The 53,674-nt window shown below is 48.6% G+C and overlaps 1 protein-coding gene and 1 pseudogene across 1 annotated transcript; one reads left to right on the top strand and one right to left on the bottom strand.

Annotated features, from left to right (window-relative positions):
- The first annotated feature begins 17,324 nt into the window (after positions 1-17,324).
- LOC100585604 lies at positions 17,325-20,001 on the top strand (annotated as a pseudogene).
- Positions 20,002-23,172: 3,171 nt separating this feature from the next.
- LOC115833703 (uncharacterized protein C5orf60-like) lies at positions 23,173-29,513 on the bottom strand. The gene is made up of 4 exons (XM_030808442.1): positions 29,421-29,513; positions 24,639-24,723; positions 23,701-23,761; positions 23,173-23,491 (listed from the first exon to the last, which is right to left on the bottom strand). Exons 1-4 carry the CDS (start codon positions 29,511-29,513, stop codon positions 23,173-23,175), a joined length of 558 nt encoding a protein of 185 aa, XP_030664302.1.
- Between the last annotated feature and the right edge of the window lie 24,161 nt (positions 29,514-53,674).

The raw sequence follows: 53,674 nt of genomic DNA, 5'->3' as shown, positions 1-53,674 counted from the left end.
GCATTCTGGGGACCACGGCGAGAATCTCCCCTTGGCGGTGCATTCCTCGGTTCACCATCCCCTCTCCCCAGTGCCAGATTCAGCACCTCCGGCCCTACATGCCTGTGATGCCAAGCAGGCCATGGGAGCTCCTTTTGGTCCTGCCACCTGGCCATCCAAAGGTCATGGCCGCATCAGCGACAGGGATGAAGCTCCTACTTTCTTCACTCCTCGGACTATAGGAAAGTACAACTGTGAAGTACTTTGTGAGAGATCACACTGTTGTCTGTCCAAAGAGAGTGTCTACAAATGCCCTGCAGGAGGACTGACCTCGGCCACTCACATGGGCATCTTCAGGGGGCTGCTCACCCGCATGGTGAAACAGAGGCAGAGGGACGGGCGATCTTGAGGATCAACAGGCAGAGGCCCGTGCCCGTGGGTCCTGGCAGGAGCAGGAGATCTGATGACACAAGTGACCCTGCCCCTCCACCCGGACCCTCTGTACCATCCAGACAGAAGAGCTCCACATTAAATGTGCACAGCTTCCTGAAGCAGGGCATTGTTGCCGCCTGATAAGACTTGGTCATTCCAACATCCCCACCAACCCTGACACCCTGTCTGTGCATTTTAATTTTAAAAATCATGGTGTGCTAAAACAAATGTTCTCACTTTAGCATATTCTAGCACAAAATGCTTACAGAAGATACTCCTTTGTAAGGAGTAAAAAGACTACACACACACACACATACACACGTATATATATATCTTTTTTTTTTTTTTTTTTGAGACGGAGTCTCGCTCTATCGCCCAGGCTGGAGTGCAGTGGTGCAATCTCGGCTCACTGTAAGCTCCACCTCCCGGGTTCACGCCATTCTCCTGCCTCAGCCTCCTGAATAGCTGGGACTACAGACGCCTGCCACCATGCCCAGCTAATTTTTTTTGTATTTTTAGTAGAGACGGGGTTTCACCGTGTTAGCCAGGATGGTCTCGATCTCCTGACCTCATGATCCACCCGCCTCGGCCTCCCAAAGTGCTGGGATTACAGGCATGAGCCACTGCACTCAGCGTATATATATATATATGTATATATATATGTATATATACACACGTATATATATACACGTATATATATAAAATTGCAAAATAAAATTTAAAAGCACAAGTAACTTGAGTCCTGTCCCCTCAATTCCTCCCAAGTGAGCATTGCATTCGTTTGTCTTCAGATTTTTTGTTTGTTTGTTTGATATACATACAAAATTATCTATACCAAAATACAAAAACCTTTACATACAAAAAACCTCCAACTTCATCGTGAGGAATGGTGCCAGGAGGTCAGCCCAGGGTGCCAAGTCTGGGCAAATCCCAGCGGGTCTTGGATCCTGCAATGTTTCCTACTTGATGCCAGGACCTAGTAAGCGCCCACAGGATGCAAAGCTGGGCTGGGTGGGCTGCTTGCTTGCACGACAAGGAGCCCGGGGGTGCCTCTCTCCCCATCACGCATTTCCCAGGAGGCGTGAAAGAGGGGAATTCCTAGTCAACCCCAGTGGCTCTTCAGGGTGAACTGCTGATGCTCCCTGTTGGCTTCAGTGGGCAGGGAGGGCAGGGCTGGGCCATTCGGATTCAGATGTTAATGAACATAAGGGGCACCCAGAACACAATGAAGGGCCCTCTGAACCCTGCACAGGGCAGCCCTGCCAGCATCTACAGCCTCTTCCCCAGTAAAGCAGCCCGGGGAGGGCTCAGCCCAGCAGGCTTAGGGGCTGCTGGGAATGGGTATCTGTTCCCCTGGAGGATGTTCTCAGGGGACCCTTCACTTGCCTGCAGGGATGTTTAGCATATGGTACAGTGAGAAGCCGTATGGGGCCTACCAGCAGCCTGTCTAGAGCTCTTCTCTGACGCGTGGGTTTCCCTGATAGAACAAGAGAGTGAGGGAAGCTGTGGAGAACACGTGTACTCACCTGGCTTCCATGCGTCTTGCTACCCGCTCCACACTCACACTGTCTTCCTCTTCCCCTTCCTCTCCATCCTCTAGGTTCTCCATCTCTTCTCCTGGATGTAGCACAGGAGACTTTCTTGCCCTCTGGAAGGAGGAGAACAATTGTGCATGTCAGGGTGGGGCCCAGCACTTCTGACCCCAGCCCGGCCTCCCCATGGGGACCATTCAGGATTGCAGCACCATTCAGTGCTGCAGCCTGGGGGCCAGAAACCAAGGCAGTGCCAAGAAAGTGTGGGGGAGGGCTGGGGAGGGATTTTATAGACACTGAAGACCCAAAGATCTCAACTGCTGAGAGGAGAACAGGTCCCTCGGGAAGACAATTATAAAAGAGGGAAAGAGGGAGTGGGGCAGAGCTAAAAGAGAAGCTCATGAATCAGAAAGAGAGGATAAAAAGAGGAGAGGCCAGGTGCGGTGAGCTCACGCCTGTAATCCTAGCACTTTGCCAGGCTGAGGCAGGCGGATCGCTTGAGCCCAGGAGTTCGAGACTAGCCTGGGCAACATGATGAAACCCTGTCACTGTTTAAATTTTTTTTATTTAAAACTTTAAAAAAAAATAGGAGGGGGGCCCGGCGCGGTGGCTGATGCCTGTAATCCCAGCACTCAGGGAAGGCGAGGTGGGCGGATCATGAGGTCAGGAGATCGAGACCATCCTGGCCAACATGGTGAAACCCCATCTCTACTAAAAATACAAAAAATTAGCCGGGCATGGTGGCGGGCACCTGTAGTCCCAGCTACTCAGGAGGCTGAGGCAGGAGAATGGCGTGAACCTGGGAGGCGGAGCTTGCAGTGAGCCAAGATCGCACCACTGCACTCCAGCCTGAGCAACAGAGTGAGACTCCATCTCAAAAAAAAAAAAAAAAAAGAAAAAGAAAAAAAGAAAAGAAAAAAAAAAAGGAGGGGAATGAAAGGAGATGAAAGAGGAGATAAATTACATTCAGACAGTGGCCTCTTCTGTCGGCATTAAATTGGACAATGACCTTCAGGGTGTCCGGAGCAGCAGCGGTGATGGGGCGGCCATGGGAAGGAAAGGGGAGAGCTAGAGTCGAGGGGCCATTTGGGCCCCGCTGTCCTGGGGCTGTGACACCAACCCCAGAGGCTCTAGTGTGCTCATGAGTCCTCTCCACAGCCTGGATCACTTCCTCCCTGCAGCGAGGGAGTGGCCTCTGATTTCCCACTCACTTTCCCAGCCCTCAAATTCCATAACCCTCAAATTCCCCAGGGATGGGAGGCGTCTGTGCCAAATTCCCCAGGAGGTGGCCACTGTCTCCATGATGCTCTGTGCCTGGCACGGACTCCCCTCTCTGCTCTAACCGTTAGGGCCTGATTTTGTTCTCCTGATTGATGCCCATTTCCTTTCTCCTTGTCAACCTCCACCAATGCTACTGGTCTCCAATAGAACAACACTGGAAAGAAGGGCACCGCCAGTCCTTCCAGTAAATCCATGGATCCCACCCTAGGTCAGGGACATGGCCACAGGCCTGGGTTGTGTTGGGATCTGTGAGAGATAATAATGACCAAAGCCTGGGATGACCCTGGAAATGTAAAATATTCAAGCCTCACAAGAATCCCACTAGCATCTCAATGGTTGGCAAGGACAGAATGGGATTCCAGGGAAAGCCCCTTGTCCCATTGCCTTAATCCGCAGGTGAGGCCGTGGTTGTTAGCATATGAATGAAGGGGTCCTGCCAGGGTTTGCCTGAGCTGTGGGAGGACTGGGCGGAAGGGCACCTGGCCGGCCTGACACAGGGAACACGCTGGGCCTGATGGCAGCGTGGGGAACAGGACAAGGCTGCTGGGCCAGAGCAAAGGGCGTGACAAAAAAGTGAGCCCTGTGCCGGCTGCCCAGTGGCCCTGTCCTGGGCGTGGTGGATTCCTGGAGCCAGGTCACGGGGAGGGTGAGAGCCAGTGCCTGCAGCAACACAGCAGCCCCTCTACGCATGTCCCCTAGGATTCCTGCCAGCCACGGAGGGCCTCGGTGACAGCTGGACACTGACTTCTCAAACGAAACCCAATTCAGGCTTCATTCCTAACTCAAGGATTTGGGATTGGGTGAGGAGTGGCCAGAAACGTGCTGAAGCGTGGGTTTCCCCTCGCGCCTCCATGGCGGGTGAAGCGTGGGTTTCCCCTCGCGCCTCCATGGCGGGTGAAGCGTGGGTTTCCCTTCGTGTCTCTATGGCGGGGGCATACATATTCATCCCAGAGGAAGGATTCTCTGCATCATCCAACCCTGTGGGCGCCCTTCAGCCTGCAGCCGATGGTGAGGACGGGACAGGAAGGTACTGCTGCAGGTCCCAAGAGTGCAGAGGGAGAGGGTGGACTCCTCCCACCTCCAGGCACACACGTGGGAGACTTTGTCTCCAGGGAGACTTAGGGGCTGTGAGGGGCTGTGTCCCACATCACTCCCCGCATAGCACCAAACGCCACACCCACATACGAATCCCGTGTTCTCCATTCACAAAGGATGCCAACCCATCGAAACTCAAGGATTTAGTGTTTTCTGTGGCACAGGCAGGAAAGATCTGGTTTTCTGCAAAAGGTCATCTTTAAACACCAGAGCAAGAAATGAATATGACAAGCAGAGCACACACAAGATCCATGCAAACACAACCTCTTAGGACTCTGTCTTAATTAAAATACAAAAGGAGGCCGGGCTGGGTGGCTCTTGCCTGTAATCCCAGCACTTTGGGAGGCCGAGGTGAACAGATCTCTTGAGTCCAGGATTTCACGACTAGCCTGGGCAACATGGCGAAACCCTGTCTCTACAAAAAGTACAAAACTTAGCCAAGCGTGGCGGCATGCACCTGTATTCTCAGCTGCTTTCTGGAGGCTGAGGTGGAAGGATTGATTGAGCCCAGGAGACGGAGGTTGAGCCACAGTGGCACCACTGACTGCACTCTAGCCTGGGTGACAGAGTAAGACCCTGTCCCCCAAAAAAAAAAAAAGGAATAAATCAGACTTCTGCACCTGCACCTAGCTCCGTTTCCATTTACTGATTTTATAGCCCCCATCCTACTGCCCCCATCAGAACCGCTGCACAGGCCCCACCTGGAGTCCTTCTCTACCTGAAGAGGCTTCATCCTCACGGCTGCACTCAGGCAAGCAGTCCTTGAGCCCATCTGTAGAGACACAAACATCAGCAGAAAGGTGATTCCAGAGAGTTACTCACCCAGCTCTTCTACTCTATGTGCAACCACGTGGAGGACACAAGGTCCCCTGCTTTGTCCTCTGTGTCCTCAGATTCTCCCTGTGCTCTGTGGACTCAGAGGCTGTCAACAAGGCACGGCTCACAGTTGAGAGCCTTCAGGTGAGAGGGAGGAGCTGAAGACATTCCCTTCCAACTGTACACTTCCAGTGGACCATTACGGCTCTCACCTGCAAACTGATCACCCCGAAATTCCAGCTCTGATGCATGTGCTTTGAGTTAGATGAGATCAGTGAACATGATTGATGCGAGGCTCACAGAAGCTGCACGAGAGAAGGTTCTGGGAGGATGGAAATGTTTTCTGCAGTATAGACATATGGCTACTGTGCACTCAAAGTATGGCTCTGGTGAGGAGGTCCTGAATTTCAAATTTTACTATTTTATTTTTGAGACAGAGTCTCACTCTGTCACCCAGGCTGGAGTGCATTGGCATGATCTCAGCTCACTGCAACCTCCGCCTCCCAGGTTCAAGCGATTCTCCTGCCTCAGCCTCCCAAATAGCTGGAACTACAGTTGTGCACCAACACACCTGGCTAATTTGTATTTTTAGTAGAGACAGGGTTTCACCATGTTGGTCAGGCTGGTCTTGAACTCCTGACCTCAGGTGATCCGCCCACCTCGGCCTCTCAAAGTGCTGGGATTACAGGTGTGAGCCACCGTGCCTGGCCTCCTTCTGAAACTTTTACAAAACATTTTGCTGACCAAGAACAGTACAGAAATTTTGTCTCCAATATTCAAATATGCATGTCAAGGAGGAAAACAAATTCTGAAGGAACTTTTTTAAAAGGCAACTACCTGAAAAATTGTGATAAAATATGTATAACACGAAACTTCCCATATTCATCATTTCAAGTGTTCAGTAATATTAAGAACCTTCGACTGGTATGCTACCATCGCCTCCATCATCTCCGGAGCGCTTTCCTCATCCTCACTGAAACCTTGCCTGTTAAACAGCCACTCCCCTTTCCCTCCTCCTTCCAGCCCCTGGCTTCCTACTATACCTAGTATACGTCAAGCATGCCCCTGTATGCTTCATAGAGGCACATTCTACTTTGTGTCTCTATGAAGTATACTAGTACCTCATGTGAGTGGAAATATATAATGTATGTCCTTTTGTGTCTGCCTTATGTCACTCAGCATAGTCCTCAAGGTTCATTTATGTTGAGGCCTGGGTCCAAACACCCTTTTTTTGTAAGGTTGAGTAATAGTCCATTGTATGTACATACCACAGGTTATTGATCCCTTCATCTGTCAATGGATATGAGTTACTCCCACCTTTGGTCTATCGTGAATAACACAGAATTGACAGGGATGGGCGAGTGTCTCTTTATTTCCTTGCTTTCAATTTTTGGGGGATATATATCCAGAAGTGGAATTGCTGGAGTGTCCCTAGGTATAATTTCCGAGGAACTGCCTTACTGTTTTTTCTAGAGGGGCGGCACTATTTTACATTCCCACCAGCAGTGCACAAGGGTTCCAGTCTCTCCACATCCTCACCAACATTCGTTATTTTCTGGGGTTTCTTTGATACTAGTCAATGTAGTAGGAGTGAAATGGAATCTTGTTGTCATTTCCATCTGCCTAATGATTAGTGATGCTGAGTATGGAGAAATGTCCATTCAAGTCCTTTGCTTGTTTGCTTTTTTAAGACAGAGTCTCACTCTGTCACCCAGGCTGGAGTGCAGTGGCGTGATCTTGGCTCACTGCAACTTCCACCTCCCAGGTTTAAGCAAGTCTCCTGCCTCAGCCTCCCAAATAGCTGAGATTACAGGCATGCACCACCACACCCGGCTAATTTTTGTATTTTTATTAGAGACAGGGTTTCACCATGTTGGCCAGGCTGGTCTCGAACTCCTAACCTCAGGTGATCTGCCCGCCTCGGCCTCCCAAAGTGCTGGGATTACAGGTGTGAGCCACCGTGCCTGTCCTTGCTCATTTCTTAATTTGTTACATTTTTGTTGTTATGTTTTTTTAATTGAAGTGTAACGTTCATACAGAGAAGACACCAATCCCCAGAGGGCAGCTTGGTAAATTATCGTAGAGTGAATACGTCTGGGACACCAGCCCTCAGATCAAGAAATAGAATATTACCAGAGCCACCCTCCCCCAGAGCACTAAGAGAATCGCTATCCTGACTTCTAACCAGATGTTTCTTTTGCCTGTTTCAGAGCTTCGCAGAAACACAGTCGTGCAGTGCGCGTTCATTTGTGTCTGGCTGCTTCTGCTCAGCATGTTGCTGAGATTCACCAACTGTGCATGGCGGCTGTTAATCCATTTTCAGTGCTGTGAGAATTTTACTCCATAAATACACTGAGAGGTACTTATCCATTCTCCTGTTGGAAGTTGGGGCTGTTGTGAAGGGTGCTGATTAAACAATCTGGTGCACATCATTTGGTGAACACATGCACAGTGCACAATTCTTTTGGGTCTATGCACAGGAGTGGCATGTGGGGATCACAGGTGTGGTCTCCTTTAGTAGGTATTGCCCAAGGGTTCTCCAAAGTAGTTGTGCTATTTTACATTCCCAATAGTATATGAAGTTTCGGTTACTCCACATTCTTGCCCAAACTTGGTATCAACAGTGTTTTTAATTTTAGCCATTCTAGTAGGTGTAATATTGGTTTCTCACTGTGGTTTAAATTTGATGGCTTATGAGGCTGAGCATGTTTTATATGCTTTTTGGCCATTTAGATGTTCATTTGTTCTTTCCTCTCCCTCCCTCCCCCCTCCCCCCTCCTCCCTCCCTTTCTTCCTTCCCTTTTTTGTCCCTCTTCATTTCTTTCACCCATTGTCCTATTGGTCTGCCAGCTTTTTTCTTAATTTTTTAAAAAATTTATTTTACTTTAGGCCAGGCGCGGTGGCTCACGCCTGTAATCCCAGCACTTTGGGAGGCCGAGGTAGGTGGATCACGAGGTCAGGAAATCGAGACCATCCTGGCTAACACGGTGAAACCCCGTCTCTACTAAAAATACAAAAAATTAGCCAGGCGTGGCGGCGGGCGCCTGTAGTCCCAGCTACTCGGGAGGCTGAGGCAGGAGAATGGCATGAACCCGGGAGGCAGAGTTTCCAGTGAGCTGAGATCGCGCCACTGCACTCCAGCCTGGGCGACAGAGCGAGACTCCGTCTCAAAAAAAAAAAAATTATTTTACTTTAAGTTCTGGGATACATGTACAGAACATGCAGGTTTGTTACACAGGTAAACATGTGCCATGGTGGTTTGCTGCACTTATCCACCCGTCACCTAGGTATTAAGCCCCGCACGCATTTTTCTTATTAACTTACAGGAATTCTCTTTATACTCTACATGTGATTTATCTTTTCACCCTCCTCCATTCCTCACCTCTTTTTTTTTTAAGAGACAGAGTCTCACCCTGTCACCAGGCTGCAGTGCAGTGGCACAATCATGGCTCACGGCAGCCTCAGCCTCCCAGGCTCAAGTGTTCCTCCTGCTTCAGCCTCCCAAGTATCTGGGGCCACAGGTGTGCACCATCACGCCCAGCCAATTTTTCATTTTTAGTAGAGACAATGTCTTGCTAAGTTGCTCAGGCTGTTCTCTAACTCCTGACCTCAAGTGATCCTTGCACCTTGGCCTCCCAAAGTGCTGGGATTACAGCAAGAGCCACCACACCCGGCCCCATCTTTTTACTCTCTTATTGATGAAAAAATTCTTAATTTTACAATCATCCAATGTATCAATCATTTTCTTTTGGGGATAGTGTTTTGTCTTATTGAAGAAATTTTTACCTGCCTCCTAAGGAGCCTTACAAATCTCCATATGCCCACAAAGCCCCACTGTTCTAATGTCTATTTCGTGCTAGAAAATAAACGAGGCACTGTCCCAGAGGCTACGCCTATCTTGTGGGAAACTGTCTTCATCAGCATTTGCTAAGCCAGGAGACGATCGGGATGAGGACAATTTCCATGGCTCCCGGCATCTGGAGCCCTTCCTGCGTTAGAGAGAGTGGGCCTGATGCCATCGTGGGCCCAGCCCCACCTGCACCCCACAGGGACAGGGCATGAGGAATGGAGAAGGTGTGGTGTCCTTGGGCACAGCCAGCCCAGAGATGTGGTTCTGCAAACGGAATGAGGGTACAGATGAGTCTGCCTGCATCACCATGGGGCTCCGGGGGCTGTAGGAGGTGGGAGAGAAGCAGGTAGAGGAGGGATCCAGCGGGCAGAAGAGCAGAGCATTCTTCCTGGAAAGGGAGAAAGAAGGACGCACCTGGCCGGGCGCGGTGGCTCGGGCCTGTAATCCCAGCACTTTGGGAGACAGAGGCAGGCGGATCACGAGGTCAGGAGATGGAGACCATCCCGGGAGGCGGAGGTCCCAGGAGACTGGTGACACCCCGTCTCTACTACAAATACAAACTTTAGCTGGGCGTGGTGACAGGCACCTGTAATCCCAGCTACTCAGGAGGCTGAGGCATGAGAATCGCTTGAACCTGGGAGGCAGAGGTTGCGGTGAGCAGAGATCGTGCCACTGCACTCCAGCCTGGGCGACAGAGCGAGACAATGTCTCAACAAAAAAAAAAAAAAAAAAAAAAAAAAAAAAGGATGCACCTTTCGTTTAACAGCTCAGTGTTCCAGTGACCGGAGGTGAGGTCGCAGCTGCTGGTCCCACAGTGCCTGTCTCTGGCATTAGTTGTTTAGATGTCAGAATTGGTGAAAAGTTTGAGATTGTACCAGCTGGTCCAGGAAAGGTGATGGGGGAGCTATAAAGCTTGCAGCAGGGCAGTCAGGGCTGTCCGGTGCATGGGGCTCCAGGGCACGTGAGCCACACTGTGCTTAGGGCCAGGCCTCCCAGGAGTGACCCAGACCAGCCTTTTCTTTCTCATTCTCTCACTCTCTGAATTCAAAAGCTTGAACATGCCACGAAATGTCCACCCAATAAAAAGAAAGTATTTGCCTCCTGGGCTCAGAAATGGTATTAAGGAAATTGCAAATCTACTGACTGCGACAGAAAGCAAATCAGTGGCTGCTTGGGATGGGGTGGGGTGGGGTGGGGGGGGGGTGGGGTGGGGGTGGGGGGGATGGGGTGGGATGGGATGGGGTGGGGTGGGGTGGGGGGGGGGGTGGGGTGGGGGGGGGGGGGGATGGGGTGGGGTGGGATGGGGTGGGATGGGGTGGGATGGGATGGGGTGGGGTGGGGGGATGGGGTGGGGTGGGGTGGGGTGGGATGGGGTGGGGTGGGGTGGGGTGGGGTGGGATGGGGTGGGTGGGTGGGGTGGGGTGGGGGGGGGATGGGGTGGGGTGGGTGGGGGGGATGGGGTGGGGGGATGGGGTGGGGTGGGGGGGGGGGGGGGGGGGGGGGGGGGGGATGGGGTGGGGTGGGATGGGATGGGTGGGGTGGGGTGGGGGGGGATGGGGTGGGGTGGGGGGGATGGGGTGGGATGGGGTGGGGTGGGGTGGGGTGGGTGGGGGGGATGGGGTGGGGTGGGGGGGGGGGGGGGGGGGGGTGGGGGGGGGGGGGGTGGGGTGGGGTGGGGTGGGGTGGGGGTGGGGTGGGATGGGGTGGGGGGGGTGGGGGGGGATGGGGTGGGGTGGGTGGGGTGGGGTGGGATGGGGTGGGGTGGGTGGGGTGGGGTGGGGTGGGGTGGGAGGGGCTGTAGGAGGGATTCCAAAGAAGCACCAGGAAGCTTTGGGAGTCGTGAAGCTCCTGGTCTTGACTATGGTCATGGTTTCGCGCGTGCGTACGTGTGTCAACATTGATCAAAAAAACAAATTTTTTTTTTGAAATGGAGTTTCACTCTTGTTGCCCAGGCTGGAGTGCAGTGGCATAATCTCAGCTCATTGCAACCTCCACCTCCCGGGTTCAAGTGATTCTTCTGCCTCAGCCTCCAGAGTAGCTGGGATTACAGGCACCCACCATCACGCCTGGCTAATTTTTTATATTTTTAGTAGAGACAGGGTTTCACCATGTTGGTCAGGCTGGTCTCCATCTCCTGACCTCAGGTGATCCACCTGCCTCGGCCTCCCAAAGTGCTGGGATTACAGGCGTGAGCCACCACGCCTGGCCTTGCTCTCTTGTATGTCAGTTCCCCCTCCGTGAGGCTGCTAAACATCCTCCCAGCACACACACGGACACACACCTGCACACCCTCACGCAGTTTGCAAGGCAGTGGTTCAAGTTACCTGTTAATCCCTCAAGCGTGCTCATCTCGCCCTCCGAACCTGCCCTCTTGCAGGGTCCATGGTTCTTCCAAGTGTCCTGGTCACAAGGCAGCTGGATCGACACTCAGAGGTACAGAGCAGAGCAGAGTGTGGTCCCTGAATCTGTCTCGTCCCCACCATCTTTACACACAGAGACCTTCCCAGGAGCTGTGACTTGAACTTCACAATCTGCAGGGTCCACCCAGGAGCCGCGTCCTCCTCACAGGCAACGGGACCCTCCTCTCTCCACCTGTGTGGGAAGATTGGCAACAAAAAATAGAGAACGTGGGAGGTAAAACACTAAGGGGATGGGCCACACCTGAGCGTCCCCAGGACAGAGGAAAACACTGAGGGGATGGATGGGCCACAGCTGAGTGACCCCAGGACAGAGGGAAACACTGAGGGGATGGATGGGCCACAGCTGAGTGACCCCAGGACAGAGGGAAACACTGAGGGGATGGATGGGCCACAGCTGAGTGACCCCAGGACAGAGGGAAACACTGAGGGAGTGGATGGGCCACAGCTGAGTGACCCCAGGACAGAGGGAAACACTGAGGGGTGGATGGGCCACACTTGAGAGTTCCCGGGGCCGACATAAAAAACTATTGGGATAAACCAAACCTATGAGTCCCCAGAGTGAGGTAAACACTAAAGGGATTAACAGACCACACTTGAGGGTCTCCAGGACAGAGGCAAAACACTCAGGGGATGGATGGGCCACATCTGAGGGCCCCCAGGACAGAGGTGAACATTAAGGGGATGGGCCACACCTCAGGGTCCCCAGGACAGAGGGAAACAGTAAGAGGATGGATGAACCACAACTGAGGTTCCCCAGAATAGAGATAAAACACTTTGGGGATCGACCACATCTGAGGGGCCCAAGGCAGAGGTAAACACTAAAGAAATGGATGGACCACACCTGACGGTTCCCAGGATCGATGTAAACACTAATGGGACGGATAGACCACACCTGAGAGTCTCGAGGACGATGGAAAACCACTAATGTGATGGATGGACCACACCTGAGGGTCCCCAGGACAGAGGTAAACACGAATGGGATGGATTGACCACACCTGAGGGTCCCCGGGACAGAGGTAAAAACCAATTGGATGGATGGATGGGACCTGAGGGTCTCCAGGAAAGAGGTAAAACACTGAGAAGATGGATGGATCACAGCTGAGCATCCCCAGTACAAAGGAAAACACTAATAGGATTGACCACACCTGAGGGTCTCCAAAACAGAGGGAAACACTAAGGGGCTGGATGGCCCACACCTGAGGGTCCTCAGGACAGAGCAGCGAAGGATGGCTGTTGCTGGGATGATAATTCCACATCTTTGGAGAACAAGAATTCCAGGTAGTTTTCTTCCCTCCAAACAGCGTGGTTATGAACTAGCTCTCACTCCAGGAGGCTTTAAGGCTCCATATAATACCTGTAGTAATAAAGAAAAACAGGCCAGGTGCCACGGCTCACTCCTGTAGTCCCAGCACTTCGGGAGGCCAAGGTGGGAGGACCACTGAGGCCAGGAGTCTGAGACCAGCCTGGAGAACGTAGCGAGAGCCCATCTCTGTAAATAATTTCAAAAATGTTAAAAAAAAAAAAAAAAAAGAAAGAAAAACAAATAGTGGTAACTGTCACAACATATTGTTACAAACAAAAATTTACACCGAGGTGAAAAAAATCAACTTTTTTTTTTTTTTTTTTTTTTTTTACCAAAGCGATGCCTCAGTCTAGGAAGAGGTGCTTCCTCTCCGGAAGCAGCTGAAGCCCTGAGCTGCTGTGCATAGGTGGATGGACTCTCCAGGAGCCTCCAGGGGGCTTCGGCTCCTTCACGTCAGCTCCTCTCTTGTCCCTCTGCTGGTCCACGGGGGCCACTGCAGCTGGCCAGGTCTCCTGGGAGTCAGAGGGTGCCATGGGTTCCACCCCAGGGGCCCACCTCATCAGCACAGCGCTCTCACCATCTGAGCACCAGCCCAGAGGAAAAGGAGAAAGAAAGGGTGATGCTGATCCCCCAAGCAAAATGGAAACCCCTCTACCTCCCACCCTCAAAAGCACCCAACAATGGGCCCTGGGCACTGAGGGCCTCACAGGGAGTTGTTTGCATCACAGTGAAATCTACAAAGTTCCCATGGCACGTGAGTGGATGCTTCATCAACACGGGAATGTCCGGCTGCCCCAAGGAAGGCTCCAGTCATGTTGAGATCTTTGAATAGGAGCAAGGGATCAAGGCCGATGGCCTCTCTGAGGGCCTCAGTTTCCATCCATGCGGGCTAGCTCCCCTTTCGGAATCTCGGTTATGGTTCCCGAGATGGGGACAAGAGGCATCTGCTGACGGCTATATTTACAAAAATCCATCAAGTCAACACACTTGTGAAAGTCAAAGCAGCACAGTAACTCACTGGAAAAGTGAAAGTTTCTCATCTTCACACCAGTAGAGATAATGGGAGCAGGGTGGGGGCAATCCGAACGCATGTGTGTGCTCTGTGCACTCACCGCCGCCCCTCTCCGCTGCTCTCTGGCTCCTGATTTGCATAGTGAGAAGCAGACACCAGGCTTGAATCAGGAGGGGCAGTGCCTTGTCCCAGTGAGTTTGGGTCTTGAGACAGTGAGTAGCAAGGGTGTAGAGAGGAAGGGATTTATCGACAAAGTTATCTGACTTTGATTCTTGAGCTCAATAGGGAGAGTCTGAATAACAAGGGACACCGATACTAATACACATGTTAAATAGACAAACTGCTTCTAATATTTGATAGGCAATAAATGTCGCATTTGTTTATACTTCTAAGCGAAGTCAAGTCTCGATCTCAGTTGCTCATTTTCAAAGAATGAGAAAGTCCAAGATCTCATGGGCCCCTCCCCTTCCTTGGGTTATGGACACCAGGGCCCTGGGGAGGTCTCCTGGGAGTCAGAGGGGGACGTGGAGAAGAGCGGAGGAGAGAACGCTGTTCTTGGTTGTGATTAGGTGGCTGTCAGATCCCTGCTCCTACATTCAGTAGGGAGTGACCTTCGGAAAATTATGTAGCCTCCCTAAGTCTCGGTTTTCTCATCTGGAAAATGGAGCTGATGATAATAATCCTCATCCAGGAAAATAGTATGTGTTGATCATCCTCATGGCATTCTTTTTAAGAGCTGCACAGCACTCCATTGTATGGGCATTAAATCATTTATTTATTGTGTGCAATCTCAGCTCACTGCAACTTCTGCCTCCCAGGTTCAAGCAATTCTCCAGCCTCAGCCCCCTGAGTAGCTGGGATTACAGGTGCCCGCCACCATGCCTGGCTAAATTTTGTATTTTTAGTAGAGACGGGGTTTCACCATGTTGGCCAGGCTGGTCTTGAACTCCTGACCTCCGGTGATCCGCCCACCTCAGTCTCCCAAAGTGCTTGGATTACAGGCCTGAGCCACCACTCCCGGCCCATAGACCTAAATATAAAACACGTTTGTTGAACGCCATGAAACCAGCAGCTTTGCTGTCACTACCAGAGGAACTCACATGATTTGGAGAATTTTCAAATAGGGATATTGATGCAAACAAACAGGAAAGACCAGCAGCTCTGCTCGTCTCGTCAGAGACCAGAGCCTGCCCAAACCACCCAGCATCCCTGACTGATGACGGTGCCTGACTCATGTGAGGAGAAGACACAGCGAGGGGAGAGGCCTGTGGAAAGCAGGTGGCCTGAGCTCTGTACGCACACCCTAGTCCACGGGTAGATCCATCAGCCGCAGTGGAAGCCTCACCGACTCAAGGTGTTAGTGTGCAAATTCAGACAACTGTGGGCGGAACACCAAGCATGCAGACACAGGAGCGGTTCCTGGGAAGCCATGCATAAGAAACAAACAAAAAATGAGCAGAGACGGCTGTGGCTACACACTGCTCACAGAATTTACAAATTTAGTACAGGCTGATTACAAACAAACGCACAAACAGTAACAACTCTAAGCAGAAAAGAATCAGAATCCAGAGTTGAAGAGTCTATAACCCAAAGTATCCCGTGTTCAATGATAAGTTACAAGACAAAAGAAACAGGCAAGTGTGGGGGGAAACCAGTTAATAGAAACTGTCTTTGTGTCCCCAGATGTCACACTTAGCAAACGAAGACTTCAAAGCAGTTACTTATGTTAAAACAACTAAAAAAGGGCCAGGCACGGTGGCTCACATCTGTAATCCCAGCACTTTGGGCAGCCAAGGCGGGCGGATCACCTGAGGTTGGGAGTTCGAGACCAGCCTGATCAACATGGAGAAACCCCGTCTCTACTAAAAATACAAAATTAGCTGGGCGTGGTGGCGCATCCCACTATTCGGGAAACTGAGGCAAGACAATCGCTTGAACCTGGGAGGCAGAGGTTGCAGTAAGCCAAGATCGTGCCACTGTACTCCAGCCTGGGCAACAAGAGTGAAACTCTGTCTCAAAAAAAAAGAAAAACAAAAATGACTTATGAAACATCAAGCACAACATATGTAGAATGAGAGTCTCAGAAAGAAAGAAGAGGGGAAAGAATTATTTATAGAAATAATGGCTGAAAACTTACCAAATTTGATATAAAACATTAATCTATAGAATCAATGTTTACTTTTAGTAAAATAAAAATCAAGATATCCACTCCTACACACCTTGTGTCAAGCTATGAAAAGACAAAGAGTAAATATTGAAAACAGTAAGACAAAAACTTCTCTTCATGTACAAGAGCACCACGATAAAATTAGCCACTCATTTCTAATCAGAAACAATGGTGAAACCAGGCAACGTGGCTCACGCTTGTAATCCCAGCACTTTGAGAGGCCAAGGCGGGTGGATTACCTGAGGTCAGGAGTTCGAGACCAGCCTGGCCAACATGATGAAACCCTGTCTCTACTAAAAATACAAAAATTAGCTGGGCATGTTTGTGCGTGCCTGTAATATCAGCTCCTCGGAGGCTAAGGCTGGAGAATCGCTTGAACCTGGGAGGCAGAGGTTGCAGTGGGCTGAGATCATACCACTGCACTCCAGCCTGGGCAACAAACAGAGGGAGACTCCGTCTCAAAAAAAAGAAGAAGAAGAAAGAAACAATGGTGGGAAGGCAATGGGATGGCATAGTCAAAAAAATGAAAGAAAAAAAATTGTCAACTAAAAATGCCATGTCCAGCAAATCTATCCTTTAAAAATAAAGATATTCCCCAATAAACAAAGACAGAAAATTTGCTGCCAGCACTCCTACCTTATAAGAAATACTAAAATAAAACTTCTGAACTAAAAGAAAGGCTTGATTCTTCTATTTGAAAATACTGAATTGATTTGTCACAGGTATGTGTGTATATGTGTGTGTGTGTATGCCGAATATTCCAAAATTTCTCATGCATTTTAACTTTTATTGATTTTAGAAGCAAAAATATTGCAAGTATATAAAAATATTCTTTGAAGGTTTAATTAGTTCAATTTTTGTACTTTTTTAGTCCTATGAATTTTAATAATAAAGAATTGATTTAATTTTTGATGAAGTCTAGCTGAAGATAGTAAAGATTAATTGAAACAAAAGTTATAAAAATTTTATTCAAAACTCACAATGATAAACAAGTATAAAAAAGTAAGCTGTATGTCTGAGTTGATGCAAGGCAAGAACATATTGTGTGGGGAAGTTAGAATTGCAGGCAGAGGAGACCCTGGAGCAACAATCCCTGGAAATAACAGAAATTTCAGGGACAAATCCAGATCCTCAAAAGCTGTGAAATTGAGGGAGCCTGAGCAGAGATCTCCAAGGAACCAGGTACTATCTGTGTGCCAGGGTGAGAGGACAGAAAACGGACCAGGTCTGTCTCTGACAGGTTGAGCAGGTGGAGTGGGAAGGAGGGATCTGGAAGGCCAGGAGGGTGGAGGGAACTGCAGGGGTGGGTGATGGTGGGCGGGGCTGGGCTTTAGCCTTCTCCTCCCACTGCCCACCCCGCCCTTAGGAGCCCTTTGTGAGGGGGAGGCCCCAGCTCTGTGATGTGGGCCTGGGCCCCAATAACTAGTCCCAGAGGGGATGCCCAGGGCTCAGCTGCATGAGGACAGCAGTGCAGTTGACATGGACATTCTCTTTCCTCTGGGCAGTGTTATTAGTACAGAGCTGTGCCCCAGCCCCATTCCCGAGATCATCCATTTCGTCCTCTTCGTTGTGTTTAGCCTGGTAATCCTGATCATCTTACGCCCCTACATTCCCAGGGAGCCGTCCTCAGTGCCTCCCAGAGAGGAGAACAGCGAGAATGTAAGGAGCCCTCAGCCCACACCCGGCAGAGAATGATTCTATTTTTCCTGCTCTCTTTTCCACTTTTCCACATCAACCAGAGGCGCTCCTGTGATGGGAAATCTCATCATCCCTCTAGGGACAGCAGGGCAGGCAGGGGTTGGAGTGGGCATAGGATTTCCATCCCAAGCTCCCAGACCATCTGTGGGGGTGCGCGGGAAGTGTCACAGCAAAAGCAAACCCTGGGACTCAGCAGCGAGGACCCGGTCATGAGAGGGGTGAGGTCTCTTTGGGAGGACAGGCCCTGAGTCCGGGCTCATCAGCCGCCTTCCCACGCAGGTGCCTCAGGGCCCAGCCTCTGTTCGAGGTGCTCTGGCGGCTGTGCTGAGCCCCTGAGAGCCTCCCACCTGAGACTGGAGTCGCCTCTGGCCTCCTCGGAAGCAGAATCCTCCCTGCCAGCCCAGAGGCACCTGCAGACCCAAGTGTGTGTGTTTCCCAAGCAGCGGAACAGGGACTGAGGACGCCCAGGGCGGGCCTCACGTAGAAAACCCCTCTGTGCTTTTCAAAGAAGGAAACCAGAAAAGGTTATTATGCACTTTAGAAACCAGTGAAAGAGAAGCACACAGGGCTCTGTGAGCTGGGCGGAGAAAGTGTGTCATTCACGAGCACTGTGGGTCTGCAGCTGTGGGGACAGGAGACTGAGACCTGGCCTGCGCCCTCTTTCTTGTCTCTCAGGATCAAGCTGAGGAGGGGGAATGGATCAGGATCGGAAACAGATATATCACTTTGAAAGGTAAGGCTCTGAGGGTCCCAGAAGCCCCAGAGATGACAGCTTCACCTGTCCCTAGGAACAAGCACGAAGTCTCCTAGGAAGTCATCTGCAGAGGCCTGATGGGGAAGCTCCCGGTAGGGCAATTGGAACCCGGGATCCGTCTCCGATTCCCTGCTGGGATGAAGCCATGGGGTCCAGGGAGCGGGTGTTGCCCAGGAGGGGACCAGTGACCACCTGGATGTGCAGGAGGGGATGCAGGTCTATGTGGGCAGCTGTTTAACATGGCTGAGTCCTCTGAGACTGCCCCTGTCCTCTCTCCCCAGGAGGTGGTCGTGACCCCCATGATGGGGCGTGTCGGGAAGCACTTTGGAGATGACAAAGTGCTGCCCACCGGGCACCTGGCTATCACTCTTGGGGCCCTGTGGCCTTGGACAGGGATGCTGGGGCTCCAGGGTCTAATCCCCGATCCCGGGGTCTCCCCTAAGGGCACATGCACTCAGCCTCCTGTAAGTCCCAGTTCCCTCCCTCGCCGCCATAACCCATCTCCTGCTTTCCAGATTGCAGAATTCTCTTGAAAGAACTGGAGAACCTTGAGGTCTACGCTTTCCTGCTGAAAACGTGAGGCTCTTTCCCCTTCTCTCCCATGTCCTCCTTCCTACCAGGGCCTAGGATGCCACCCCCAGGGCCTGGGGCTGATCTGGGAGGGGAGATCACAGCTGTGATGGCACTAAAGCCCTGGGCAGGGGTAGGCAGAGCTTTGTGAAGTCAGCAGGGGGGGCCCTGGAGGGATGTGGGCCGCAGGTGCCCAGTGCTCCCCGCTGCAGCCTGTGCCTCCTGTCTCCTGCAGGTGCCTGAGGAAGCTCCCTGGGGGAGAGCAGCTTCCACTGCCTTCTAAGCTGAGACCGCCTGAGCAAGTTGTTCAAACAAGGCCCTTGGAGAGTTCACTGGCCAGGTGGGGGGTGTGGGAAGGCTTCTCCCACCAGGTTGTCAACACGGGCTCCTCGGCTCCTCTGGCCTCCACGCCATCATCAGTCCCAAAGACCTCCATAGGGTCCTCTGGGTCTCTGTCATCCCTGAGCTCCTCCAAGCTACCAGTGTCTTTGTGTCCCCTGAAGCACCCTTTATACGAGCCATATGCAAGCACCCTATCAGCAAACCTGGGCACCTCCATAAAATCCCTGGGGTTTCTGTCATCCCTGAGCTTCTCCCAGTGACCAGAGCCTTTGTGCTCCCTGGAGCATCTTTCACACAAACCACGTGGGCGTTCCCCTCCCTGACGACAGAATCCTGGCCCGGTGTCCTGGTCCGACTCCAGGCAGGCTGATTCTAGAACTGACCCCATAATATGTCCAATGTGCGACACCCCTGAGCTGTGTAGCTGGTGGGTGCCTTCTAGCCCTGGAGTGATCCGAGGCATTGGTTGCCACAGTGATCCCAACCTGGGCCCCTCCTGGAGGCAGGAGGCTGCGAGAGCCTGGTGCCACTGCACCTCCTCACAGTACCCATTCGAGCACCCTAATCTTCCCACCCACCTACCAAAGGCTTCCTTCTAGGGAGACCCCACATGCAGGCAGGCGGAGGCAGGGGCCCCACTTTCCTCAGCCTGAACGTGCCAACGCTGCTGGACGCACAAGACACCAACATCCCAGACACTCCCATGGACACCGCATATCCGACATCCACGAACAACTGGGAATCTCCTGAGGACAACTTGGAGGCACGTCCCCTCCCTGATCCGGGCACCCCACAGATGCTGGAAATGCGTGTTCTAATGGATTGGGAGAGGAACGAGTGGAGACGCTGGCTGTGTCTAGGCCAAGAGCCAGCCTGTTCCGGTGCACACGATAAAGTGTTCAAGGCAGTTTATTAAAGTAAAAGAGAAAATACGACCTCCGTGTTAGTTTCCTGTGGCTGCTGTAACAAGCTACCACAGGCCTGGGGGTTCACAGCAGCAGAAACTTATCCACTCACAGTCCCGGGGGCCAGAAGACAGAAGTCAAGGCCTGGAGAAGGCAGGGCCATGCTGCTCCTGCGGCTCCTGGGGAGGAGCCTTCCCGGCCTCTTTGGGCCTCCAGCGGCTGCTCTGGGGTTCCTGCGCTGCGGCTGCGTCTCCAAGACCTGCGCCGTCTTTCATGGGGCCTTGTTGCCTGTGCAGGTCTGGGTTGAAGCTCCCTTGGCTTCTGTGTGATAAGGCATTTAGGGCCTGCCTGGATGACTCAGGATATGCTCCTCCTCTCAGGGTCCCTCCCCTAATCACGTCTTTCACCATACAAGGTGATGTTCACGGGCTCCATGGCTTAGACATGGGGTATCTGTGGGAGCCATAACCTCTGAGTCATTCAGAAGAGGAAGGGGAATACAGAAAATTGAGTCTCTCTACTAGAAGTTAGGAAAGGAGAGAGGAAATAGAAGTTTAGAAAAGCCAGGACAAAAAAATTTAGTGGTGGAAATAATTCTCACAGATCAGTAAAAACCAGAACCATAAATGGACAGAACAGAGCCTGTCCAACTGGACACAAAACAAAATCTAGCCAGACGTTGCTTACAAAGGTCACGGTGAAGCGTAGAAAGGTAGAAGGCAAGAGGGTGTGGAATATGCCAGTGTGAATGTGGATGGGAAGAAAGCCGGGGTGGCCGGGTCAATACCCAACCTAGACTTAAAGACACAGAGGCCCTGGGAATGGAGACTGCCAGAAGATGCCGCGGCCAGAGCCTATGAGGGTGAGAGTCAGAGAAGGTGACCAGCTTTGTAGAGGAAAAGGACCTCCCTGAAGGCTGTGGGGCCCGTTCCAGCCTGGCTCTGGGAGGACAGCTCCGACCCATCCTCCCGTGGGTGGGGTGGCCCTGGCCCAGACTAGGGATGCTGCAGGGAGGGCCAGAGGGACCTGCTGTGATCACGAAGTTGGGAACTGCCTAAACCGTCTTCACAGAGCCTGTGTGTCCAGACGGGAAATCCAGGCACGTGGAATAGGATTTGCAGGCCATGGTTGCTGAGGACAAGGCTGGGTAAACACTGGGCTGGTTTCCAGGAGATGACAGTGAAGCCGCAGAGAAGCCTAGGGAGGGCAGAAATGCACAAGGAGGGGTGGAGGCCACAGCCTGGCTGGTCCTGGTGTCGGGGACAGGAGGTGGATGTGCTGGTCCCTGAAGCCCGGGCAGCATGAACTGTGTGTGGAGCCAGGTTTATCGAGCCCTCACAGGCCTGGCCTTTCCCTGCCAGGGACGTGCCATTTTCCCCGCCAGCAGCCTCCATCCCTGCGTCCTGAGCCCTCAGGCACCCTGTCGAGGAAGTAGGAATCAAAGACCCACCCTCCAGGACCATGCAGGCTCCTTTGCAGTTGGAGAGCTTCTCGGGGCCAGTCTCCATTTTAAGACTAGAGCCTCTCCAAGCTCACCAGCACCGTCACCACGCACGCGCACGCACGCGCACGCACACACACGCACACACGCACACACAGCACGCACGCACACACGCACACACGCACACACGCACACATTCCAGAATTTTAAACACAGTCCAACAAATCTCAGCACTCACCAGAACTATTTCAGTATTTTTTTTTTTTTTTTTTTTTTGAGACGGAGTCTTTCTCTGTCCCCCAGGCTGGAGTGCAATGGCGCGATCTCGGCTCACTGCAAGCTCGCCTCCTGGGTTCACGCCATTCTCCTGCCTCAGCCTCCCGAGTAGCTGGGACTACAGGCGCCCGCCACACGCCGGCTAATTTTTTGTATTTTTAGTAGAGACGGGGTTTCACCGTGTTAGCCAGGATGGTCTCAATCTCCTGACCTCGTGATCCGCCCGCCTCGGCCTCCCAAAGTGCTGGGATTACAGGCTTGAGCCACCGCGCCCGGCCTATTTCAGTATTTTAAGAGCCTGTATCAACCATATGTGAAGGCCATTCCATCTGGGATCTTACACCAAGTCTGGGGTCTCTGTCAGGGGTTCTCTCATTCGAGTGTGGGGAGCCTTCCTCCTTCAAGGCCATTCAACTCCCTCCAACCTCATGCCCTGGGCATCCCCCCACCGAGGTCAGCCCTGGTTGGGTCCCAGCAAAAGACAAGGTTCTCTCCTGATGGCAGAGGGTCATCCTCCCCACCCTTAGGCCCCCGCTCTGCCTCAGCTTCCTGCTACAAAGCCTGGACTGACCCCAGGACCTGGGCTGGTGGGCTCCTCCACCACCTTCAGAAACAGCCATGAGCCAGCAAGAGTAGGGGAAACCACATCACCCCCATGAGGGGCAGGCAGAGGGGTGGTCTAGGGGTGGGAGTGTGGCCTCTGGAGCCAGACTGCCTGGGCTCAGATCCCAGCCATGCCTTTGACCGGCCATGGAACCCCGAGCAGTCAGCTGACCTCTTCCAGCCCCAGTGCCCTCATCTGGTAGCAGCCCAGGCGGGGTCTTGGTGTCACGTCCATCACTGGGGCAGGTTGTCAAAGCACAGCATATGGTTCATCAGTTATGGGCAGCACAGCAGTACAGTCCCCTTACAGAGGAGGAGGGAGGCTCAGGTGTGAAGGACATGACCAGGGGACATGCTGCTGAGTGGCCCCATCCCCATCCAGGCCACAGCTTCAGCCTCCTGGCCACAGACTGTCCCCAGGGACCCCTGGGCCACATCAGCAGAAGCTGGAGGACGCGGGCCTCTTGGCCCTGGAGTCTCAGAGCCTGTGTTGGTTAATTTGATGGGTCTGCTTGACTGGCCCACAGAGGGCAGACATTTGGCCAAACATTATTCTGGGTGTGTGTGAGGGAGTTCTAGGTGAGATTAACACATGAACCAGTGGACTCTGCAAAGCAGATGGCCTTCCCCAGTGTGGGTGGACCCTACAATCCATCAAAGACCTGAACAGAACACAAAAGCCAGGGAGGGGAGAATTCATTCTGGGTTTGGTGATAGGGTGCTCGCAGGTGGCCGGTGTGAAGGATGCTTCAGGGGACACAAAAGCTCTGGTGGCTTGGAGGAGCTCAGGGATGACAGAGATTCAAAGCACCCTACAGAAGCCTTCGGGACTGATGACAGCGTGGAGGCCAGAGGAGCCGGGGGAGCCCGTGGGGACAAGCTGGTAGGAGAAGCTTTCCCACACCCCCCACATGGCTGGTGGTTCCTAGCAGGTGCTCGTTTGTACACTGGCCCTGGGCGTTCTTCGCGTGGAAGGTGGTGGGAGCTGCCCTCCCCACGGAGCTTCCTCAGGCACCTGCAGGAGACAGGAGGCACAGGCTGCAGCAGGGAGCACTGGGCACCTGCGGCCCACACTCCTCCAGGGCCCCCTTCCTGACTTCACAAAGCTCTGCCTACCCCTGCCCCTGGGCTTTAGTGACATCACGGCTGTGATCTCCTACCAGGGCTGGCATCCCAGGCCCTGGTAGGAAGGAGGACATGGGAGAGAAGGGGAAAGAGCCTTACTTTTCCAACAGGAGAGTGTGGTCCTCAAGGTTCTCCAGTTCTTTCAAGAGACGTCTGCAAGCTGGAAAGCGGGAGATGGGTTATGGTGGTGAGGGAGGGATTAACACTTGAATCAGTGGACTGCAAAGCAAAGGCACTCAGTCTGGCCAGGAGGGGGTGACTACCTCCCACAGGCCCCCGAGTGGTGGATGCATCCCATGCCAACCTCTCCTGGCCGGGCAGTCCAGTGGGTAAAATGAGGTGGGAGCACTGGCCAGCAGATGAGGGCAGAATCCCACCCTCCTGGCCCCACAAAATGACGGAGCCCTGTGCAGCAAAGACTTTAGGAGGTGGCCAGATGTGGTGGCTCACGCCTGTAATCCCAGCACTTTGGGAGGCCAGGGCAGGCAGATCACCTGAGGTCAGGAGTTCAAGGGCAGCCTGGCCAGCATGGTGAAACCCCATCTCTACTAAAAATACAAAAAATTAGCCAGGTGTGGTGGCTGGCACCTGTAATCCCAGCTACTTGGGAGGCTGAAGCAGGAGAGTCACTTGAACCTGGGAGGCGGAGCTTGCAGTGAGCTGAGATTGCGCCACTGCACTCTGGCCTGGGCAACAAGAGTGAAACTTCATCTCAAATAAATAAATGTGTAACTTCATCTCAAATAAATAAATATGTATATCTCACTGTTCATTATCATATGGCATTTTCCTGGACAGTTTGTACACACATACACATGTGTACTTAATAATGGAAGACAACTATTCCAAATATAGTAGAAGAAAAACAAATTTTGTCCAGAGGTTTCCAACACATTTTATTTTGCAGATCACAGATTTAGAGCTTTTGAGGACCTTCATCTCTATCAATTCCTATAAAATGTCCAATCAATTTCAGTTTCATAGCAGGCTCTTCTGTACTGCACGCCATGCTTATAGCTGGAGGTCTGGTCACACACACTTAAAGGTTGCCCGCTGGTTCCTGGAGATGGTCATGTCTAAGAAGCCTCTTCCAGAGAGCTTCATCTTCCCAGGGGAAGGTTCCTTTGGCAAGAAGTGGATAAGTTTACACATGTGGCTTTGGTGCCTGTGAGCAGGAAGTGTCAGAAACTTTCAGGATATGCTGCTTCTCTTAGGAAGTCAGGCACCCAAGAATCTAGTGCCCTTGTGCTTAATGAGAAGGATTTCCTCATTGTTCAGTGGGTTAAAATACAAGGAAGCCAGCCAGGCGCGGTGGCTCACGCCTGTAATCCCAGCACTTTGGGAGGCCGAGGTGGGTGGATCACAAGGTCAGGAGTTTGAGACCAGCCTGGCCAATATGGTGAAACCCCATCTCTACTAAAAAATACAAAAATTAGGGGCGTGGTGGCGCACGCCTATAGCCCCAGCTACTCTAGAGGCTGAGGCAGGAGAATCACTGGAACCTGGGAGGTGGAGGTTGCAGTGAGCCGAGATTGCGCCACTGCACTCCAGCCTGGGCGACAGAGCGAGACTCCATCTCAAAATAAATAAATAAATAAAAATTTTATATATATATATATATATATATATATATATATATAGAAGCCTCTGTTTTTAAGTAACACAGACAACATCTTTTTAGATCACCTATTTATTCTAGAACTACAGTTTTTGTTGTTGTTGTTTTGTTTTGAAACAGTCTCACTCTGGGGGCCGGGCGCAGTGGCTCATGCTTATAATCCCAGCACTTTGGGAGGCCGAGGCAGGTGGATCACAAGGTCAGGAGATCGAGACCACAGTGAAACCCCGTCTCTACTAAAAAAAATACAAAAAAATTAGCCGGGCATGGTGGCGGGCGCCTGTAGTCCCAGCTACTCGGGAGGCTGAGGCAGGAGAATGGCGTGAACCCGGGAGGCGGAGCTTGCAGTGAGCCGAGATTGTGCCACTGCACTGCAGCCTGGGCGACAGAGCCAGACTCTGTCTCAAAAAAAAAAAAAAAAAAAAAAAAAAAAAAAAGAAACAGTCTCACTCTGTCACCCATACTGGAGTGCCCTGGTGAGATCTCGGCTCACTGCAACTTCTGCCTCTCAGGCTCAAGCGATTCTCCTGCCTCAGCCTCCCAAGTAGCTGGAATTACAGGTGCACGCCACTACCGCCTGGCTAATTTTTGTATTTTCAGTAGAGATGGAAGTTTCACCATGTTGGCCAGGCTAGTCTTGAACTCTTGACAGCTATGAGCCACCTGCCTTGACCTCCAAGAGTGCTGAGATTACAGGCGTGAGCCACTGTGCCCGGCCTAGAACTACAAAAATTAATTCAAGAAAATATAGGTCCCAGGAAACATTTAAGAGTTTTATAAAGCTAAAATCTAGTGTTTTCTGGTAAATTGCACTTTAGCTGAAACCCCCCCAATGCTTCTAAAATAATACTAAAAGGGGCATCTGGTATGACAGGAGCAATGTTTTTCTTTTGTGACACCCTACCTTGTTTTAACCTGAGTGACTCTCTCCTAGCAGAGAGAGAGCCAGACAGACTCCATTTTAGTTTCTTCACTTGTAACCCCTTTCACCGCCCCCCAGGCATAGCTAGTGTAAAACTGACTCGAAGCACGTCCAGGAATGCACCTGTTGATAAGATGTTGAGGCGAGCTGCACCAGCAGCTCCTTGGGGCGCGCACGGCGGATGGCACCCAAAACCCCTGCATTTATCTCTTCGTGATAGTTTAAGCCCCTGCACCTGGAACTGTTTATTTTTTTGTAACTGCATTTGTAACCAATCGATTTTTTAACTTTTTGCCAGTTCTGCTTCTGTAAAAATTGCTTCAGCTAAAATCCTCCCCTATTCAGACCATGGTATAAAAACTAACTTAGCCCCTTCCTCGGGGCCGAGAGAATTTTAGGCGTGAGTTGCCTCTCGGTCGCCAGCTAATAAAGGACTCTTTAATTTGTCTCTAAGTGTGGCGTTTTTCTATAACTTGCATGGTTACAACACTTTTTTGAGATGGAGTCTCACTCTGTCCCCCAGGCTGGAGTGCAGTGGTGCAATCTCAGGTCACTGCAACCCCCACCACCTGGGTTCAAGTGATTCTCCTGCCTCAGCCTCCCGAGTAGCTGGGATTACAGGTGCCCACCACCACACCCGGCTAATTTTTGTATTTTTAGTAGAGACGAGGTTTCACCATGTTGGCGAGGCTGGTCTCAAACAACTGACCTCAGGTGATCCACCCACCTCAGCCTCCCAAAGTGCTGGGATTACAGGCATGAGCCATTGCACCCAGCCATACAGGAGCAAGTTTAAAAATTAAATATGTATTTAAATAACAAGCTTACATTTAAGCTGTAACACTGGCAATGCAGATTTTGCATTACGGATCACAGAAAGCGTGCATAAAATACTAGTGGCCCAGAGATCAAAACAATGCTAAGAATTAGGCTAAATAGCTGCTGCTTTTAAGAAAATAAAAGGCCTGAAATCAATATACAAAATTTTACAAAATGTATTGGCCGGGCCCAGTGGCTCATGCCTGTAATTCCAGTACTTTGGGAGGCCAAGATAGGGGGATCACATAAGGTCAGGAGTTTGAGACCAGCCTGCCCAACATGGTGAAACCCTGTCTCTACTAAAAGTTAGAATAACTAGCTGAGCTTGGTGACGTGCGCCTGTAGTCCCAGCTACCTGGGAGGCTGAGGCTGGAGAATGGCTTGAACCTGGGAGGCAGAGGCTGCAGTGAGCCGAGATCATGCTATTGTACTCCAGCCTGGGCAACAGGCGAGACTCCATCACAGGAAAAAAAAAAAAAAAGGGTATTAAACACTACCACATACAGAACAATCTTTGTTATTGACTAAACTTAAAAGTTATTTGAGTAATTAGATATTGCAAATGAGCATAATACATGAACTTCCTTTTGGAAGGCAATTTCTGTTACACCAAGAAACATCTAATTTTGGCCCGGTGTGGTGGCTCATGCCTGTAATCCCAGCACTTTAGGAGGCCGAGGCGGGTGGATCACCTGAGGTCAGGAGTTTGAGACCAGCCTGTCCAACATGGTGAAAACCCATCTCTACCAAAAATGCAAAAAATTAGCCTGGTGTGGTGGCTCATGCCTGTAATCCCAGCACTTTGGGAGGCCAAGATAGGCGGATCAGCTGAGGTCAGGAGTTCGAGACCAGCCTGCCCAACATGTTGAAAACCCATCTCTACTAAAAACGCAAAAAATTAGCCAAGGGTGGTAGCGGGCACCTGAAGTCCGAGCTGCTTAGGAGAATTGCTTAAACCCAGGAGGCGGAGATTGCAGTGAGCTGAGATCGTGCCACTGCACTCTGGCCTGGGCAACAAGAGCAAAACTCAGTCTCAAAAAAAAAAAAAAAAATCTAATTTATATCACATACCGAAAAATATCTCTTTTTTGCTGTCAATAAAGAAAACAGTTGGCCGGGCACGGTGGCTCACGCCTGTAATCCCAGCACTTTGGGAGGCCGAGGCGGGCGGATCAGGAGGTCAGGAGATTGAGACCATCCTGGCTAACACAGTGAAACCCCGTCTCTACTAAAAATACAAAAAAAAAAAAAAAAAAAAAAATTAGCCAGGCGAGGTGGCGGGTGCCTGTAGTCCCAGCTACTTGGGAGGCTGAGGCAGGAGAATGGCGTGAACCCCGGGGGGGCGGAGCCTGTGGTGAGCCGAGATCGCGCCACTGCACTCCAGCCTGGGCGACAGAGAGACTCTGTCTCAAAAAAAAAAAGAAAAGAAAACAGTTAATAGTATTACTGTAAATATCAGGAAGGCTCCAAAAAATATTTATTTTTGTCTTCAAAGTGTTTGTTATGCAGTGAAGCACTTGCTGTGTTGAACAGAATGCAGTACTGGAAAATGCCCTGAGTGTGAGATGCTCTTGAGTGACAAGACTATGCTTTTCACATCAAAGACTCGAAGGAATCGTGCTACCCTCTTACACCTGGGATGCCATCCTGTGCCACTTACCAATGCTGTCTTTCCAGAAAACCATTCAAGACGGTATAAAAAGATCAGGCTTATATGATAAACATACATAAAACGAAGAGACAACAGCTGCTATTTGACACTACTATTGGTAATGTCTGTCATATGTGAAAGCACTTTTATTTTATTTTTAATTAATTAATTTATTTATTTAAAGATGGAGTCTCGCTCTGTCTCCCAGGCTGGAGTGCAGTGGCACGATCTTGGCTCACTGCAACCTCCACCTCCCTGGTTCAAGCGATTCTCCTGCCTCAGCTTCCTGAGTAGCTGGGATTACAGGCACCTGCCAACACGCCTAATTTTTGAATTTTTAGTAGAGACGGAGTTTCACCATGTTGGCCAGGCTGGTCTTGATCTCTTGACCTTGTGATCTGCCCACCTCAGCCTCCCAAAGTGCTGGGATTATAGGCTTGAGCCACCGCACTTGGCCAACTTTATTATTTTTTTGAGTCAGAGTTTTGTTCTTGTTGCCCAGGCTGGAGTGCAATGGCGCGATCTTGGCTCACTGCAACCTCCGTTTCCTGGGTTCAAGTGATTCTCCTACCTCAGCCTCCCGAGTAGCTGGGATTACAGGCATGCGCCACCACGCCTGGCTAATTTTCTGTATTTATAGTAGAGATGGTTTCTCCATTTTGGTCAGGCTGGTCTCAAACTCCCAAACTCTGGTGATCTGTCTGCCTCAGCCTCTCAAAGTGCTAGGATTACAGGCGTGAGCCGCCGTGCCTGCCTGTGAAAGCACTTTTAAAAAAAGAGCATGTCTGCTGCCTGGCCACATTCTGTACCTGTTCCCAAACCCCAAAGCCAGTGATGTCAGTGGTTGTGAGGGCACTGAACGTGTGCATGATTCCTGCAGCTTTCCCGTTGAGCCGGACCATGTTCATCAATGCTTTTCGGTACATTAATTCTACATCTTCTTGGAGGACCACTAGTTTAATTTTATTTCATTTTTCAAGAATATCCAGTCACTGGTGCACAGCTGTTGCCATTTGTGCCCCCAGGGGATCTTGTCGACTCTAGTAGATCCCCCCAGCACTGTGTTATCTGGCATAATAAATTCACTGGGCTGTAGTTGTAGTGACTCCTCCAAAAACAACCCAGTTTGGCCATCTGTTACAGACATTCCTGCTTCTTCGGCTGTGGCTTTAAAGGCCTATCAGTCAGCTGGCTGCAGTGGCTCACGCCTATAATCTCAGCACTTTGGGAGGCCAAGGCAGGTGCATCGCCTGAGGTCAGAAGTTTGAGACCAGCCTGGCCAACATGGTGAAATTCCATCTCTACTAAAAATACAAAAAATTAGCTGGGCGTGGTGGCGCATGCCTGTAATCCCAGCTACTCAGAAGGCTGAGATAGGAGAATCACTTGGGCAACAGAGTAAGACTCTGTCTCAAAAAAAAAAAAAAAATCCTATCTAATCAATGACATCACCTTTCCCTGCCAGTCGGTTTGTTACCAATGAAAGAAAATATATGCAAATCAGTTTTTAGTTCAGAAAATGTTTATTTTATTGTATCTTTGAATTGTTTTATTGTTCTGCATTTTTTACTTCAAAAATACCTGTTTTTTTCTGTTTTGTTTCCTTTTTTTTTTCAAGAAATGTTTTTAGTTTCCTTTTTGATTTCTTCACTGACCATTACCATTATTTATATACCATGTACTTGGAGAGTTTCCAACGTTTCTCTTGTTATTGACTTTTAGTTTTATGCCATTTTGGTCTGAGAAGATACTTGCTATGATTTTCATTTTTTAAAATGCTTTTTTGAGATTTGTTTTGTGGCCTAAAATGTAGTCTATCCTGGAGAATGTTTTGTGAGCTGATGAGAAGAACGCACGTCCTGCAGTTGGTGGGTGGAATGTTCTGTAATTACCTGTGAAGTCCCTTTGACTTATATTGGAGTCAGTCTGGTCGTTACTTTTCTGCCTAGAGGGTGTGTCTGTTGCTGAAAGTGGGTGTTGGTGTCCCCAGCTATTACTGTCTGTCTCTGTCTGTTGCTCGAATAACTCTTACTTTAATAACTGGGGCTCCTGTGTCAGGTGTGTTTACATTGACAACTGTTCTACCTTCTTGCTGAATTGATCCCTTAATCATTTTACCTTTATTTTCTATTTTTCTGCTTTTTTGACTTAAAGCCCATTTTGTGTGACAAGCATAGCTACACATGCCCACTTCTGGTGACACCTTTCATTTCTTATCATCTTCATTGAATCTCACTTCTTCACATTTACCAAAATGTCTACTTTTGAGCCACGGCACTTCCTTGAATCTTCAGATCTACCATATGCTGATCAAACCTTCGTTTTTATCTGTACTCTGAGGAATCCCAAACAGGCATTTTTGCAAGAAAGTCTAGGAGGGAAACATAAATCTATGTGTCAAAAGAATGAAGACAGACAGAAAAAAAATGTGTCCTGGTTAACAAAAGTTTTCATTGTAAAGTGTTACGCACAAGATTACAGAATTTTATGTGCCATAAATGAAGTTGTCTTGATTTGTCTAAAACTATGTTTTGTCTAAAACTACTTTTAAAAATTACATGTTACTCTAATAAATGTATTTTTGAAAATTTGGTGACTTCTCATTTCCTAGACCTCTTTAATTTCAAATTAAATTCTAGCATATTTTGTGTGTTTGACTTTCACATCATAAATTACTTAGTTTATAAATAAACATTTTGAATGGATCTAATGGATTATGTGGTTGTCTAAATGTTAAGAGTATGAAGACCTCATGCGGGCAGGAGCTGGGCACGGGTAGGATCATGGTGCATGCAGGACCAGAGTGCAGTGTGAATGGACTCCAGTAGGAGTGAGGTGCTGGTGGGGCAGGGGCAGGGGTAGGTGTGGTGGGCGAGTCAGAGCAGGGTGCTCCTAGGAGTGGGGTGGGGCACGGGTAGGAGCAGGGTGCTGGTAGGAGCAGGGTGTGGGTAATATTGGGGTGCTGGCTGGGCAGGGTGTGGTTAGGAGCAGGGTTCAGGTAGGGGCTGGCACTGAAGTGGTGGGGCATGGGTAGGAGTGGGGTGCGAGTCGGAGCGGGGTACAGGCAAGAGTAGGGTGATTGCTGGGCCAGGCATGTGTAGGATGGGGTGCGGGCAGGGCAAGGTGCTGGAAGGAGCAGAGCGCAGGTAGAAGCAGGGTGCTGATGGGGCAGGGCATGGGTAGGAGTGGAATGCGGGTAGGATTGGGGTTCTGGTGGGGCGGGCGTGGGTAGGACGGGGTGCTGCAGGACAGGTAGCAGTTAGGTGCTGGCAGGGTGGGGCGCGGGTAGGATGTGGTGCTGCCAGGCAGGGCAGCAGGTAGGAGAAAGGTCGAGGTAGGAGCTAGGTGCTGCAGGGCTGGACGCAGGTAGGAGTGGGGTGCGGTAGGAGCAGGGTGACAGCCGGGCCAGGCCCAGGAAGGAGCAGAGTGCGGGTAGGAGCAGGGTGCTGGTGGCACAGGGCACGGGTAGAAGCGGGGTGCGGGTGGAGCAGGATGCTGACGGGGCGGGGAGGGGTGCTGGCGGGGAGAAGAGCGAGTAGGTGCGGGGTGCCGGTAGGATCAGGGTGCTGGAGGGGCGTGGGAGGTGGGACAGAGTGCGGAAGGGGCAGGGTGATTGTGGGGCGGGGTGCGGGTAAGACGTGGTGCTGGCAGGGCCAGGTGTGGGTAGAGCAGAGTGTGGGTAGGAGCAGGATGCTGGCGGGGCGGGGCGGGGCGGGGCTCGGTTAGCACCGGGCAGTGGGTAGGTGGAGGGTGATGGCAGGGCAGGGCGTTGGTAGGAGCGGGGTGCCAGCAGGAGTAGGCTGCAGGACACGGGTAGGATCGAAACCTCATGCTGGAAAGGCCACCAGTAGCCTGGGTCCCAGTGAGAGGTGACAGCGTGCTGGCAGTCCTCACAGCCCTCGCTTGCTCTCGGCCCCTCCTCTGCCTGGGCTCCCACTTTGGTGGCACTTGAGGAGCCCTTCAGCCCACCGCTGCACTGTGGGAGCCCCTTTCTGGGCTGGCCAAGACCAGAGCAGGCTCCCTCAGCTTGCAGGGAGGTGTGGAGGGAGAGGCGCGAGTGGGAACCAGGGCTGTGCGCGGTGCTTGCGGGCCAGCTGGAGTTCCGGGTGGGCGTGGGCTTGGCGGGCCCCCACTCAGAGCAGCCAGCCGGCCCTGCCGGCCCCGGGCAGTGAGGGGCTTAGCACCCAGGCCAGCGGCTGCGGAGGGTGTACTGGGTCCCCCAGCAGTGCCAGCCCACCGGCGCTGTGCTCGATTTCTCACCGGGCCTTAGCTGCCTTCCCACAGGGCAGGGCTCGGGACCTGCAGCCCGCCATGCCTGAGCCTCCCACCTCCTCCCTGGGCTCCTGTGCGGCCCGAGCCTCCCAGACGAGCGCCACCCCCTGCTCCACGGCACCCAGTCCCATCGACCACCCAAGGGCTGAGGAGTGTGAGCACATGGTGCGGGACTGGCAGGCAGCTCCACCTGCAGCCCCGGTGCAGGATCCGCTGGGTGAAGCCAGCTGGGCTCCTGAGTCTGGTGGAGATGTGGAGAACCTTTATGTCTAGCTCAGGGATTGTGAATACACCAATCAGCATCCTGTGTCTAGCTCGAGGTTTGTGAATGCACCAATAGACACTCTGTATCTAGCGGCTCTGATGGGGCCTTGGAGAACCTTTATGTCTAGCTCAGGGATTGTAAATACACCAATCGGCACTCTGTATCTAGCTCAAGGTTTATAAACACACCAATCAGCACCCTGTGTCTAGCTCAGGGTTTGTGAACGCACCAATTGACACTCTGTGTCTGGCTGCTCTGGTGGGGCCTTGGAGAACCTTTGTGTCGATACTCTGTATCTAACTTATCTGATGGGGATGTGGAGAACCTTTATGTCTAGCTCAAGGATTGTAAACACACCAATCAGCGCCCATTCAAAACAGACCACTAGTCTCTACCAATCAGCAGGACGTGGGTGGGGCCAGATAAGAGAATAAAAGCAGGCTGCCTGAGCCAGCAGTGGCAACCCGCTCAGGTTCCCTTCCACACTGTGGAAGCTTTGTTCTTTCACTCTTTGCAGTAAACCTTGCTAGTGCTCACTCTTTGGGTCCACGCTGCTTTTATGAGCTGTAACACTCACCGCGAAGGTCTGCAGCTTCACTCCTGAAGCCAGTGAGACCACGAGCCCACCGGGAGGAACGAACAACTCCAGACGTGCCGCCTTAAGAGCTGTGACACTCACTGCGAAGGTCTGCAGCTTCACTCCTGAGCCAGCGAGACCACGAGCCCACCAGAAGGAAGAAACTCCAAACACATCCGAACATCAGAAGGAACAAACTCCGGACACACCGCCTTTAGAACTGAAACACTCACCACGAGGGTCTGCAGCTTCATTCTTGAAGTCAGTGAGGCCAAGAACCCACCAATTCCGGACACACTGGGGTGAGCCTACGACCCGGGGCTTATACCCAGAGCCTAGGACCCGGGGCTGGTACTCAGAGCCCAGGACGCAAGGCTTCTACCCAGAGCCTAGGACCCAGGGCTTCTACCCAGAGCCTAGGACCCGGGGCTTCTACCCAGAGCCTAGGACCTGGGGCTTCTACCCAGAGCCTAGGACCCGGGGCTTCTACCCAGAGCCTAGGACCCGGGGCTTACACCGGGAGCCTAGGACACAAGGCTGATACCCAGATCCTAGGACCTGGGGCTTATACCCAGGGACTACAACCTGGGGCTTACATCCACAGCCTAAGACGCAAGGCTTATACACAAAAGACAAAGACCCAGGGCTTATACCCAGCGCCTAGGACCAAGTCTTATACCCAGTGCCTAGGAGCCGGGGCTTATACCCAGAGTCTATGACAGAAGGCTTACACCCAGAGCCTAGGACCTGGGGCTTATACACTACTTATACTCTACTTTTAGTAGAGATGGAGTTTCACCATGTTGGACAGGCTGGTCTTGAACTCCTGACCTCACATGATCCATCTGCCTTGGCTTCCCAAAGTGCTGGGATTACAGGCATAAGCCACTGTGCCCAGCCTAGAACTGCAAAATTTAATTCAAGAAAATATAGGTCCCATGAAAGATTTAACAGTTTCATAAAGCTAAAATCTAGTGTTTTCTGGTAAATTGCACTTTAGCCGAAACCCTCCCAATGCTTCTAAAATAATACTAAAAGGGGCATCTGGTAATACAGGAACAATTTTTTTTTTTTTTTGAGATGGAGTCTCACTCTGTCGCCCAGGCTGGAGTGCAGTGGCATGATCTCAGCTCACTGCAACCTCTGCCACCCAGGTTTAAGCGATTCTTCTGCCTCAGCCTCCTGAGTAGCTGGGATTACAGGTGCCCACCACCATGCCCGACTAATTTTTGTATTTTTAGTAGAGACGAGGTTTCACCATGTTGGCCAGGCTGGTCTCAAACTCCTAACCTCAGGTGATCCACCCGCCTCAGCCTCCCAAAACGCTGGGATTACAGGCATGAGCCATTGCACCCAGCCATATAGTACAGAAGCAAGTTTAAAAATTAAATATTTGAATAACAAGCTTACATTTGAGCTGCAATGTTGGCAATGCAGATTTTGAACACGGATCACAAAAAGCATGCATAAAATCCTCCTGGCCCAGAGAACAAAACACTGCTCAGAATTAGGCTAAATAGCTGCTGCTTTTAAGAAAATAAAAGGCCTGAAATCAATATACAAAATTTTTAAAAATGTATTGGCCGGGCGGGTGCCTGTAATTCCAGCACTTTGGGAGGCCAAGATAGGAGGATCACCTGAGGTCAGCAGTTCAAGACCAGCCTGGCCAACATGGTGAAACTCCGTCTCCACTAAAAATAAAAAATTAGCTGGGTGTGGTGACACACGCCTGTAGTCCCAGCTACCTGGGAGGCTGAGGCAGAAAAATTGCCTGAACCCAGGAGAAGGAGATGGCAGTGAACCAAGATCATGCTACTACACTCCAGCCTGGGCAACGGGTGAGACTCCAACTCAGGAAAAAAAAAAAAAGGTATTAAACACTACCATATACAGAACAATCTTTGTTATTGACTATATTTAAAAATCATTTGCATAGTTATTATATTTTGCAAATGAGCATAATACATGAACTTTCTTTTGGAAGGCAATTCCTTTTTACATACAATAAGAAACATCTAATTTCGGCTGGGTGCGGTGGCTGATGCCTATAATTCCAGCACTTTGGGGGGCCAAGATAGGCACATTATCTGAAGTCAGGAGTTGGAGACCAGCCTGCCGAATATGGCAAAAACCTGTCTCTACTAAAAATACAAAAATTAGCCAGGCATGGTGGCGGGCGCCTGTAGTCCCAGCTCCTTAGGGAGGCTAAGGCAGGAGAACCGCTCGAACTCGGGAGGCAGAGGTTGCAGTGAGCTGAGATTCTGCCACTGCACTTTGGCCCGGGCAACAAGAGCAAAACTTGGTCTAAAAAAAAAAAAAAAAAAAAAAACTAATTACATCACATTGCAAATATCTTGTTTTTGCTGCCAATAAACAGTTAATAGTATTACTGTAAATATCAGGAAGGCTACAAAAAAAAAGATTTCTTTTTGTCTTCAAAGTGTTTTTTATGCAGTGAAGCACTTACTGTGTTGAACAGAATGCAGTACTAGAAAATGTCCTGGGTGTGAGATGCTCTTGAGTGACAAAACTAGGCTTTTCTTTTCTTTTTTTTTTTTTTTTTTTTTTGAGACGGAGTCTCACTCTCTCACCAGGCTGGGGTGCAGTGGTGCAATCTCAGCTCACTGCAACCTCTGCCCCCCAGGTTCAAGTGATTCTCCTGCCCCAGCCTCCCAAGTCACTGGGACTACAGGCACCCGCCACCGTGCCCAGCTAATTTTTTTGTATTTTTAGTAGAGACGGGGTTTCACCATGTTGGCCAGGATGGCCCCGATCTCTTGACCTCGTGATCCACCCACCTGGGACTCCCAAAGTGCTAGGATTACAGGCGTGAGCCACCGCACCCGGTCCAAGACTAAGCTTTTCAAATCAAAGGAATCATGCAACCCTCTTACAACTGGGATACCATCCTGTGCCACTTGCCAATACTGTCTTTCCAGAAAACCATTCAAGACACTAAAAAAAGATCAGACTTATATGATAAACATACATAAAATGAAAAGACACCAACTGCTATTTGACACTACTATTGGTAATGTCTGTCATATGTGAAAGCACTTTTTATTTTATTATTTATTTTGAGACTGAGTTTTGCTCTTGTTGCCCAGGCTGGAGTGCAATGGCGCGATCTCAGCTCACCACAACCTCCGCCTCCCGGGTTCAAGCGATTCTCCTAACTCAGCCTCCCGAGTAGTTGGGATTACAGGCATGTGCCACCACGCCTGGCTAATTTTCTGTATTTTTAGTAGAGATGGAGTTTCTCCATGTTGGTCAGGCTAGTCTCGAAATCACAACCTCCAGTGATCTGCCTGCCTCGTGCTGGGATTACAGGCGTGAGCCACCGTGCCTGCCCGTGAAAGCACTTTTAAAAAGAGAGCACCTCTGCTGCCTGGTCACATTCTGTACCTGTTCCCAAACCCTGAAGCCAGTGATGTCAGTGGCTGCGTGGGCATTGAACGTGTACATGATTCCTGCAGCTTTCCTGTTGAGCTGGACCATGTTCATCAATGTTTTTCGATACATTAATTCTACATTTTCTTGGATGACCACTAGTTTTATTTCATTTTTCAGAAATATCCAGCCACTGGTGCACAGCCATTGCCACTTGTGCCCCCAGGGGATCTTGTCAACTCCAGTATGTCCCCCCAGCACTGTGTTATCTGGCATAATAAATGTAGTTGGGCTGTAGTTGTAGTGACTCCTCCCAAAACACCCCAGGAGTTTAATACTGTTTGGCCACCGGTTACAGACATTGCTGCTCCTTCCACTGTGGCTTTAAAAGCCTATCTAATCGGCTGGGTGTGGTGGCTCAGACCTATAATCCCAACACTTTGGGAGTCCAAGGCGGGTGGATCACCTGAGGTCAGGAGTTTGAGACCAGCCTGGCCAACATAGTGAAACCCCATCTCAACTAAAAATACAGCAAATTAGCTGGGCGTGGTGGCGCATGACTGTAATCCTAGCTACTCGGGAGGCTGAAGTAGGAGAATTGCTTGGGTGGCAGAGTAAGACTCTGTCTCAAAAAAAAAAAAAAAGTTATCTAATCAGGGACATCACCTTTCTCTGCCAGTCATTTTGTTACCAATGAAAGAAAAATCCTAGAACTCCAAAATAATCTCCTTTGACTCCATGTCCCACATCCAGGGCACACTGATGCATGGGGTGGGCTCCCAAGGTCTTGGGCAACTCTGCCCCTGTGGCTTTGCAAGGCTCAGCCCCCGACACCACTCTCAAGGGCTGGTTTTGAGTACCTGCAGCTTTTCCAGGCACAGAGTGCAAGCTGCTGGTGGATCTACCATTCTGGGGTCTGGAAGATGGTGGATCTCTTCTCATAGCTCCACTAGGAAGTGTTCCAATGGGGACTCTGTGTGGGAAATCCAACCCCACATTTCCCCTCCTCACTGCCCTGGTAGAGGTTCTCCATGCTGCTGCATGGGGCAGAGCCTTCACGGAGGACCTCTACTAGGGCAGTGAGGCTTCTGCCTAGACATTCAGGCTTTTCTATACATCCTCTGAAATATAGGCAGAGGCTCCAAAGCCTCACCTCTTGCACTCTGTGAACTCACAGGCATATTACCACATGGAAGCCGCCAAGGCTTATGGCTTGCACCCTCTGAAGCAGTGGCCTAAGCTGTACCTGGGCCTGTTTGAGCCATGGCTAGAGCTGGGATGCAGGGAGCAGTGTCCCGAGGCTGCACAGGACAGCAGGAGCCCTAGGTCTGGCCCAGAAAACCATTCTTCCCTTCTAGGCCTCTGAGTCTGTGATGGGAGGGGCCGTGGTGAAGGTCTCTGAAATGTCTTCTAGGCTTTTCCCCCATTGTCTTGGCTATTAGCACTTGGCTCCTTTTTACATATGCAAACTTCTGCAGCCTGCTTGAATTCATCCCCTGAAAATGGCCTTTTCTTTCCAGGCTGCAAAATTTCCAAACTTTTACACTCTGCATCCCCTTTAAATGTAAGTTCCAACTTTAGGTCATTTCTTTGCTCATGTGTATGAGTGTAGGTTGTTAGAAGCAACTAGGTCACATCTTGAATGCTGTGCTGCTTAGAAATTTCTTCCACCAGATAGCCTAAATCATCACTCTCAAGTTCAAAGTTCCACAGATCCCTATGGCAGGGGCACAATGCAGCTATGCACCCAGGTTCTTTGCTAAGGTATAACAAAAGTGACCTTTGCTCCAGTTCCCAGCAAGTTCCTCATTTCCATTTGAGACCTCATCAGCCTGGCCTTCACTGTCCACATCACTACTAGCATTTTGGTCCAACCATTCAACCAGTCTCTAAGAAGTTCCAAGCTTTCCCTCATCTTCCTGTCATTTTCTGAGCCGTCCACATTCTTGCAACCTCTGCCTGTTACCCAGTTCCAAAGTTGCTTCCACATTTTCAGCTATCTTTATAGTAATGCCCCACTCCTTGGTACCAATTTTCTATATTAGTCTGTTCTTGTTTTGCTATAAAGAAATACCTCAGACTAGGTAATTTTAATTTTATTTATTTTTTAAAATTTATCTATTTATTTTTGAGACAGTCTCACTCTGTCACCCAGGCTGGAGTGCAATGGCGTGATCTTGGCTCACTGCAACCTCCACCTCCTGGGTTCAAGCAATTCTCCTGCCTCAGCCACCCAAGTAGCTGGGATTATGGGCGTGCACCACCACACCTGGCTGATTTTTTGTATTGTTAGTAGAGACGAAGTTTCACCATGTTGCCCAGGCTGGTCATTTACTCCTAGCCTCAAGTGATCCACCTGTCTCAGCCTCCCAAAGTGCTGGGGTTACAGGCATGAGCCACCACGCCTGGCATAGACTGGGTAATTTATAAAGAAAAGAGGTTTAATTGACTCATGATTTTACAGGCTGTACAGGAAGCATAGTGGCTTCTGCTTCTAGGGAGGCCTTGAGAAGCTTCCAATCATGGCGAACGGCAAAGGCAGAGCAAGGCGTCTCACATGGTGGAAGCAGGAGCAACAGAGAAGGGAGGTGCTATACACTTTTAACAAACAGATCTCAAGAGAACTCACTATCACGAGAACACCACCAAGGGGACTGTACTAAACCATTCATTAGAAAATGCTGCTATGATCCACTCACCTCCCATCAGGCCCCACTTCCAACACTGGGGATTATAATTTGACCTGAGATTCAGGTGGGGACATGGATCCAAACCATATCAGAATTGTTTTCTTAATTTCATTTGAGTGTTCATTACTAGGGTATAGAAATACGACTGATTTTTATGTCTTGGTCTTGTATCCTGCAACTGAGGTGTTTTGTTTTGTTTTGAGACAGTCTTGCTCTGTCCCCCAAGCTGGAGTGCAATGGTGTGATCTTGGCTCACTGTAACCTCCGCCTCCTGGGTTCAAGTGATTCTCCTGCCTCAGCCTCCTGAGTAGCTGGGATTACAGGCGCCTGCCACCATGCCCAGCTAATGTTTATATTTTTAGTAGAGACGGCATTTTACCATGTTGGCCAGGCTGGTCTTGACCTCCTAACCTCAGGTGATCCACCTACCTCAGCATTCCAAAGTGCAGGGATTACAGGCATGAGCTACCATGCCCAGCCACAAGTGAGTTTTGTATTTTGGTCCTGTATCCTGAAACCTTGCTGAACTCCTTGATTAGCTCTCATAGTTTTTTTGTAGATGCCTTAGGATTTTCTATATTCAGGATCATGTCATCTGCAAACATAGTTTTACTTCCACCTTTCCTATCTGGATGCCTTTTAATACTTTTTCTAGCCTGTGTGGTTAGAAATTCCAATATAATATTAATAGAAATAATGAGAGTGAACATCCTTGTATTGTTCTTGACTTTAGGGAGAAAGCTCTCAATCTTTTACCCTAAAGCATGAAATTATCTGTGGATTTTCAGAGATACCCTTTCATGGGTTGGGAAGGTTCCCTCCTATTCCTAGTTTATTCATTGTTTTTACTTTGAATTTTATCAAATGCTTTATCTGAGGTCATTGAGATGATTATGTGGGTTTTGTCCTTTATTAATATGGTGTATTATATTGATTTTCATCTGATGAACAAACTGCATTCCTGGGATAAATCCCATATGGTCATAATATATCATCCCTTTATATGTTGCTAGATTCAGTTTACTAGGCTTTTGTTAAGGATTTTTATATCTAAATTCATAGATATTGGTTGGTAGTTTTCTTTCTTGTGGTGTTTTTTTTTTTTTCTGGCTTTGGTATCTGGGTAATACTAGCCTCAGAGAAGGAGTTGGGAAGTATTTCCTCCTCTTCTATGCTTATGGGAGAGTTGGTGAAGAATTAATATTAATTCCTCTTTACATGTTTGGTAGAATTCACCAGTCAAGCCATCTGGCCCTGGGCTTTTTTGTGGGGGAAGGATTTTTTATTACTAATTCAATATCTTTTCTTGTTATAGGTCTTTCAGATTTTCCATTTCTTCTTGAGTCAATTTCAGTAGTTTGTGTGTTTCTAGGAACTTGTTCATTTCATCTAAGTTATCTAATTTGACACACAGTTGTCCATAGTATTCCCTTATAATTCTTTTTATTTTGTAAGGTCAGTAGTAACATCTACACTCTCATTCCTAATTTTAGTAATTTTGGATCTTTTCTCCTCTATGCTTGATTAGCCTAGCTAAAAGTTTGTAAATTTTGTTGATATTTTCAAAGAACCAACTTCTGGTTCCCTTTATTTTTTTCCGTTGTTTTTCTACCTTTATTTCATTTATTTCCACTTTGCACACTAATATTTCCTTCCTTCTGCTTCCTTTGAGTGTAGTTTCATCTTCTTTTCCAGTTTCTTAAAGTGGAAGGTTAAGTTATTGATTTGAGATCTTTCTTCTTTTCAATATAAGCATTTACAACTATCAATTTAGCTCTAAGTAATGTTGTAGTATTGGATATAAGGTACTTTTAATGAACTTAAATTGCTATGGTATTCAGATTTCTTTGGACACATTTTAAAATATGGGATAATAAGCAAGGTGCAGAAGCATGTGCCTGTAGACCTAACTACTTGGGATGCTGAGGTAGGATTACTTGAGCCCAGGAGTTCAAGACCAGCCTAGGGAATATAGTGAGACCCTGCCTCTAAAAAAATTGTTTAAATTTTAAAAAGTGGCAGCACACAGTGGCTCACACCTGTAATCCCAGCACTTTGGGAAGCTGAGGCAGGAGATCACTTGAGCTCAGGAGTTCAAGACCAGCCTGGGTAACATGGCGAAAGCCCACCTCTACCCAAAATACAAAAATTAGCCAGGCGTGGTGGCACATGCCTGTGGTCCCAGCTACTCAGGATGCTGAGCCAGGAGGATCACTTGAGCCCAGGAGGTCAAGGCTGCAGTAAGCCGTGATCGCACCACTGCACCCCAGCCTGGGTGACAGAGCAAGATCCTATCTCAAAAAAATACAAAAGAAAGTATGGGATAATAGTGACAGTTTATTTTTTAAACATCAATATATGTAATAACTTAGTATTTAACAATTTAAACTTATGATTAAAAAAAGCTTTAAATGTCAACAAAGGAGGTATATAGATTTTCAAAACTCCTTTAGAGGGCATAAGCAAGTCTGAAGCAGGCTCCAGTAAAGGCCATCACTGAATCTGGAGAAGTGACCGTGTCCAAGTTTGTCAGTGAGGCCCACCCAAAAGGAATGGGTTCAGCTGGACAGGGAAGGCATTGTCTGCCATTATGCAGAACAAGAATGCAGAGTCAGAAATTAATCAGGTATTAAGAATGAAGAAAATTATACTGTTTGCACACATGAGTTTGTGACTGAAACTTAAATTCACATCATGATTATAAAAGTAATGATGATGATTAGAGCACACAAGAGCCTTCTAAGACAGATGCTATGTTTTGAAAACCTCCTGCTGGATGGGAAAGTACAAATGAGAACCTTTCCTTGGTTGGCACAATTCCTTCCCTCACTGGGCATCACCTTACTAACTAGAACTAAAAAGCCATATTTGCAATGCTAATACCTAGCTCTGGGGAGAGCCCACAGTTGCCCATCTGCCTTACTCACCTCAGGAACACAATCGCTAACTTCCCAAACAAAAAGCTGCCCAAGTGTCAGCTACAGTTACCAGCGACCAAAACACAGGAGCTCCCAGAAAAGCAGAGGAGCAACAACCACAGGCTGGCATCAACTTAGATGGGGGACAGTAAGAACTCAGGTCCTAAGAGGGGGGCGGGGGGAACTGGCTGCAGAATAGAACACTAAGGACATCTGTCAGAAAATAGTCAGGGACAAGGTAGGAAAAGTGTCCGGCCCTGATCTTCCCCCAGAGAAACATATCTTGTCAAAAGAAAGTACATTCTACAAATTTACAGTGCCAGGCAGAGTCCCCCAATCCTCAGAGGGCTGGAGTAGGGATTTGGAACAAGATCTAAGAACCCCCAGGTACCAGGGGACCCAGATCCTAGGACTGCTGAAGTACAGAACATGGCCAGAGTGGTTGCTGCCCAATGACAACCACTGATTCCTCCAGCATCTCAGGCTATCCCCAGTAAGAAGCATCCCAGACTGTGCATTTCCAACCCTGCTGAAAAGCAGGACAAGGAGAAAGGGCTGACTCTGCCTCAGCTGCAGATGAGGCTGGGCAGTCTGCAGACAACTGTAGGTTCATTATTGATGTAGAAATGGCACTGGAAATTGTCGGGATCAGAGCAAAGGGGCTTGAGTGAACTAGGAACATCAGCACTGACAGCAAAACCACCCAGCTAAATAAACAGTAGGATGTACGCAATTCCAGCAAGGCCACAAGACATAAGATCAATACACAAAAATTGATTGTTTTTCTATATACCAGCAATGAACAATTCAAAAATGAAATTTAAAAAATAATTCCATTCATAATAGTATCAATACAATAAAATGCTTAGGGATAAATTTAACAAAAAATGCACTTCTTTGATACAATGAAACTTTTACACACTAAAACTGGTGCTGAGAGAAATTAAAGAAGATTTAAATAAATGAGGAGACATCCATATTTATGGATTGGAAGACTCAATCTTGTTAAGATGACAATTCTCCCCAAATTGATCTATAGCTTCAATGCAATCCTTTCAAAATCCCGCCTGCCTTTTTTGCAGGAATTACAAGCTGATCCTAAAATTGATATGAAAATACAAATAACCTAGAATAGCCAAAACAATTTTGAAAAAGAAGAACAAAGTTGGAGGACTTACAGTTCCTAATTTCAAAACATATTATAAATCTACAAAAATAAGGACAGGCTGGGCACGATGGCTGATGCTTGTAGTATCAGCTACTTGGGAGGTTGAGGTGGGAGGATCACTTGAGCCCAGGACTTCAAGGCTGTAGTGAGCTATGATCACACCACGGTACTCCAGTCCAGGCAACAGAGCAAGACTGTCTAGAAAAAGAAAAAAAAATCAGGAGAGTGTACTGGCATAGAGATTGACATATAGATCAATCAAACAGAATTGAGAGCTCAAAAATAAACTCTTAACATTTATGGCCAACTGATTTTCAACAAAGCTGCCAGAAAAATGCAAACGGGAAAGAATATTATTTTCAACAAATAGTGTGGGACAATTAGATATTCACACGCAAAAAGATAAATTTAGGTACTTCACACTAGTCATTAAAAATAGCTCAAAAAGAGTCACAGATCTACATATAAGAACTAAAATTACAGGCAGGGTGTGGTGGCTCACACCTGTAATCCCAGCACTTTGGGAGGCTGAGGTGGGCAGATCACAAGGTCAGGAGTTCAAGACCAGCCTGGCCAATGTGGTAAAATTCTGTCTCTACTAAAAATACAAAAATTAGCCGGGCATGGTGGCGTGCGCCTATAGTCCCAGCAACTTGGGAGGCTGAGGCATAAGAATTGCTTGAACCTGGGAGGCGGAGGTTGCAGTTAGCTGAGCTCATGCCACTGTACTCCAGCCTGGGCAACCAAGTGAGACTCCATTCCAAAAAAAAAATAAAAATAAAAACCCTACAATTAGAAAATGTTTAGAAGAAAATAACCCTGTGACCCTGGATTATGTGGAGTCCTAATTAGGGAAAAGGAATCAGGCTGGTGGGACTGAGGGAAAGCAACAAGAGAAAGCAGATACGCTGTAAGTTTTCCTTTCTTCATGGTCCAGGACGCACAGCCCTCCTGAGCAAACAACTCACAATCTTCCTGCACCCAGCTGCCACCAGACCCTCAGCTGATAGAAAAATGCGATTTAGTTCACTGCAACGTTGGTGTTATCAGTGTACACAAAGCCCTCTTCAGTACACGGCACCAGCGCCATCCTATAAAATCCCAGCAAGCCGTTGTTTCCTTGCAGTTAGCTCCACACTTGCTAACTTGCCCATTGCTTCCTTGCAACATATTGTCCTACTTTCTCTAATAAATCAGCCTTTCTTAACCTACAACTGTCTTGGTAAATTCTTTGAACCATCACGCCACCAGCCCCAGATAGTCACCACTCACCCACGACATTTTGGTGGCCCGTATAAGGACTCTCTCTCCTTACAGGGAATCCTCTCCCTTCTCTCTTTCTCTTTCCCAACTTGAGATCCTTGGTGGCCAACATCTGAGCACAGAGACAACTAAAGGTCTCTGGCCAGACCTACACTCCAGTGGGACTGACAGGTGTCCATGTGGAAGCGTTTGACCCACCACCAGGATCAGGCGAAGGATCTAAATTTACTTTCACTTTTCAGTCTCCCAGCAGCTGGCTTCTAGCATCCCTCTGACAATTGATGGTAACTGGCCAGGGCCACTCTCTGGTGTTGTCTGAAGGCCAAAGGGTGAACAGGGCTGAGTGTCCTGCCCAACAGGAAGGAAAGCTCTCTCCTATCTTTTCTGGTCAAAAGTCCCTAAACCCTCTGTGACACAACTGACAGCAGAAGCTCGTTCAGAGCAAATTCACACATATTTTGGGTGACTCGTACCCTCTCTTTCTCACTCTGAATTATCCTGTGGAGTCAATCAGCCATCTTGTTCAGGCCTTTGCTAAATCAGGTGATGCAGACAGCCTCAGAACAATGAGTCTTCCCTTATCCGCCCGCTCTTCTGACTGGCACCAGGCTGAGTTCTTCCTTTACCCTTTTTCCTCATACCTCATACCTGGACTGGCCACCGATCGTAAAGCCCCTGAGCCGCCGAGAGGTCTCTTCTAACAGGTGGGAGGCCCCTTTAGAAAGTGCACCCCTGAGTCCCTCAGCAGACATTAAGTGGAGCCCTTTTCATCTTGGCAGGATATCCAGAGAGAATGCGCGGTTCACCTAGCCCCAAGCAGCATGTTTTCCAGTCCCATCATGGGATAAACCCCATCTATTCCTTTAGCCTCACCTCTAGGCTGCATTTTAAAACACTGGAGCAAATTTAACCTTTAGACTCTCAAGAAGAAACGTCTAATTTTCTTGTGTAATACAGCATGGCCCCTGTGCAGAAAATCCTCAAATTAGCCTCCTCAGTCTTTTACAGCCAAAAGCAGAATAAGGAGGACAGGGCTAAAAAGAAAGAAAACCACAGGGACAAAAGGCAGGCTCAGCTCTTGGCTGCTTTACGAGCCCCCAGCCCCCTCCAGCTTTCCCTAAGAACACTCCTCCAGGTAACCGTCATTGGTACAAAAGGCTAGGCCACTAATAGGCAAACTGCCCTAATGGGATAAATGGGAAAAAAACCCACATGGCTTAACCCATCCCATAAGCTCGGCCGCTGGAAAAGGGACTGCACTGAGGACCAAAGGGCCCCTGGAACAGAATCCTGACCCCTGATGGCCTTAAGCTGAAGAGGCTCTCCGCTCCCACTGGAGACAGCTCACTTTAACTGGTGGCTTGTGGAGGCAGGAGGAATTCATCCCATACTGTGTAGGTCTGGGGTGCTAAGGCTTTGCCTGATAGGAAATAAGCGAGAGGGGTATGGATGCTGCCCTGCACTGTCCATTGGCTGCAGGCTCAAAAGCCATCCCGTAAAGCTTAACCTTTTCCTCTATTCTTTTCTTTTTTCTCTTTTTCTGTTCAATCCAGGAGCCTAACCTTAAATGGGAAAAAGTTTGTAACATCCTAGCCCCTGATTTTATTGTTCTCTTTAAAACTCCAGCTGCTTACATATTATGCTCTGTTTTTGTGCACATTTTAAACTAATGGGCAAATTAGAAAAAAAATTCAGAGCTCAAATATTTAACTTGCACTACAGAGTTAAACAGTCTTCTAAAGCTCTCGATTTTCCTCTTTTCCTGCTTTAGAACTGCTGTTACTAAGCTGCTGGTGCTGAGATAAGACTCATTATTTATGGTCTAACTAGAATCTAAACACTGGAAACTCTTTTAAAGTTAAGAAAAAAAAAGGTTAAAGAAGTTTTGTTAAACCAAACAACCTAGAATTTTTTAACCTCCCTGAAAGTTGATGGAAATAAATCCAGCATCTCTTTTAAATCTGTTTTGTTTTGTTTTGAGACAGAGTCTCTCTCTGTCACCCAGGCTGGAGTGCAGTGGCGCCATCTCAGCTCACTGCAACCTCCACCTCCTGGGTTCAAGCTATTCTCCTGCCTCGGCCTCCTGAGTAGCTGGGATTACAGGCATGTGCCACCAAGCCCGGCTAATTTTTGTATTTTTAGTAGAGATGGGATTTCACCATGTTGGCCAGGCTGGTCTCAAACTCCTGGCTGCAAGTGCTCCATCAGCATCAGCCTCCCAAAGTGCTGGAATTACAGGCATGAGCCGCGTGCTGGGCTAAATCTTATTCTTAAAACTAACTCTTTGTATTCAGTTCTACTACAGGCTTTCAGTAATTATCCAACTGCCTGTTAAGCAGCTTCACCCTCTTGATATTAATGCTTTTATAAGGGAGACAGTACACAATTGCTATTTGCAGAGGAACCTCCAAAACTATCATCCAGATGAAACTTCTTTATATTTGTCCTAGTAATGTCATTTACCCCTACACCACAACTTCAATGTGCTGAAGTACTAGTATTTGTTTAACTGTTTTTCTCATATTCTTTACAGCCCCTCTTCTTTCCTGTCTTCCTAAGTTTACCATATATTGTCATTTTCCTTAAATATGATTCTGTTTTTACTCTATCATAGCTATTGCCTCAATGGCTGCACCCAAGCACCCACTCTGCCCAGTAATATCTCAAGTTGCTAACATAACACACAATACTGACTGCCGAATATGCCCACACAGGCAGGCACTTGAGGATGACACTACACTCCTTCCTAGCTCTCGCACTATCTATAGAAGAAATTGGTAACATACAAGCCCAATATTCTGGATGCAACTACACCACTTACACACACACCAAAAACGCAGGTTTAAGAGGGGGACCTAGGCCAATGGATCCCTCATGGTAATCATCCACCATGACAAAGTGGATCAGGAAGGCACCAGAGATGGCCTGTAAGGCAAACCTCTGCATTAGAAACTCCAAGGGGTCCGGCCCTTTCCTAGGGGCTTTAACACAAGTGCATTGCAATTCCGCCCTCAGCTATAATCAGGTACACCAGGAACAGGGGCCATATGACGACTCTGATCAGCTCACTGTGGACCCCCAAAGGCTTTCTCTATTGTGGGGAAACAACAAAGTTAATGCCTGCAAGATTGATGATGATGACTTTATGCCTATTAACAATTCAGCAACTGGGATGGAATATATAGGAATAGGGGTCAAGACTAGACAACTCCTCATCCTCACTAATACATCTACATATTTTCCTCAATTTTCCCTTATCCCATTAACATTTAGAAATCTTTATCTGTCAGACCCCACTTCTCCCACCTGTAATAATGCTCATAGGAGTTCATTTGTACCATTCATTGTTAATGCAATACCTCATTTTGTGTCTTCTAGAATACAACAATTTCAAACCAAAATGTTACTGCAGCAACGGTATCAGCCATTAAGAGTACTCCATTAACTCTCCTTTAAACACAGCAGGACAAAATTTTAGGCTGCTAAATGCTGTTCTCCCATAGTCCCACAGTCACCCTGCCCAATTCAAGTCCCAACTCCGGGGTTTAGGCCCATATAACCTCCTAACAGGCCAATAATCCTAGGTAGGGCCAACTCTATGCCCCTAGTCAGCAGGAAGCAGTTGGAAGATGAGAACTGCACCCACATGACAAAGATTTGTCATTATTGCTGTCAGCAGGAAAATGTGGAGTCTTAATTAGGGAAAAGGAGTCAGGCTGGTGGGACTAAGGGAAAGCAAAAAGAGAAGGCAGATAAGCTGTAAGTTTGCCTTTCTTCATGGTGCAGGACACGTAGCCCTCTTGGGCAAATAACTCACAATCTTCCTGCACTTATCACCAGACCCTCAGCTGATAGAAAATTGCAGGTTAGCTCACTGGAACCTTGGTATTATCAATACTGCACAAAGCCCCCTTCAGCACACAGCACAAGCACCACCCTATAAAATCCCCAGCAAGCCTTTGTCTCCTTGTAGTTAGCTCCTCTCTTGCAAGCTTGCCTGTTGCCTCCTTGCAATGTAATTTCCTACTTTCTCTAATACATCTGCCTTTCTTTACCTTCAACTGTCTTGGTAAACTCTTTTTACCACCACGCCACCAGCCCCAGATAGTTACTGCTCACCCATGACAGATTAGACAGAGTCCTTAGATAGAACACCAAAAGCCTAATGCATAAAGAAAATTTTTTTTTTTTTTTGAGACAGAGTCTCGCTCTGTCACCCAGGCTGGAGGCGCAATCTCGGCTCACTACAAGCTCCGCCTCCCGGGTACACGCCATTCTCCCACCTCAGCCTCCTGAGTAGCTGGGACTACAGGTGCCTGCCACTGTGCCCAGCTAATTTTTTGTATTTTTAGTAGAGACGGGGTTTCACCGTGGTCTCGATCTCCTGATCTCGTGATCCACCCGCCTCGGCCTCCCAAAGTGCTGGGATTACAGGCGTGAGCCACCGCGCCCGGCAATCTGATAAATTAAACTGCATCACATGTAAAAAATTTTTGCTTTGCCGGGCACGGTGGCTCACGCTTGTAATCCCAGCACTTTGGGAGGCCGAGGCGGGGGGATCACGAGGTCAGGAAATCGAGACCATGGTGAAACCCCGTCTCTACTAAAAATACAAAAAAATTAGCCAGGCGTGGTGGCGGGCGCCTGTAGTCCCAGCTACTCGGAGAGGCTGAGGCGGGAGAATGGCGTGAACCCGGGAGGTGGAGCTTGCAGTGAGCCAAGATTGCGCCACTGCACTCCAGCCTGGGCGACAGAGCGAGACTCCATCTCAAAAAAAAAAAAAAAAAAAAAATTTTTGCTCTTAAGAAGACATCATTTAGAAAATAAAAAAAAAAAATCACAGACTGGAAAAAATATTTGCAAATCATATACCTGATCAAGGACTTGTATCTAGAATATATAAAGGCCTCTCATAACTCAATGATAAGTACACAAACAATTCAATTAGATTATGGGTAAAATATTTGAACAAACATTTCACCGAGGAAGATATACAAATTGTTAACGAGCACACGAGTAGATGCTTGACATCATTAGTCATTAGAGAAATGCAAATTAAAGCCATAATGAGGTACCACTAGAATGGCTATAATTAGGTAAGAGGTTGGTAAATTACAGAACCACCTGTTTCTGTATAATAAAGTTTTATTGCAATACAGCCCTCCCATTTATTTATAATGTATGGTCTATGCCTGCTTTTACACTATCATGGCAGAATTGAGTAGCTGCTACAGAGACCACAGTGGTCTGCAAATTCTAAAATATTTACTATCAGAATTTTCAATCTGAATTTTCAAATTCTAAAATATTTACTATCTGAACCAAGTTTTGAGGGAAGTATTGGTGAGGTTGTGGTAGGTAAATTATACCTCAACATTGCTGATGGGAATGTGAAATAACAGTCTGGTGGCTTTTTAAAAGGTTAATCACAAATTTACCATATTATCCAGCCATTCCATCCCAGGTAATAAAGAGAAATGAAATTATATGTCCACAGGGACTTGCACAGGGATGTTCACAGCAGCATTATTCATACAGCCAAAAAGTGGAAAGAACCAAATGTTAATCCACTGGTAAACAGACAAGTGAAATGCAGTCTATCTGTACAATAGAATACTATTAAGAAATAAAAGGGCCTGGCGCAGTGGCTCACGCCTGTAATGCCAGCACTTTGGGAGGCCGAGACGGGTGGATCACAAGGTCAGGAGATTGAGACCATCCTGGCTAACATGGTGAAACCCTGTCTCTAACAAAAATACAAAAAAAATTAGCTGGGTGTGGTGGTGGGCACCTGTAGTCCCAGCTACTCGGGAGGCTGAGGCAGGAGAATGGTGTGAACCTGGAAGGCGGAGCTTGCAGTGAGCTGAGATCGCGCCACTGCACTCCAGCCTGGGCAACAGAGCGAGACTCTGTCTCAACAACAACAAAAAAAGAAATGATATATTGATACATGCTACAACATGGATGACCTCAAAACCATTACGTTGAATGAAAGAAGCCCGATGCAAAAGATCAGATATTATATGATTTCATGTATATGAAATGTCCAGATGAGGCATTCAACCTAGAGACAGAAAGCAGATTAGTAGTTGCCTGAGCCTATGGGTAGGAATAGGGATTGGTTACAAATAAAAGCAGGGGATTTTTGGGGGGTGATCAAAATGTTCTAAAATTTGATTGTGATGGTGGTTACACAACCCTATAAATATACTAAAAATCATTAAATTATAACACTTAACATGTAAATATTGTGGTATGTAAACTTGCCTCAACAAAGCTGTTTTAAGGAAGGCTATAAAAATTACATAACTTTCTACCTGTAAATTACAGAGAGAATCTGGTTCTTAAAGGAAAAATATGAAAGCAATGAAATAGACAAGCTCACACTAGCCTAAAGGGGGTTGGGGGATCAATATACCATATAAAAAGCAAGAAGAGATTAAACCACAGATGTGATTTCCCCCCATTATAATAAGATAGTTTGTACAATTCTTTCCTGATGAATGTTTAAGTCTTGAGTCAGACATTTTTTGAGAAAATTTGAATTACCAAAATTGGTTCAAGAAGAACCATAAAATCAGAAGTTAAAAAAAAAAACTTTGAAAAACAAGTACTGAAAGAAACATTCCATAAAAAGGCACCAGACCAAAGATTTTTATGTGCAAGCCCTTTTGAATTTTCAAGGAACAGTCAGTCCCAAATATTCATCAAATGTCTACTAGGTTATTGGACCCTGTGCCAGGCACTGGGCTGCAAGCAGTGTTCACAGGCATTCTCCACACTCTCACGGCACTCACAATTGAAGAGAGAGGGGCGAATGTTCATCAAAGGTACCACCTCTAGGCCCCATTATTAACTTAGACTATGACCTACAGAAAAGGGCCCCAATTCTCCAGAAAGTTCTAAGATACGTTCTTGACACAGATTGGAGGTTTGGAGAGTTTTCCATGACCTAGGGATGCTGTGCTGAGATCTGCCAGGGAAAAAGCATTTCATAGAGGCTCCCATAAAGGCCCTGCCTGGGTCAAGGTGGAGCATACCACGTTAGAAGGGTCACTATGGCTGAATTTCAGGGAGCAAGTGGGGAGTGTGGCACAATGAGACTAGAGATGCAGGCTGTGGTAAGAAGACAGAGACTGGCAGGTCATCTTAAGGATTTGGGGGTTTTAGTCAAAGACTGAGAGGAGATGATTAAAGCCTTTAAATGCATTAAAGCAGAACAAAAAGACATTTAAAAAAGAAAAGAAACATGATCAGATTCGTGTTTTGAAAATATCCCTCAAGCAATAGTATGGACAATGGACTGGAGATGGGCCTAGGGTAGATGTAAGGGAATAGGTTTGAAGGCTACAATAAGAGTCCTGGAGACAAGAATCATGGCTTGCATAGCAGAGGAGATTTAAGAGATGATGCAGGGGTTAAGCAGGCTTGGAAATGGATTAGATACGTGGTTAAGGAGAGAGAGGTGCATGGCGGGATATAAGCAACTGGATAGATGGTGGTAGTGTTATTCACTGAAATAGAAAACACAGAAAGAGAACCAAGTTTTGAGGGAAAGATGATTTGTTTTCTGAGTAGAGACTGAGGTGCTTTGGGGGTGATGAAGGATAATGCTGAGCAAGCAGTTTCATATGTAGGTTAATTGTTCTGGGAAGACGTCTGGGTTGGATGAAGAAACTGTCAACTGCATATTTACTGAGAGGCTGAGTGAGAACTCTGAGAAGGAGATTAGATTGAAAAGAGAAGAAGACTTTAAAGAGCTCATCACTGAAATGACTGTAGAGGAGAAAGAACTGGCAAAGGAATGAGAAGGAAGGATTGGGGAGGTAGAAGAATGCAGTGTCGTGGAATTAAAAGGAAGAGTGTTTCAGAGAGGGAGAGGTCAACAGTGTCAAACGCTGCCCAGAAGTCATGGCATCCTTTAGATATAACAATGTGTAGGTTGTATTCCTTATCTACTGCTGTGTAACAAATTACCCTAAACTTCAGCACCTTACAACAACAAATATATATTAACTGATTGCTGTGGTTTGAATGCGTCCCCTCCAAAATTCAGGTGTTGCCAACGTGACAGTATTAAGGGGTGGGGTGTTTATGAGATGATCAGGCCATGAAGTTTCCTCTCTCATTAATGGGATTGAGGTCCTTATAAAGGAGGCTTCTTGCAGCATTTGCTTAGCTCTCTCTTCTCCTCTTCAACCATATGAGGACACAGTATTCCTCTCTCCCAGAGGATGCAGCAAGAAGGCCCTCACCACGTACCAGTGCTGGTACCTTGATCTTGGACTTCCCAGCCTCCGGAAACAGTGAGGAAATGAATTTCTGTTCTTTATAAATTACCCAGTCTTAGGTATTCTGTCACAGCAGCATGAACAGATTAAGATACTCATGCAGTTTCTGAAAGTGAAGGATCCAGGAGCTGCGCAGCTGAGTGATTTGGGCTCAGTGTCTCATGAGGCTGCAGCCATCCAAAAGGCCAGTAGGCCTGGAGGATCCTCATCCACCAAGGCCCACTCACAC

The sequence above is a fragment of the Nomascus leucogenys genome, unplaced genomic scaffold, assembly GCF_006542625.1.
Source record: "Nomascus leucogenys isolate Asia unplaced genomic scaffold, Asia_NLE_v1 Super-Scaffold_3019, whole genome shotgun sequence".
Taxonomy (NCBI): domain Eukaryota; kingdom Metazoa; phylum Chordata; class Mammalia; order Primates; family Hylobatidae; genus Nomascus; species Nomascus leucogenys.
The sequence above is the reverse complement of the archived record's forward strand: the minus strand, read 5'-3'. Positions and strand labels throughout refer to the sequence as shown.

Coding starts and splice junctions, on each gene's coding strand:
- LOC115833703 (XM_030808442.1), bottom strand. CDS start 29,513: ATGGTCCGGCTCAACGGGAAAGCTGCAGGAATCATGCACACGTTCAGT. Junction 23,762..24,638: donor CCAGCGGGCAACCTTTAAGT/GTGTGTGACCAG, acceptor CCCGCTTTCCAG/CTTGCAGACGTCTCTTGAAA. Junction 23,492..23,700: donor CACACTCTCCTGTTGGAAAA/GTAAGGCTCTTT, acceptor TGTCTCCTGCAG/GTGCCTGAGGAAGCTCCGTG.